The 70,730-nt window shown below is 44.4% G+C and overlaps 3 protein-coding genes across 4 annotated transcripts in view; 2 read left to right on the forward strand and 1 right to left on the reverse strand.

Moving 5' to 3' along the window:
- Positions 1 to 19,774: 19,774 nt before the first annotated feature.
- On the reverse strand, positions 19,775 to 37,764 carry URB2 (URB2 ribosome biogenesis homolog). The gene is made up of 10 exons (XM_033144259.1): positions 37,698 to 37,764; positions 36,856 to 36,992; positions 35,652 to 35,828; positions 31,156 to 34,519; positions 29,998 to 30,158; positions 28,485 to 28,595; positions 26,308 to 26,541; positions 25,738 to 25,828; positions 24,863 to 25,002; positions 19,775 to 20,461 (listed from the first exon to the last, which is right to left on the reverse strand). Exons 2-10 carry the CDS (start codon positions 36,979 to 36,981, stop codon positions 20,264 to 20,266), a joined length of 4,602 nt encoding a protein of 1,533 aa, XP_033000150.1. The 5' UTR covers positions 36,982 to 36,992; positions 37,698 to 37,764; the 3' UTR covers positions 19,775 to 20,263.
- A 359-nt stretch (positions 37,765 to 38,123) lies between these two features.
- Positions 38,124 to 51,565, forward strand: TAF5L (TATA-box binding protein associated factor 5 like). 2 transcript variants are annotated; one of them, XM_033144262.1, is made up of 5 exons: positions 38,124 to 38,478; positions 40,755 to 40,899; positions 44,281 to 44,385; positions 45,141 to 45,865; positions 49,582 to 51,565. In XM_033144262.1, the coding sequence occupies exons 2-5, from the start codon at positions 40,758 to 40,760 to the stop codon at positions 50,380 to 50,382; spliced, it is 1,773 nt and encodes a 590-aa protein (XP_033000153.1). In that variant the 5' UTR covers positions 38,124 to 38,478; positions 40,755 to 40,757; the 3' UTR covers positions 50,383 to 51,565. The 2 variants fall into 2 exon arrangements, with proteins under 2 accessions (XP_033000153.1, XP_033000154.1); XM_033144263.1 differs by lacking the exon at positions 38,124 to 38,478 and adding an exon at positions 39,934 to 40,041.
- Positions 51,566 to 61,520: 9,955 nt separating this feature from the next.
- ABCB10 (ATP binding cassette subfamily B member 10) overlaps positions 61,521 to 70,730 on the forward strand; it is a 12,901-nt gene continuing 3,691 nt past the window's right edge. Inside the window, exons 1-8 of the mRNA XM_033144264.1 lie at positions 61,521 to 61,599; positions 63,296 to 63,496; positions 64,354 to 64,556; positions 65,119 to 65,253; positions 66,705 to 66,851; positions 68,197 to 68,332; positions 69,174 to 69,269; positions 70,584 to 70,730. The exon at positions 70,584 to 70,730 is cut by the window's right edge and continues 63 nt beyond it. Coding sequence (XP_033000155.1) covers positions 61,563 to 61,599; positions 63,296 to 63,496; positions 64,354 to 64,556; positions 65,119 to 65,253; positions 66,705 to 66,851; positions 68,197 to 68,332; positions 69,174 to 69,269; positions 70,584 to 70,730 — 1,102 coding nt within the window. The 5' untranslated portion in view covers positions 61,521 to 61,562. The remainder of the gene's footprint in view (positions 61,600 to 63,295; positions 63,497 to 64,353; positions 64,557 to 65,118; positions 65,254 to 66,704; positions 66,852 to 68,196; positions 68,333 to 69,173; positions 69,270 to 70,583) is intronic.

Genomic DNA, 70,730 nt, shown 5'->3' on the forward strand with positions numbered 1-70,730 from the left:
TTCTTGTCACCCTTTGTGATCTAGTTATTCAAAAGTCTTTGAAATTTAAAGAGCTCATCCGGACTTCCTTTTTTTGCTGTGTTTCTAGGCACAGGTTGCTGATTTAAAGTGAACTCCCCACCCCAGTGCTTTCCCTGTAAAAATCCATTCTTTACCATTGAATCAGAGCAAATGGCAATCCAAAGAAAACCAGAATCGACATTTGTTACAATTCAGCATTAAAGAGCAGGTTTTCCAGGGGGAAGCACAGGGGAAAAGGTAACTGTGGATGAGCATCATTACAGATGTTATGAACTGACAGGGCTACAGTGAGGAGGAAGTGGATTCAGGTGAGGGTTGTAGCTGGGACTGGGCTTGCTAGCTCTGGGAGGAGGTGTGTGATTCCTCAGCTGAAGTAGGCTTGGAACAGGTGAAGGTCATAAATGTCTGATGCTCTGCTTGTTGTTGTGTTTTAAAACCTATTAAAATATGCTTTAGTGTTCTGATATCTGGCTTTAACTTTTGCTCTGTATATTGCCCTGGGAGCCTACAGAATGAAGGACAGTTTAGAAATAGACTAAGTAAATAAAGAAGGGCAGACATGTGGTGATGGCAGTGCTATTTTTCTTGAAAAAGAGGGGCTGGAACTCACTATGAATGCCTCCCTTGTTCTCTTATAATGTCAATGGTGCCCACCTGAGAGGTGGCAGAACTGAGTACAGCAAGTTCCATCTAAAAAACATCCCTGGGTGATGGTGTCACTGGACTTATCTGGATGGAGTCAGGAGTTTCTTGTTACTTTTCTGTTCTTGCTTTATGGGGACTGTGAAGTTCTAGTCCAGCTTTCTGACTTAAGTCTTCTAAGCCTGCCACAACAAGGAGAAACTTCCCCAAATCACAAGTGTCTGAGAGATCCTTTCACCAAAGGTGTTGGAGATTGAACCTAGGGTCTTTGGCACCTGCCTCTAATGCAGAAGTTCCCAGGGAGGTTGGCCTTTAATGTGTATAATCCTGGAAGCAATTCTAGCAGGCCCAGTGCAACAGCTGAGCATCTGGGAAAGTATTTGGTTCGAGGGGAACCAATGGCCACACATCAAAGCGGTATCTGAGGTGAAGGTTACCTATTTTAAGCAATGCACACAGGAGAAAAATGACAATGTAAGCACAGGAATGCCTGTGCTTTGTTAGGCTGTTCTGAACTAGTGATTCCCACAGGTCCACTGTGGAAGGAGGGCTGTGGCAAACATCTCTCTTAAATGAGGAAGAGTGTGGCCTTAGACTTTCTAATATCAATAGAGATCTTAACACATGAGGGCATTCACACACAGCTCAGGTGAAGGTTGTGCACAAACATCAGATCCAAAACTATTCAATGGCGCAGTGCAGATCAGATAGGTCGATTTGTACATCAGCGAGAAACTGACCCACACATTTTCACCACAGCAGAAACCGCCTTAGGATAATGCACAAAAGATGCTGACTTGGAGCCTGAAAAAGGAAGCATGAATATTTTAAGGATAAATCACCTTTTATCACTGAGCTCTGGAAACTCCCAAAGAATATATAAACCTTCTTAAAGCAAAATTTGCTTGGTAAGACTTGGCTTCTACATAATGCTTAGACCTATATATATCACAGATAATACTGGACATAAAATTCTTTTCTCACTACATTAAGGTGCTGAGGGAGTCGTCGCGCTGAAATCAATGGAGTTACACAGATGTAGGCAAAAAGAAACGGCAAAATTTCCTAGCACAATTTGTTCAAATATTGATCAAGCCATAAACAGAGTGCACATGAATTCAACATTAGTGTTGAAAGCAAATTTATAGCACTTGGGGTTTCTGAAAATATTTATTAATGCAGTTACTGTAATGAGGATGTTCCCCTCTCCTTTTTATGATTGGGTGAGCCAAAGCCATGTAAAATGTTGCATTTTTTACAGCCTAATCCAAAAGGCTTGCATGCCACCCAGTTCCCCTTTAGCTAACCTACAGAACAGGGAGAAGTGGTGCTGTGGGGGCGGGGCGGGGAGATGGTGTCATGTGGAGTTTTCTGCACATAGGAAGCTGCCTTGTACTGAGTCAGACAATCTGCCCATCTACCTTTGTGTTGGCTACACTGGCTGGCAGTGGCTCTTGAAGAGTTCAGGCAAGGTTTCTCCCCCAGTCCTACCCAGAGATGCTGAGGATTCAACCTGGGACCTGATTTTCATGCAGACGCTCTCAGGTTCAATCCCAGCCTTCTCCAGTTAAAAGAATCAGAGAGGAGGTGATGGAGGCGATCTGTTCCCTTGAGACTCTGGAGAATCACTGCCAGTCAGAGTAGACAATGCTGGACTAAGTGGACAAATAGGCAGCTGTTTGAAATAAGGCAGCTTCCTAACTATGTGTTGCTGTGCAGAGAGTTGCGTGGCCACACACCCTACTTTACAGAGCACAGTCCTCTATTCTGAAGGGCTGTCATGGGAAAGTGTTTGAGAGTTGTCCAGTCCAAGTCTGGTTAAAAGATAACAATAACAACAATAATATATTTATTATTTATACCCTGCCCATCTGGCTGGGTTTCCCCAGCCACTCTGGGTGGCTGCCAGCAGAATATTAAAAACACGATAAAACATCAAACATTAAAAACTTCCCTAAACAGGGCTGCCTTCAGATGTCGTCTAAAAGTCAGAGAGTTGTTTATTTCCTTGACATCTGATGGGAAGGCGTTCCACAGGGCAGGCACCACTACCGAGAAGGCCCTCTGCCTGGTTCCCTGTAACCTCGCTTCTCACAGTGAGGGAACCTCCAGAAGGCCCTCGGAGCTGGACCTCAGAGTCCATGCTGAACGATGGCGGTGGAGATGCTCCTTCAGGTATACTGGGCCATAACAGGGGAAAGCAGGAGCCTTGAGGCAGGTTGTCCATTAACAGCTAGTAGCACCTGTTCAGCAGGTGGAGAAGTCATCTGTCGTCTTCCCCACGATGGTGAGATGTATTTCATTTCTTATTTAACTACTAGGAATTACAATTGTATTTGCAGATTTCATTAAAGAAAAACAATATTAAAAATGGTAGGATGTATTTGTAAAGTTGCATTTATAATATGCAATATGAAATTTGAATTGGTGTCCTCATTTGTTCTCTTTTTGGTGATGAAAATCCTCTCTTGTGGCAATGCATAATTGGCCACCAAATTGACCATACTTAGGAGATATGGTTAATATATCTGATTTTCCACTCACTAAAAATTCAGTGTTGTAGCAGGTTTGTAGCTGTGTTTGTTCATTGGATTTTGCCACCCATTCCCCACCCAAAAAATGTGGCAGATTAATTGGGCAAATTGTTTTGCAATTAATTCAATTGTATGTGCAACAGTGATTCAGATTGTGTTAATATGTGAAGGAGTCTGTGGGGTTTTTTTGGGGGGGTGATAGAAAAATAAACCAGTTTTACAATGATTCAGATCTGACCTGCAGTTTATGTTTTTGAAGAGGGAACAGAATGCATAGTGATTTGGATCCTCTCTGCAGAATTACATACCACTTTGGCTTAAAAAGCTGTGTACAGAGCATACATTTAGAGCACATTTCCCTCCTGCAAAAGAATTCTGGGCACTGTAGTTTTCCCCTCACAGAGGATTGGGGGGTTGTTAAATATATGCTGTAAATACAGCCCAAGAGCCCCTCCCAGTCATGAAATGTCAACTAAAATTTAAGGGGAGTATCATGCACATGGCCAATAGATATGTCTTTCTCTTTTGGGCATCGTGCTCCCAGACATGTATAAAAGACAACGGTTGTGTTCAGACATCATCATAAACTAAAGTTTATTGTGATGGGAAGCAGCCTAGCACCCCTGGGCTAGCGAGGTCCACTTTCCCTCTTCTCCCCAGTGCAGTCTTGAGGAAGAGAAGCTTTCGATTTCAATTAATCACAGTTTCTTGTTTAGTTTTACAACCATGACCTCAACTGTGGTCAACTATATAAACCACATTCCAAGTTTGGGGTTTGATTGTCATAACAAGCTGTGGTTAATCTAAAATGGAAATGAAAGCATCCAAACCCCTCACAGCTATGCTGGATAATTTTTAGAAATGATCCCCTCAAAGCCACAATCAAAGTTGCTTCTATGTCCGTAGATGTGTTCTGTGATTCACTGATTTGTTTTTTGTTTGGTCAGTCATCATATGTAAAAATCACGAAGACCCATGAGGATCTGTGCTTTGCGTCAATGTTTCTGTGGTGCTGCCATGCCCCAGCCCTGTTATGTAAGCTTTAATTTGATGGATTTGGGGGAGGATGCCATGTAAAAAACATGAAAATGAGAAAGGATCCATTTTAATTCTGCTGGATCTGACTTCTACCCAGCAAAACAAAGTGTGTCCTTGTGACTCTGTAGGCTGGGGTGTTGTTTGTGTGGGTTTGCGGAAGGGTTGTTGGTGTTGGTTTTTTGTAACTTTATTTTAGATCTTGTAATTTATGTGGAAGTAGTTCAGTTTGGTTGTATATTTCTGACGTTTCATTTATTGTTTATGACTACTTTTCTTACGTTGCAGATATGTATTTTTGCATGTGTGTTGTAGGCCACCTTGAGCATGGTTTGAACTCTGATTGTGTGAGTTTGGCATGGCTAGTTGGGGAAGAAAGCAGATGGAGATGTGAATGTGCACCCAAGAAAACATCCCAGTGAGAATAAAGCAGTGCAGCTGTTCAGCATTCAGGTGTGCATCCCCATTCTGCTCCAACTTGTCAACCCTTCGTGATTCGATTGGAGTTTTCCCTCTTCCTCATGACATGCACATCCTTGCAAGCAGTTTTACACCTTTTAGCACGAAAGGGTGCAAAAAAAAGAAGAAAAGGAAAAAAGATCACCAAATTGGGGGCACATTTCACAGGGGATGAAATGTTTGCAACATCCATTTCTGTTCCCCTCCCTCCCTGTTTCAGAAGGAGAAGTCGCCAGGGGATTCTGACAGTTACAAAGATGAAGGCTGTAAATGGAATAGGATTATAGAAGAAATATTTTGCTGTGGTGGCACAAGAAAAAGGCAGTGGAATTGGAACAGCATAATGAGAAGCAAGGTAGGTAGTAAATGAATAGATGAAGAGGATAAGCAAAATAGAAGGACTTGCTAAGAAGAGGAACCCAGGGAGGAGGAAGATTGTTTCTATGGAAATGCAAATCTGGGGCTAAGATTACAGAGCTACCAGCTGCAAGCAAACATATTTAAAATGGATAATGAGGTAAAGGAACAGAGAGCTGTAGCATTCGTTCAAAAAACATGACGTAGTTTTTGAACCTCTGGCACACCCACCCACTTACTCACTCCCCTGCACTTGTCAACTACAGTTCTACAAAAAGTTGTGAGTCTAATTAACAAAGTGGACCACAAAGATCTGGAACCCAAATACATTTATAAATTCTCAGTCTGGGTAGACTTGAGCAAGCAACGCTCACTCAGCCTCAGTCGCCCTCTTGTAAATTGGCTGTAGTCATAGGGCTTTTGTGGGAATACAGTGGTACCTTGGGTTACAGACACCTTGGGTTACAGACGCTTCCGGTTACAAACTCCGCTAACCCGGAAGTAGTACCTCGGGTTGAGAACTTTACCTCAGGATGAGAACGGAAATTGCGCGGCGGCAGCAAGAGGCCCCATTAGTAAAAGCGCATCTCAGGTTAAGAACAGTTTCAGGTTAAGAACGGACCTCTGGAACAAATTAAGTTCTTAACCCGAGATACCACTGTACAAAAGTTCCTGCGATAATTGCAGCAAAAGTGCTTTGCAAGCAATAGAGTGCTGCAGAGTTCACCATCAAGACACAGGGCCAAGCTACATTTTAGGTTAAAGACATAGCTTGGCACTATGTGATTCTTTTTATTTATTTTAAATAGGGCAGGGTGGGTGGGTACCGAATAGGATCAGGACTATGTTTGAACTGAGGGGAGTGTTGTAACGTGGGGTTAGTGATTTCAGCAAGTGATTTCAGCTTTGACATAGCAGGCAGGAGATAGCTTCTTCACGTAACACTCTTTATTCAGGCAAACAAGACTGGGGAACTGAGGAGAGAGGGAGATACATTTATAGGGAACGATCTCAAGCAATCACAAAGCTGCCTTTTGGTGGGAACCAATAAGACTGAGGATCGAAATGCAGCAACTTGAATGAACCAATAGTAGCTGTTCCTTCTGGAACAGGAAGGCAGTTACTTTCCCCTAATGTGAATACAGACAATAGTAATACAGATATGATAACCCTTGAATCAATGCACAACAGGGAGTTAACCCTTTCCTCCTGTGCCACAACCTTAACAATGCCAAATAGCAGCTGGAGGTGGGCAGGACTGTTATCAGGACTATATACGTTCCAAAAACATCGCAAACAAAAGCTGGGCCGCACGTGTTTTGGGGCACCATGATGTTATGCATATTTTTTTTGGGCTCAGCACAGAGTCCAAAAATGGGATGCCCCAATTTAATCGGGACAGTTGAGGGGCATGGGACTGTGTCATGGGAGTGGCCCCTCCTCCACATGCCATGGCCCTGATCACACACAGACACCAGCTGCTAAAGCAGGGGTGGTGATCATTTTTTCAGCCTGAGGGCCACATTCCCTTCTAGACAACTTTCCACGGGCCATGTACTGGTGATGGGTGGTGCCAGAAGCAAGAGCAGATAGAGGAATGAATGTGAATTCGGGCGTTGTACAGTGGGCTCGTTTCTACACAAACTCAAACATCCCAGTCCATCCCCTGTCTAGGCATGCAAGAAGAATGAATGGAGTTCAAGGGCACATTCTAACCAGGCAATTCTGCCCCATTACCCTGGGACAGAGGAACCAGAGGAATGCAGGGACATCAAGTACTATTCCCCCCTTCCCCTAGTTTCCCCCCCCCCTCTTAATAGGCTACATAGCTTTGAAAGCAAACAGCACTGTTCTGTCAGTCTTCCAGTTATTTGAACTGTTTTCTTTCTCTTTGGAGCAGGCCTTAAGCCTCTCCTTGTAAAAGACTTTTTGGCAGCCGAGCCTTAAATCCAGGCTCTAATCAAAACCGCACATGTGCTGCAATCAGCCCGGAAAAAAACCTGATTAATTTATATATGTGCTTATGCTGAGCTGGCAATAGTTCAGTGGGTGTCTGATCCTGCCTCTCTCCCCCTCCCCTCCAACATTTCATAAAACAGTTTTATCCTATGCTTAGAAAGTGAAGGGGGAGCCATATTGTACATAATAGGAAATTCAGGAGAACAGCCAGGCAATTGCCGTCATAAAATAAGATGGCCCACTAGGATATAATACAATGGACTGATGGGATGTGGAAATTCCTGTTTTTACTGCATGTATCTTCATCTGTTTTATTATTGAGAACATTTCTAGTCAGAGACAAGTTGCCTCAGTATTTCATTGGTGTGGTTTCCCTCCCTCTACGCTTCTTAACAGTATTTTTTGCCCTTCCTTTGGACAGAGTTGTAGAAGAGAAAGCTGCTGATACCAAAGCTCTTACTGTTTCCATATTTAAAAGATACGAATCTCAAAAGCATAGGATTAAGATATGTTACCATATGCTTTCAACACTACACTTCAATATTTGATTGTTATTGTATTTTCTCTGTATCCTGCTTTTTCCCACTGACAGGGACTCAAGGCAGCTTATAGATTATAACTGGCAAACATTAAAAAAAAACATTTGAACATTCCTGGAATTAAAACAGCATCTAAATATAAAAGATGTGTTAAAAGTTTGCACACACTTCCCCCTCAACCAAGACAGGCAGTCTCCCCTCCTCCCTGGATCTGGCTCCAACCCACCCCACTCTTATGGGGTGTCCCTCCATGGGCACAGCCAGGCTTCATGTTAGGGGGGCAGAACCTCAGTTAAGTATTTTTATTGATTTATTTGATTTAGGGGGCAGCTGCCTCCCCTGCCCACCCCCTTGGCTACACCCATGTGTCCCTCCTCCCCGCCAGGGCTCTCTTGGGCTTCTCCCACCTGCTTAGCAATGCAACATATGGATTTTCTTTCTGACTTGGATGGATGTCACCAAAAGAGCACATCACAAAGGCAATTTCATTTCACTCTGCAGCTCGACAGCAACAAAATGCAGCATTTATGTCGTGCACATCATGCCCCTGGAATGCTCCTTATGCATTCCCTCTGCGATCTGGAAAGGCGACAAAGGAGATATTGGACCCCCAAATGGCAACTGCATTTTTATTCTTTGATTATGAGGAATATGTGTTCCTCCCACCCCACCCAGGTCGCGAAAAGGTTCCAGGGCGGGATAAGCGAAGAATAAAATTGCAACCGCCTCTAAAATATGAAAGAATAAAAATGCCAGTGCAAACTAAAACAATGCAAGTCCCCTGCTGTGACTGAACCCATTTTCCTGACAAAGAAAGCTGTTTCTGACCATTGATCTGTCTAGCTCAGTATTGTCTACACTGACCAGCAGCCGCTTTCCCGGGTTTGAGACCGAAGTCCTTCTCAGCCCTAACTGGAGATGCCGGGGAATGAACCAGGGACCTTCTGCACATAAGGGCAAATGATCTGTCACTGAGCTAAGGCTTTTCATCGCAGTGTTCTGTGTTTTCCTGCCACCTGTCTGCATCATTGGCTGCTTGTGGTAGGGAATAATGACCGTTCCCCACATCAAATGGGGTGCGCATGTTGCGAGGTTGCGAGGAGACCCATTGGATCACGGTGGCAGCTCCTGGCAGTTGGTTTGGCTTCGCCTTCCCCAGGTTGGGATACCTGTGGACTCCACCTACTCTAGCAGCCACCCAATCCCGGCTGGGGAGGTATTGCCAGGGGGGTTGGCCAGGTAGAAGGAGGGATTATACAGTACACACAATAGAGAGTGAGTCATACCTGGGAAGTGACCGTTGGATTCAGAGCTTCCCCACCCTCCACTCCCTCAATTGACGCTTACTTTGCAGGTTAACCACCTTTTTTCCCCCGCAGCCACACAGCCACGCAGGCGCTGCTATGACAAGGTCGCTGTTAAAGGGCCGGAAAGGAATTTCCCTGCATTGGCAGGTTTCGCCTTTCCCGTAGCAATTCGTCACAACTTTGGCGGTTGCAGGCCTTGGGCGGAATCCTTTAGTCATTTACAGGATTGGGGGGATGAGGGGCGGTGACCCCCACCCCCATTGCAGTGGCGATAACAGGGTTCCCGTTAAAGGGGTCTCAGGGGGAGGCATTGACCAAATGCCCAGGGTCGTCACTTCCCTCCCCTTCCAGCGGCAGCAAACATAGGGGGGTGGGCTATCTGCTTGAACATATGTTCTCCAGACTAGCCCACTTCCCAGTCATGCTGGATAACCCTGAAGTTACCCAGAACCCCGGCTGGGGGGCTGGGAAGGATAAACGCCCAATGCCTGAGCCAAGGTCTTCTTACATCTGAAATATTAATAAAGTTGTGGCCAATTTAATCCCATAGAACGTTGTCATGAGTCGTTATTTCCCTCAGGGGCTGCTCCGGGGTACGGGAGGACTTCGCCTGGCCGCGCAATGCCACAAAACCGCAATACGTATGCTAGAGACATGATTGGGGGGGGAGCCAATATGGTGGCAGGTGCATACTTAGAATAATGACTTATTGGGCTCTTACTGTTCCCATTTTGCAGTTGGAAAAACCAAGGAGGAGAAAACAGTAATTTGTCTCAGATCACCTGGCAAGCTGGTGGTTGAGGTAAGCATTGAAAAGGAGATGGCACAGTCAAGCTGTAGGGACGTGAAACTGATCACGGGACTGACTGAATCAAAATAAAGAATAATGCCATATAACTGAAACTTTTCAAGGAGGTCCAGCCCTGCCCTGCCCACTCCTGGCATCAGTGCCCAAAATTCCTGTTCTAGAAGGAAAATATCTGTGTCCTCTCTGAGTGCCATCTTTGTTTGTATGTTAGCGTTTCTTTTCTGGTGAGATGCTAATGCCTGCTGATTTGACCTTTGCACTCAGTGTGCTCCTAGTTCCTACAATGCTATGAAAGCTCTACTGTCTGCAGGGTGATTCTTGGAACAGGCAGGCCTTGACTGTCTGCCAGGGCATTCATTGCTCTTGCTCATTCCACAGCTGGTTTTCTTTCTCAGGCAAGCCAAGGAGTGGAGGGAGAGAGAAGGAAGGGCCTTCATCTTTACAGTCTGTCTGCCTTGCTGGCTTAGCACCAGATAGCTTCAGTCTCTCTGCAGAACACAGCCGTCTTATCTGCAGCGATGCCTCTCTTTTGCCTCTTTTGTTGATCGCAGGCTCTGACATGAACATATTTCTCCTATGATCCCTGACCTGGTGCCTTCCTGCTCCCATTGGCTCCAGCCAGGATGACCAATGGTCAGGGATGGTGGTGGAATGGGTCGGTGCGTTTGGCTGTTAACCAGAAGGTTGGTGGTTCAAGCCTACCCAGGGACAGCTGCAAGCAGGATTCTTGCATTGCAGAGAGTTGTTGGACTAGATGACCCTCGAAGTCATTTCCAAATCTACAGTTCTGTGATGATAGGAACTGTAGTCCTGTCTGTAGCATCTGGTGGGGGGGGGAGAGGTAGTAGCATGCATTGACTACAAGACTTGGCCTGGACCCTGATTCAGGGCTTTGGAAAAGAGTATGATTCAGTTTAAAGCACTTCAGAGGCTGCCTGATTCAGCTCAGGATCCAAAATTGAACACAAAAAGCTTCATGCCTCCTATTTCCCTACTATTACCCCATCCCCTTTAAATGACGGCTGTGTACACACCATACATTTAAGGCAAATGTCTTCACCCAAAAAACCCTGAGAACTGTAGTTTGTTAAGGGAGCTGGGATGTGCAGCTATGTGAGGAGTAAACTACAGTTCCCATGATTCTGTGCACCTCCACTTAACAGGGAGCACATTTGTTTCTGTGCTATGGTCAGCTAAATGTCTTGGATATGCCCTGGTTGTTGACTGTCTCTCTACTTGACTTGGATAGCAGCCTTTTAGCACCAGCTTATGTGTATACAGGAAATCGACTAAGCCCATGTGAATTAGAGAACTCAGTGGTAACATGATCACTGATTTAAATGTAGCCAAGACTGTTCGGCCAGATTATTAGATAAAAGTATTTCTGTCTCATGTGAATAATACTGTTGCACACAAACCAGTCTCTGAGGGTTGAGAGGTTTCAGGAGTTCCAGTGCAGAACCTGGGTGGGTTTCCTTTGAATGAGGTCACTGAAGGCTTGCTGGTGGTTATGATACAAACTTGCTTTGTTTTACCAATATACAGAGGCGGGTCATGCAGCTTAAGTCCAACAGGTGTCCTGAATGTACATCAGATTTCCAGGGGGACACAAGGTCAGCCTCCCAAATGTTCTTAGCTTCCAGAGTCTAAAGCTCACGCTTTCTGTGTGTCTCCCAAACCTGCCATTCTGTTGTTCTTTGAATTCAGACACCCAGATGATATCCTCTCTAGTCAGGGAAGGGGGAAGAAAGACAAACCAGCCTCTTCCAGAATGAATCTCTGGCCACTTCCTTAGGCCAACCATTCAGACCCATCGGTGCCTTTCCACTCTCTCAAAAAGGCGGGGAATGAGCCAAAACCCTGGGTTCTAGAACTCTTAGCTTCTCTTTAGACATCTTCCCTACCTACTCCTATCTCCAGCCCACAGGCCAAATTAGGCCAGGCAGTGGTCTCAGTTGTCCCATAAGGCTGTTTCCTCAACCCGCTTTTACTTCCTCACACCTACAGGGCTGGCTCAAGACATTTTGCTGCCTGAGGCAAAGGACAAGATGACCCCTGCCATTCCATGTACAGAAACTGAGAGGAATGGCAGTTGAATCTTGCAGCAGGCTAGTTTAAGGGGGCATATAGGCCTGTGGTACACATAGCTTTGATCACCAGCAGAATGGAATATCCAGGGGCTCAAGAGAAGGGAAGGGAGGGGGAAGTTGCTGCTGCTGCTGCTGCCTCCCGGCATCTGTTGCCTGAGGCAATTGCCTCACTCTTCCTAATGGTAGAGCCAGCCATACCCACCTGACATCTGCAGTGTCAGGTGTATGGGAGGTAGAGATATGGCTGCAAAGGAGCGATTGGGAGCCTTAAAATGCACTCCCAACTGTTCCTTAGAAAGTGATGCTTGCTGACAGCAAGCCCTGGTGGGATCAGCTGCACTACGGCATTTGCAATCCACGACCACATTTTTCTTGCAGTCGTGTAGCAACCCTGTGTGGACTTAATGAACCTCCCGTTTTCACTGGTTGCTTGTAGGGCTGGCAGCGTTGACAGGCATCTGGCAAGCCACCATGCGTCACTGGTGAACTACTTTCAGTCTGGAGAGTCACAAACTGTTGAGGCCTGTTTTATAGTGGGCAACGGGATTGGCTCTCCGGATTTCTGCAACCAGGAGGACTCAGCTCTATGGTGTCAATATCTCAGCTTGAACTACCTGCAGTTGCTTCATACCACCAGTAGTAGTGCTATTGAGTACAAGTAGTGGGAAATATGCCTGTTTGGCAGTACTCACAGCTCAACTTTTGACAGTGTCTGACAACCCCTGACAAGTAGGAGAACACCATGGCAGGTTATTATATCGTGAAAAGCTAGGCAGTAAATATTGCTTTTCAGATTTGGCTTGTAATTAAGAACCTTGATAATAAAACCTTGCATTTAATAGCATCTTCCAACCCACAAGAGCCTGAATGTTATAGAGTGTAAACAGCAATCACTTCACCCGTCATTAAATAAACAAATGCAGTTACCTTTGTCATCACAGGTGAATGCCTAACAGTAATGCTCAGAGTGAGGAACAAATACACCACTTCACAGACCAACAAAAACCTCTGCAGGCACAAACATCGTACAAATAGCAGGCGATCTGCTTTCATTTACATTTTGTGCTTTTTTGGCAGGTAGTCAAAACATAACAAATAAACTTGTCCAAGGAGAGGGGACACAAAAATCCAGGTAATGGGAAATATAGAAAACTGGAAATATGTGTGAACTTCAAAAAACAAACAAACAAACCCTGAAGCTCACAGCTTAAATTTGAACATGTGAACTATGCTATGGTTTGGTTGCACCCAGATGGCAGCAGCTATCCACACCTGCCCATTGTATGATTTATTGAGTTCCAAATATAGAAAAGTTATATAGGGAGTTGTGCAAATGAACAGCTGGACAGGGTGTGTTTGCAGGATCAACCATCACCTGTGATAACATCCTGGCCCTCTAGGTCTCTGGTTAAGGAGCTCTTGGAAGGACAGTAGCCAAAAAAATTCCCCGTATGCTAATGGAATCAAGGCAACATCCTACCAGCTAGTCCTGAAACCCACTCACCAAGAGTCAAGCACCCATCTAATGAGAAAAGAACACTCCTTTTGTTCACCTGGAATTTGCTGCTTTTAGCTGCCAACATGTAATTCGGTGAGGGAATAGGAGTCTAACAACCCTCAGCACCTTCAAACTACAGCTCCCAAGAATCTTTGGGAGAAGCCACGGCTGTTTAAAGTGTCGTGATACTGCTTTAAATATATAGTGCAGGTGGGACCGTAATCTAGGACAAAGCCTCACTGAGTAGGGTTGGGTTTGCTTCTGAACATGCATAGGATTAATGGGGTTGAATGGCAGAAGGGTAACAAGGGCAGCCCAGGAACTTCTCCGACAGCAGCCGATAGTCATTTGTCTTCGCCTCTTCCTGTCAGCTCCTGCTCCTCTTTGCAACTCAGCTATTAAATTTAGAAAGAAATTTATTCATTTGATTGCTCATCAGAGATGCCCACAGGGGGAAAAAATGTGTTCAGCTTAATAAACCTTGTTAGCAGGAAGGAAGGAGAGAGCGTTTAATTAATGTCATTAATGTTTGTAAGCACTTTGAAGATTAAAAAGGCCACAAGAGCCAAGGGTGAAATTCTGGCCTTAGAAGTTGATGGAAGCCAGCAGCAGAGTTTTCTTTTAATTTATGGTGATGTTCCTTAAGACTCACTCCTCAGGGTGAAGGAATGTCTAAACTGGCGGTGTCTTCAACAGCAGCGGGGAGGGTTGATTTGGGGCTGTTGCTTTCTTTTTTTAAAAGAAGAAGAAGAAGTTAATAAATAAATATTGTCTGGTTTTGGTGTCCAGGTGATAAGATTTCACAAGTAGCCCAAGAATTTAGACTTTTGAGGGTTGCCAGTGGTGTTGTCAAGCAGAGATGGGCATGGATGGAACATTCCCATTCATTTATGATCTGTTTTATAACTCTTAATGTATTGTTGCATATTTATGGTTTTTAATTTGGTTTTAAACTGTATTAGTTATGTTGTTGTAAACCACCCTGGGACCTTCTGGTGAAGGACGAGTAGTAATACTACTACCAATAATAAATAAATAAATATTTCTTAGTGGGGATGATTTTAGGGTACTATTTGCCAATCCTCTGCATGCCAAACAAATAAAGCTTTCTCAGGGAGAAATCCACTGAATAAGCTAAGTAGATCAAGAGGCAGGTTATGTTAGCATGCACGGCTGAAGTTGTGCCATGTTTGCAAAGTTCCTTCATGATGACCAACCAATATGTTACCCAAAAGTGAGGGAGCTTTAGAGTCCATCATAAGGCAAGGACAGTGTGAGAAAAATGCTGAGTTGGTATTGAAGTTATAATGCTTGCATTGGTCAAAAAATCATTCTTGTTCTATAATCTTAGAGGGGCATGGCAATGGGGTGTGGCTCTATGGGGGGCACCCGAACTTTGGCTTTTACCACTGTAGACTGACAGCAAAGCTGCGTGTGGTTGGTGATGTTACCAAATTTGTACTCACTAGGTGCTGCTCCTCATTAAGCACCATTTCACCAAAATGTTCTTCTCAGATTGTTACGTGAGATTCTATAGATGTTCGATCAGCAGTCAGTGGACCAGGCGGCGGCGCCCAGCTTATTCTCTGTGAAACTTTTGTTGATTGCTCGAAACTGTGCAAATTACAAAGTCACGTGACAACTATTCAGAAGTTTCTTATGTTAACCCATTTCTATTGATGAAACTCTGAATTATGTTACCGCACCACCAAATCAAGCAGCCTGTGGAGTATCTCCTCTGGGTTCATTCTCTTTATTGCTTCTTGCAGATGTTTTATGTGGTTTTTGTCCGCACATTTCCTTTTGGAGGAGGGATCTAAATGGACAGTGCTGTCTGCCTTCCTCAAGGAGTTTCCTCTCCCAAAGCAAGCAGCATCTACTGGGGAATCCTGCAAAGCTTCTGGGCAGTAGCAAACCCTGGTCCTGTTTATCTTGACAGGTTAGGTGGAACATCTTCCAGGCAACTGATATCAACTGATTGTGAATCATGGTCAATAAGCAGCAGGGTAGACAAAAGACGATGAGTGCTGTTTCAGAGCAAAGTGGTATGGAGGTTTTGCAGAATCCACATGGTTCTTTTCTATTAGGAGACTGCATAATAGCCTTTGCATGCCTCATACTGGAGTCTGGTTGTAGAGTACGCCTAAACAAAAAACCCACACATGCAAGAAGAAAAATACCTTGTGCAGACATGATCCAAAAATAGGCAGAGGTGTAAAGACCTGATATGCCCCAAAGCAGCAGCAAAAGAACTTGTATTAAAACTGAGAAAGAAAATAAATGGGCTTTAAAAATCTCTCTGACATTACGGCATGGCTCACCACAATGCAATTGGCGAGTAAAGTTTGTGTGTGTGTGTGTGTGTGTGTGTGTGTGCGTGTGCGTGTGTGTGTGCTTGTGTGTTTATTCCCTAGGATGCATCCCTGAGAGGCACATACTGTATCTTCTCCTCTCTGTGTTAGGCTATTAAATAATTAGTTGCCAAAGTTGAAAATGTCAGCATATGGAAATTAGCTAATAGCTATTCTCATCTGCATACCTGTCCTCCCTTGGAAACACTCGCACATTCTCGAAAGGCCTCAGCCAGAGGCTAAGGCAGCTTTAAGTAAGTGGGAAGATGAATGCGCATGTCGAGGAGGGCAAGGAGTCAATGAATGCATTTTAATGAGAAAATGTGAGGTACGAAACTTGAGAAAGGACATGTGATGGGGGCCCTGCTTGGCCATTTCAAACACTCTGGGTATGGAAAGCTCTGTCAAAGCAATGCAAGTGCAATTGACAGAGGTACTGTGGAACCAGTGTGTACATCCATGAAAATCTGGTGATTTACACCCATATTTCACAAAGTTTCTTGTTTCCAAATGTGCCGATGCGCTCGAAAAGCGTTGGTGACCTTGGCCTAGACTGAGCATTATGTGTTAAGAACACAAGGCTGCAGATGCCATGCACTTGTATGACTTCCAATAGGATCTCTGTTCAGACGCATGCCCCTGTCCACATCCTGCCCAACTAATCAACTGCACAGAATCACTGGGTGATTATGGGAATTGGTCCAAACCCTTACCTAGGTAAAGGCAAAGGTAAAGGACCCCTGGACGGTTAAGTCCAGTCAAAGGCAACTATATGGGGTTGCGGCTCTCAGCTCGCTTTCAGGCCGTGGGACACAGACAGCTTTCCGGGTCATGTGGCCAGCAGGACTAAACCGCTTCCGGCGCAACAGAACACTGTGACGGAAACCAGAATGCCCAGAAACACCGTTTACCTTCCCACCACAGAGGTACCTATTTATCTACTTGCACTGGCGTGCTTTCAAACTGCTAGGTTGGCAGGAGCTGGGACAGAACAACAGGAGCTCACCCTGTTGCAGGGATTCGAACCACTGACCTTCTGATCAGCAAGCCCAAGAGGCTTAGTGGTTTAGACCCTCACCTACAGGGATGCAGTCCTCTTCTCTACCCCCCCCCCCCAATCTGTGAAGAGTTTCGAAGCCTTTCACAGAGTGGTGTGTGAAAAAGCGCAAAAAAGGACTGTGTTTAACGAAGGGTGAAAATGTTCTTTGTGGCAACCCAAAGGGACAGACCTACTCACAGAAATCTGAGAGGAACAAGCAGTCTTTTTTCTGTTTTTATGTTGTTAGCTCTTAGTGAAAGAAAAGTGGATTGTAAACTTTAAAAACAACTGAAAATCCAAAACATTATCCTCTTCTTGTTGATGTGGAGCCGAGGCCAAGATGACAGCAGCTTGCCTAAGGACACCCTGTGAGCTTGTGACATAGGCCAGGTTTCAGCCAGGGATCTTCTGGCTCATACTTGAGGCTCATAGCCACAATTTATCAAGTCACTGCTTCTCAGTGAAGAAGGAATTGCCTTTCTCCGCATAGCCACAACTTCAAAGAAATCTGCCTGTGAAAGGAATTCTCAAACACTTAGAAGAGTCACATGCCTGCCACCACTCACATGATTTGAAATCCGGGAGGGAAAGCAGGGCTGTTTTGCCAGATTTATCCAAATGTATCACACACACCCTTTCAAGGTCCCTTCAAATGGGTATTGTCATTCAGCTGGAATTTTAGGGAATGATTAAACAAAATTAGGTGATCTATCAGCCCCTTGATGTTTTAAGAACAAATGTGTGTGTGCTTTTTTAAGGACAACAAAATAAATGTCCATTGGCACTGACAGGCTACAGCCTGACAGTGAACTTTTGACAATGGCTCCCTCTTGTGATAAAATTGCTATATTGCAATGGCCACGCAAGGATTATAAACATGAAGGTTCTACAGAAAAGGAAACATCAGCTGTATGATTTGTTTCCATTTGCCCTCTGTTGTCCTAGAACAGCCCCTCTATGGTCCTCTGCCAGTCTTCCGTAGTTCTCAATTACCCACACAAAGACCAATGTAGGAATTAATTTTCCCTACGAGTCGATGCCAACAGGACCCAGAATTTGATCACAGAAGAGCTCACCTCAAGGTAGCCAACCAACCATATTGCTATGATTAGCAGAACATCACCAACTTAAAAACAGTATCAATGTAACGTGATGAAGACTGCAATGAGGTAGCCCATAACACAAACTCAAAGTGGAATGGAATGGAATGAAAGTTTGAGTGCTCTCCTGTGTATCCGCAAGATGAGAACATGCATGGCACCATCCAGTATGACGGTTCATCCTCAGATGTCTTCCCTATAAAGAGCAGTGTGAATCAGGGCTGTGTTCTTGCCCCAACTCTCTTTGGCACATTCTTCTTCCTGTTGCTCTCCGTGCCTTCAAGGAGCAATGGGGGTCTGTTCAACTTGGCATGTCTCCATGGCAAGACAAGTGCAGCGGCTTCTTATCCAAGAGATGCTGTTTTGCAGATGACACAGGATGTTGCCAGCACTCTGCACATCAGCACTTGGTGACCACATGCTTGAAGTGGTAGACGATTTTATCTACCTGGGCTCCACCCTAACCAGCAACTTCTCCATCAACACTGAGCTGGACGAGCGTATTGGCAATGCAGCTACAGCAATGGCTCACATCTCCAAAAGGGTATGGAAAAACATGGTGCTAATGATCAATGCCGAGATAAAGATCTACCAGGCTTGGAGCGTTGAGCACACTGCTTTATGCAAATGAGTCGTGAGCAACTTGCAACCACCAAAAACGACACCTTAGTCCCTTCCATATACGCTGCATCAGGAAGATTTTGGGCACTGCGTGGCAGGACACAGTTTCAAACAAAGATATGCTCTCCCAATCCCACATTCCCAGCATGTTTGCACTCCTATCTCAGTGGTGCCTATACAATACTGGCTTGGTCATGTCCACAGAATGGAAGATGGCAGGATCCCCAAGGATGTGCTCTAAGGGGAGATGGCTTTAGGCACTAGGTCTGTTGGCAGAGCAACTCCTCCAATGATGCCTGCAAACATGACATGAAGGCTAGCAGCATTAACCCTGCTGTATAGGAATCCCTTGCAGACGACAGCAGTGCCTGGAGGCGTGACTGCTGGGAGAAGCGCAAAGAGAAGGAACGCCATGGTGACGTGCAGCACCAAAACCAGACACCTTCATCTGCCCCCTACTGCAACAAAACTTGTCTCTCCCGCATTAATCTCTGCAGCCACAGCAGGCGCTGTAACTCTGCAACCGTTAGAATTTACCCCCAAAGGGACACTCTTCCGTTGTCTCCTGAGACAGACTGGTGCCAACAATTCCATCAGAAAAGGTCCCAACAAGAAGGTAAGAGCCACTCTTTCTAATGTGCTAGCCTTTCTTGGTTCTATCTAGAAGATAAACAGGGTGAAATATTTTGTTTAATTAAAAAAATGGCATTCCTTTCACCTTCAGCCTGCAGTTGTGCAGTCCAATCTAGCACTCCGTGATCTGCTGCAAGCGTAGAGCGGGCAATGGAGAAAGTAGAAGACCACAAAACAGTGCCAAGATAAATTAATGGTTGGCATATATTTGCCTTAGATGTTACACTGTGTAAGGCTATATTTATTTCTCCTCCTGCTGCCCCTTTTCCTTGAAGCCTTGGGGTGTGATACGCTGGTGGGACAGCAACCTCCTGACTCATGTCAGTTCTCTGATTTGTTTATACATTGAAGGGATGACTCAAATGCTGAAGGAGAGGGCAAGCCTTTGTTAAATCCAAGCGTTCTTGACTCATATCCTATCCAAGAATAATCAGTTATGGAAGCATGATTAGTATCCAGACTGCAGAGCTGAGTAGAAACATCACGAACCATAAATGCTGAGGGATATGCTGAAAGGCTAAGAAAGGTGACTTCCTTACCAGGCAGTTTGTGAAGATGCAGCCAACACAAAGCTATGTTCCCTGGGTAGCACACAAGTCTGAGAGTCCTGTTTCTCAAAGAATAACTGCTGCTCACTACAGGCTAGTGGCAAAATTGCATGTAGACAGCACATAACATATCAGAAATATTAAGACCAGTGTCAAGTGTATTGAAGAGCCACAACTCTTAATTTTTTTAAAAAAAGAATTTATTAGGTTAATTAATTAATTAATTAATTAATTAATTAACAAGCTCTCACAATTACAGCACAACGTGGTGAGTGGTTTTCTTGGTCTCAATATAAAAAACATATAAACCAAAAATATGATTTATTTCCACATGTTGTTCTACATGAATACCCACTGCGTACAACAAAAGAAGACTGTGTTGTCTCTTGAAGGTTCTGACTGCAGCATCTCTTTACTGTGTAAGCAAAAACGAAGATCGCCAGGACCTCAGACTCCACTGTTAGGAACTAGGTAGCAAAATCTGGCCAGTAAATGGTACAGACATTTAAAGACTATTTCTTCTTCAAAACATGCTTGCAATCCTTAGGAAAGCATACATCCGTCAGTCACCTACACAGAAGTTGCTATGGGCACCTGTCCAGATGAACACAGCCTCTAGATTTCAGATACTAAGTACACAAACTTTAAGAACAGCAAGTGCTCATCACCTTGAAAGACAGTCCTCTGTGAGATTTCAAAGCAGCAGGTAGACAATAGGTAGCTCATGCTGTGTACTTTTCATCCCCTTGCTTTAGAGCTTTGTGGTAGTGAGAATAATCATGATACAGTTCCTTGAAAACTTCTCTCACTCCCACTGGTAAGGACGCATTTAAGAACTTGATATCGCGCTCCACGCAAAGATCTAGGATGTGATAAATCCCCTCGGTTAGATCTTTCTTTACAGCTGGGTGCAAAGTCACCTAGAGGGAACACAAATGACTCATTAAAACGTGTTATTAAACACACACAACACTCATAAGTAAAAGCTCTGAGGCAATGCAGTAGCTTATTATCTGTCCAGCAGGTTACCTGATGTACAAAAACACAACCTGTAATTTTGTAAGGCCAGCTGAAAAACTGAAAAATCTCAACACTAAACTGTAGTACACTTTTATTGTTGCATGTGTTCTTGCCACTGAATTTTAATTTGCTTTTATTCCTTAATGTAAGCCACCCTGACAACTTTGTTACAGGGGAACCTAGCACGTACCTCTCCTATGATATACCGTGTTTCTCCTAAAATAAGACACCGTCTTATATTTTTTTCCCCTCAACAAAACACAGTATGGCTTATTTTCAGGGGATGTCTTATTTTAACCGCATCGCATCAGTACGCTGTATAGCCACGCCTCTCCAGGCTGTTTTAATGGGAGGTGCCGCATCACTATGGCTTATTTTCGGGGTATGGCTTATTTTCGGGGAACGGCTTATATTTCGCAAATGCATAGAAATCCTGCTATGGCTTATTTTATGGCCATGTCTTATTTTAGGAGAAACAGGGTACCTCCCTAAGGCCGTTGTTATGTAGCAGTTTGCTTGGCTGGCAACAGGTGGCGCTGTGAACTACAGTGGCAGCAGCACAGGTGAGCCCTGAAGTCACAGCCAGTTGGCGCAGCAATAGGCCTGGGCGATATACCGATATATGAGGAGCAGACTGTGATGTTGGTTTCAACTCAGTGGTATATCGTTTTTGAAATCATCCTTCAAATTCAAGACAATATATATCCAAAATATGCAGTTCATCAGTATATAACAAATAATAGAACAAAAACTGAGAACACGGCCGTCCTTTATAGAGAAAACAGTAGATGCAGAAGAGACCATTCACTTCATTAAACCAGCTTTGCTTTACGAAGTTTCTAGCCCTGAAAGTGATGATGCAAATAAACACACACAAACACACTCTTCCACCGTCAGCTCCTCAGGCTGCATATGCATTCATTATCTATTATCCTCTTAAGCACTTCTAAGCCTGTCAGTCATCAGAACTGGCTATAAAAATCTTCCACACCTGAGCGCTGGCTGCTCCCTTCCAGCCTTCCCCACAACTGGCACAATCTCTGCACTCAAATGTCACCCTGGAAGCATCTTGCTGCCAAGATTTCTAGCCCCAAGGGTAGATTGTGCTATTTTCTGCCGCAGAAAGATCCTCTCCTTTCCTCCCTCCATGCGCCAAAAAGCCCAAATTAGCTTCATGCTTCCAGACCTGTCGCACCAAGTTCCTAGAATAATGGAAATTAAACTAGAGGCTGTCATTAAAATCCAGGCTTTCCTTCTCTTCCCCAGGCAAGTAATAAACTCTTTCCTAATGAAGTGAACTTCTAATCGCTGTGACAGTTCATGAAGCTTCAGCAGTGCTGGGGAAGTGGAAGCTGCTTTCGAAGAACAAAATGACCAACGTGCATCATCTGAGATGGCCAGGGAATCATTATTATTAATAATAAAACAACAACAACACCTTTATTGTCAATGTACAACCTGTGTACAATGAAATTAACTGGGCCTCCCCCCCCAACACAAACACTCAATCTCATTGCCCTCTGTGTGCTTGTCGCACAACACACCAACCCCAAAATTCAGTTGCACTATATTATATTCCGCTCAGCAGCCTAACAGCCCATGGATAGAAACTGTTTTTTTTTAGCCTGTTGGTACGACTGATTGTACTTCTGTATCTCCTGCCTGAGGGTAGAAGATTAAAGAGGTGCTGGCTGGGATGCGAATAGTCCCTGAGAATTTTTCTTCTTTATATGAAAATTGTTCATCTTTATATGTACCTGTTTAATGGGGTTCCAGCAGCCAACAACTGGCCTTTATTTTTGCGCCTGAAGTACAACACACTCCTAGAAAAGCTTCCCCGGAAGCTGGAAATACTGCAGCAAGCTGCAGAGCAGACTGTATTTTAAATTGCTGTCACCCACCCTTGGGCTTTATGGTGAAAGGCAAGAAAGAAATTGAATAAATGATTACAATGTGCTCCTTTGGGGGGGCTGCCCTTAAAACTGGTTCAGGAGCTGGGGCTAGTGGTGAGGGTTGGAAGGGATCTTTTCTGAAATCCTGGGGTCAGTGTCGACAGAACTGGACACAGTGGTCTAACTAAGGCACAATTTGTTGTTGTTTAGTCGTGTCCAACTCTTCGTGACCCCATGGACCAGAGCACGCCAGGCACTCCTGTCTTCCACTGCCTCCCACAATTTGGTCAGACTCATGTTGATAGCTTCAAGAACACTGTCCAACCATCTTGTCCTCTGCCATTCCCTTCTCCTTGTGCCCTCCATCTTTCCCAACATCAGGGTCTTTTCCAGGGAGTCTTTTCTTCTCATGAGGTGATGTCTCTGCTTTTTAAGATGCTGTCTAGGTTTGTCATTGCTTTTCTCCCAAGAAGCAGGTGTCTTCTAATTTCGTGACTGCTGTCACCATCTGCAGTGATCATGGAACCCAAGAAAGTGAAATCTCTCACTGCCTCCATTTCTTCCCCTTCTATTTGCCAGGAGGTGATGGGACCAGTGGCCATGATCTTAGTTTTTTTGATGTTGAGCTTCAGACCATATTTTGCGCTCTCCTCTTTCACCCTCATTAAAAGGTTCTTTAATTCCTCCTCACTTTCTGCCATCAAGGTTGTATCATCAGCGTATCTGAGGTTGCTTATATTTTTTCCAGCAATCTCAAACTGCCAATTTGCTACTGAGGCAAATTTAAGGTTCTTGTGTTGATGCATGGAGCCCTAAACAACTTGGGACTTTGATATCTGAAGGAACTCCTTTTCCAACAGAGACCTGCCCGTATGCCAAGAACTTTTAGTTACGCTCACCTTGTTGCACCATGACTTGCTGAGGTCTACCCCAACATAACCCAGAGGGATGGCCTTTTCCACTATGGCACCCAAATTGCAGAACTGCCTGCTGTCTGGAATAAAGCAAGTGCCATCTTCTTCTGATGGTTGTTAAAGGCATTTCAGTTCACCCAGGTGCTGGCAGGTTATGAATGCTGAGCCTGAGTGCTATCCAGCTTGTGTACCGAGGATTCTGATGTATGTTATAATATTTTCAATAGAATTTTGTTGTATTGCTGTGGACCATCCTGGTAACATTTAAGAAGAGCAGTATAGAACTATTTTAAATAAAAGTAAATGGGAGGGGGGAACTGGGGGGAAGAGCTTGCTTCCACACAAAATTCAGAATCCTCATTCACTTATTCCCTGAGCTGGAAAAATGGGTGCTCAAATTAGTATGTAAACTAGGGATGAAACACCTGGTTAATGAACTGTATGTTAAAAGGGATGGGTTTTTTGTAGTAGTTGGACTACTGCAGTGTGCTCTACCTTTGAAGGTGACCCCAAAACTACAACTAATTCAGAATGCGGCAGCTAGACTGGTGACTGGGAGCGGCCGCCGAGACCATATAACACCAGTCCTGAGAGACCTACATTGGCTCCCAGTACGTTTCCGAACACAATTCAAAGTGTTGGTGCTTACCTTTAAAGCCCTAAACGGCCTCAGCCCAGTATACCTGAAGGAGTGTATCCACCCCCCATCGTTCTGCACAGACACTGAGGTCCAGCTCCGAGGGCCTTCTGGCAGTTCCCTCCCTGCGAGAAGCGAGGTTACAGGGAACCAGGCAGAGGGCCTTCTCAGCAGTGGCACCCGCCCTGTGGAACGCCCTCCCACCAGATGTCAAGGAAATAAACAACTCTCTGACTTTTAGACGACATCTGAAGGCAGCCCTGTTTAGGGAAGTTTTTAATGTTTGATGGTTTATTGTGTTTTTAGTACTCTGTTGGGAGTTGCCCAGAGTGGCTGGGAAAACCCAGCCAGATGGGCCAAGTATGTATGTATGTATAAAAAAAATAAAAATTAAAAAAAATAATATATTGTGGTGAAAACAGTGAAAAAAGACAACAGAGCGTCTGCCAAGAAGCAGATCCAAAAAACAGCTAGTATTTCAGCAACAAAGACACAGATTCCAATGTCAAGAACAAGCTACAGGCTCCTGCTTCCCTTCCCTGCACTTTCTGATTCGCTGTAATCACACTTTGTCAAGGCTCCTGAACCAGTCAAGACTATGGTAACTGCACACCACAATCCACCTCCAAACCAGAATCAGAAGCCCCACTTTAAACTGAGGTTTAAGAATGTAAGAAAAGGCCTGATGGATCAGGCCAAAAGCCCATCTATAAAAACCTACCTTAGCTGCAAGCATCTCTTAATGCTCCAGAATCTTTTTGCAATCTATTTATGGCATTTGATGCACAAGGAACATATAATCATTATACTCTCCTCTTTTCCATTCTTACAAATAAATAGTAAACAGCTGATTATTACCTTCTGCAGTTCAATTACATACTGGGCCACAATGAAGGAAGATAACACAGTGAATTCTTCTGTTTTTGCAGCAATATAACTATACATCCGCTCCACCAAGTGGGCACACTTCAGTATAACTTCAAATTCATCTGTGATCACTTGGAAAGCAAAGTTTAAAGTCAGGTTTTTCCTTTTTTAATCCTTTCATGCTTCTCCCCACCCCCCATAAAATACAGGAACAAACCAAAAATCAACCAGACACAACAGTTTCTTCAGCCTATTATAAACTGTTAACAAAATGAGGGAAATAAGGGGCTGAATAGAAAGTATGCATATGAAAACAATGAGACTGTGTAACTGGAACTCCCTCCTGATCTGTGCAGGGCAAATTTTAGTGCTGGGAAGAATAGAAAGAAACATGACCTTGCATGTTCACTGAAGGACTTCGGCTGCAGTCCCATACACCAGGGGCAGGCAAGCTTTTTTTCCAATGGAAGGTGATTGACCAATCAGGAAAAGCCAATGAGAGACCAGAGACAAAGGTTGATGTACCATCCCTTCTCTCTATGTTGTGGTCACTGGGATAGGCTTTTACCCCAAGCAGTGAGGTCTTCCTGGTTCTTGGTGTGATCATTGCCTCCACCCACTACCGAGTATCATTCAAAAAGCCACTGCATGGCACTAGTTAATTTAGGATGCACACTTTAATTTAGGATGTAAGCCCTACTGAGCAAAAATGAGACATACTGTACTTTGGAATAAATTTTTTCCAGTTTGTGCTGCTAAACTTTGAATCTTGCAAGATGTAGCTGGCTCCCCTATGCAAAAGCGTTTTACGCATAGGGCAGGATCACAGGGTAGGAATAGAATGGGATACAAATAAAATACCAGACCTCTGTCTCCTTTCTGTTTCCCCTCGTGCATTGCTGAAATAACCAGTCTATGGAAACTGTTCAAGAAAGATGGAGCTGCTTTGAGCATCACCTGCAAACCAATTCAATACAAAACTGAGGCACTGGGACAAAAGGCAATCCGTGTTTTAACTTCGAAACAGATTTATTTGCTAAATTTATCTCCCACCCTTCCATCGCAATATGACCACAGGGCGGGTGACAAGCTACCAGAAAAATCAACCATAAAAATATTTAACGGGGCCTAAAACTCACAATCCAGTTTTGGATGCAACATCCCTCCATCTTCCCTTCTCAATACACGAGCAGGTCACAAAGCTCAAGGGGTGACCTGGGACCAGTCACACTCTCTTAGGCTAAGCTATCTCGTAGGATAAATGGGGAGGAATCCTATGCATGCCACTTTGAGCTCCTTATGGGAAAAGGTGGGCTAGAAATGTATTTAATAAATAAAATCATAACCATGGGAGTTGTCGCCCGGCAACTTCTAGACCTTAGGGGGGAAAGATAAAAATACCAAAACCAACAAACGGACTCTGCCCCCTTCGTTACCTTAGGATGACACTGCAGGATGGAAAAGAGAACCTCGTGAATTCCCAGGAAGATGTTCCCATACTCCCTTTGGTCAAGAGGGACAGTCAGAAGAATATTGAACACAAGGGTGACGTGATGCGGGTTGGACAGAACCCCTTCTCCTTGCCTTAGGAGGGCTGCCACCGTCTCCAGTATAGGTACTACGAGGATGGGTATGCGCTTTGGATCTTGAGATGCCTCTTTCATTTGCATCTGGGTCAAAAAATGAAGGAAAGAAGCAGCTGTAGGAAAGGACATGCGCCCCTGTTTCCCTACCACGTCCTTTCCTGGCAAGCTCCTGCTGCCATCAAGCAATGAAGCAGAGCTTCCGGAGGCACACGTGGTTTTCTCCAAGAGGAGTAATACTGGTACATGAATGCAGATCCATAGTGCTGTATCCAAGACACCCGAAATCTGACTTTGTAAAGGTTTATGTATGTTTACGGCAGAAGGACGTACCAAGCAATATAGGCAGAAATCTACAGCCCTTCTGTGCTACCATTTCTTTCTAGCTCAACGGAGGTAACTCTATTTTCTGCACACACACACACCAAGAGCCTCAAGGTTGCACGTCACCTGCTGGGATACTACATCTCCCTAGCACTGAGTGATGTTTTGAAATTCGGAAAGATGATGTTTCCCCAGAAGGGACATTTCATCGCTCCTGCAACTTCTATTTGTACCTGCATCACAGGAACCTATTGAACGTCTCTGATGCGGCCAGCAATTCCCCTCCCCTCCCCTCTGTAAAGTTAAAGGTAGCCCGACCATTAGTTCCGGTCGCGGACGACTCTGGGGTTGTGGCACTCATCTCCCTCTATAGGCCGAGGAAGCCGGCGTTTGTCTGCAGACAGCTTCTGGGTCATATGACTAAGCCGCTTCTGGCAAACCAGAGCAGCGCACAGAAATGCCATTTACCTTCCTGCCAGAGTGGTACCTATTTATCTACTTGCACTTTCGAACTGCTAGGTTGGCAGGAGCAGGGACTGAACAATGGGAACTCACCCATCGCGGGGATTCGAACCGCCGACCTTCTGATTGGCAAGCCCTAGGCTCAGTGGTTTAGACCAGTGTTTTTCAACCTTTTTTGGGCAAAGGCACACTTGTTTCATGAAAAAAATCACGAGGCACACCACCATTAGAAAATGTTAAAAAATTTAACTCTGTGCCTATATTGACTATATATAAAGTAATTTTCCCACGGCACACCAGGCAACATCTCGCGGCACACTAGTGTGCCACGGAACAGTGGTTGAAAAACACTGGTTTAGACCACAGCACCACCCGCGTCCCTCTCCCCTCTGTAACACTTTGTAAATACTTAACTTTTTTTCCATTTTTGGTTTATGTTACTGATGGCTATGCACTCCCCTGTTATGGTATCTTAGTTCTGGGGCACTTGAACAATTTGATTATTTTTTTAAAAAAAAAAAAAGTGAAAGGGAAGAGTGTTACTATTTTCTGCTGGAATTGCAACTGCTTCATCAATTAATAATATATATTCATTGCATACACAATATAATTCCCCCCCTCCTCCCTTGACACATACTCTGCCCTGTGCCCAAATCTGCTCTGCTCCTGAGGGTTGGGTGGGAGACACACAGAATAAAGTTGTGGTGGGAGAGGGGGTGAAGATGTGAAGATTCCTTTGAACAAGGAGAAATCATTGAGCTGACAGAACGTCCCCTTAGTGCTACTTTAACACACTCCAATGCCCGGAGTGGCTTCATATTCTCCCACTGTGTAACCCTAGGTCTGGAACACGCATCCAGTCCCTATTTGGGGAAACAATTCCCCCCTCCCTTTATGATTCTTTGGAGATGGAGTACTATCACTCGCATACAGAACAGCACAAAACTAGCCATGTTGCAAAACTAAAGCGTGGAAAGGGCATGACGCCAACAAGTATAGCTCCTTGCTTTCCATCTACTCATGTACACATTGGGATGGGGAACCTGTTGTGCTCCAGACACTGCTGAACTCCAGCTCCCATCAGCCCCAGCCAGCTCAGCCAATGATGGGAGTTGGAGTCCGGTCACCAACACCAGCTCCCCACCATACACTCCTTGGGAATAAAAGACATGTGGGAAGTGCATTAGTGTCAGTAGCACAGATTGGCCCTGAAGCACCACAGTTCTGGCTGCAGAGATACTCACAACTAAAGCAGTGATTATCCGGGGACTGGAAAACCAGAACGCTTTCTCTTTCTCTCTGCTTAAAGGGCAGCCAAGCAGCACTTTGACTAGAGTAACAGCTGACAATGCTTCCTGCACAAATGAAAAACCAAACATCTCATTTCAAACAGGAGACATGAAGGTGAAAGGGTGCAACCGCAGGAAAGTTAGGTACAATCACAGTTCCATGGAAATGAAAGAAATTTAAGTCCATCAAAATAAGAGTTCAGAGTCTGCTTTATACATTTTTTCCTAGACATGTAAAATATTTTTTAATATGTCTCTTCCTCAGACCTCCTTTTTCCATTTCCATTTCCCCCATCTTTCTCCACAAAGACACACTGCTTTTCAGGCTTTCCCTTCTGTGACCACTGAACACAGTCCTTGCTGGGCTGTTTTAGGGCATTATTCCTTTCCCTAAATATACAGTGGTACCTCGGGTTAAGAACTTAATTCGTTCTGGAGGTCCATTCTTAACCTGAAACTGTTCTTAACCTGAAGCACCACTTTAGCTAATGGGACCTCCCGCTGCTGCTGCGCCGCCAGAGCACAATTTCTGTTCTTATCCTGAAGCAAAGTTCTTAACCTGAAGCGTTATTTCTGGGTTAGCGGAGTCTGTAACCTGAAGCGTATGTAACCTGAAGCGTATGTAACCTGAGGTACCACTGTATGTTTATTTCTGCAACCCCCACAGGTTACCCCCAACTCGGCCAATACTTTTCTTGTGCATGTGGCTTTAGTAATGCAAGCACAAGCACTTCAAGACTTGAGATATTAGCACATAAACAGACTAGGATCTGTACTAGATGTCCAATTCCCCATTTACAGCATTTACAAATGAAAGGCCAAAGCGCTTTTGGGAAAGGGCCATAACTCAATGGGCAGAACACACGTGTTGTCCTGAGCAGGTCCCAGGTTCAATTTCCAGTATCTCCAAAGAAAGCAAATTATCAGGCAGTAGATCTGAGAAAAGATCTCAACCTGATATCTTGAGAGAGCCAGCGCCACACAAAGTAGGCAACATTGGTTAAATCAGGAATTGGCATGCCAGATGTTTGTGAACTGCAACTCTTATCATCCCCGACACCAAGGGAAGTTAGAGGAGAGCAACAATATCTGTAAGACCAGAGGTTGTTCCTCATCCTGAGATTAAATAGTTTGATTCTGTAGAAGCATAGCTGTCAACCCTCCCTGCTGTTCCCCACTGCTATATACATAGCTGTCAACCCTCCCTGCTGTTTCCCAATGCTATAAGGGAATTTTCCGCAAAAAGGGAAAGGTTGGCAGCTATGTGTAGAAGCCAGCCTAAGATGCCCAAACATGTCAATTTCAATGCTACACATTCTGATACCTCCTTTCCACATAAGAGTAGTAAAAAAAAAGTGCTTGCTATCATATGGTAGCTATGTAATGGCATAGCAAGGAGTAGGATGGGCAACAAACAGTTGTGACGTATACGAGAAGTTTAAAAGATAAGTCAATAAATTTTCCCTACTTCATGATTTTGTTTCCAAATATTGCGAACATCTAACCCCTCAAGCACCACCCTCAACATGGCACAAAAGTCGTCAGGGGTACAATTCTCCACCAGCTGGGCCACCAGTTCTGTCAGCTGCACTTCCAGATCTCGAATCACTTGGACGGTGACTCCGGGACCTGCAATAATGAAAGACAACACTATCATACAAACTCCAGGCCTGCTGGAGGCTGCTGGGTTCTGAATCGTTTTAAGAACAATTCACAAAACGGGTTTGCATGAATTGCAATGCTTTTCTGAACTTCTACTGAAGTTCTTGGCATCCATCTGTCTCGAGACACAATGGAGTGCCTCTCTGAGGGTGAAATGAAACTGCTGGAGAATCACTGTGCCTGCAGAGAACCAAAACTGCTGCCTCCCGCATTGTTTTTGCTGCGCTAGCAGCACCAAAGTGATCTCTCTGGGACGCAAGCTTGGGCAGTGTGTATGGAGGTCCTGTGCTGCTCAGATGGGAAGACTCCCCTCAGCCTCACTGATGTGGCCCAAAGTAAAGCAGAATAATACATTTGGTACCAGCTTGGTTGCAGGAGCTGCTGGAAGGAGGCATACAAGACGCCACCTGTCTTAGGGACTCCACTCTTCCTTTGTGTGGGGTTTACTCCTTAGCCTTTTCTTTGTATCTTTCATCACACACAAGCTTCCATCAAAGAGAATAAGTGCTTCTTATGTGGGTAGGATCCCTATACCTTTCAAAGGCCTGAGGCTAAGGAAAAGAATGGGTGGCCCGGCCTTCTCCTGACACATGACCTTGATTCTGAACTCTCTAATGGAACATCATCATGATTTTCCTTGCCTAGTGCAACAAAGAGATGGGATCTTGCAGAGTGAAGTGGCTATAGGACAGGTACAATGCACAACAGCAAGTAAGGCTATGCTATTAAGCAGCAGCTATCAGCCAGATAGGGAGCCTGTGGCCCTCTGATGCTGCTGGACTACGACTCCCATCATTGCTGACTGTAGGCCACAGTGGCTGGAGCTGAGGGGAGTTGTAGTCCATCTACTTTTTTGGAAGCATCCGAGCTGGATGTCTGTACCAACATTGTAACTCACAGACTCCCTTAAGGCTTCCACGTGTAACAAAGGGTTGAGAGAGCAGGAAGGATAACCAGCCGTTACCTGCAAGTAGTTTTCTGATGGAGTGAAACGCAGCAATGGAAGTTGCTTGTGCAGGATACAGCTCCGGCATGGAACAGAAGGCAGTTAGGAACTGCAGCGCGGAGCGAAGGAACTGGACGTTGCCGCCAGCCAAGTCAAGTTCTCTCAAGAGCTGAATGTAAAAACTTTGGTACAATTCGCGGTGAGAAAGCTGCTGGCATTTGCTCAGCTGTGCGGGGCTTTTTTGCGCATTCTCCCCCGCCACCGACTGCACAAGAAAAGAATCTGCTTTCAGAAGGGTCGTAATGCACGGCAGGAACACCAAAGGCAACGGCTGGCCTTTTGTGTGATTTCTAAGGCAGAGCTGGATGGTTGCTCCCGTCTGCAGCACTGCCTGTTCCAGCAAAACAGGCAGCGTTCCTGAAGCCTGATAGTTCCCTTGCTGCTGCTGCTGCTGGAGGTGCAAAGCCAGAACTTGACACTGTGCTGTTACCGCCACCAAGAGGAGCTGGTCAGCAGCAGGGCTCCAACTCTCAGCATGTTTGCTGCTGGCCGCACACGGCTTGCAAGTGGCTAGGAACGACATGAACTTTTCCAGGTTCAGCTTCACACTTTGCCTCCTCTCGAGAGTGAACTGAAGGTAGTGCTCCAAAAAGACCTGGAACCCAGAAAGAAATCCATCCCAGGGAGCAGCTGCTAAAACGCCGGCTGAAGTCTTGCACGCTGCAAATGCAGAGGAGAGGGCGGCTTCAAGAACATCGCTGGCATGCAGGACCTTGAAGGACGAATTTGCATTCCTGCCTGCCTGCAGGCAGGCCAGGAGATGGTAGCAGGTTGTCCTGAACTTCAGAGACAAGGCCTCACTGCAAGCGACGCTTGCCCTGGTGTTGGCAGCCAAAGATAACAGCAAAAGGAAGCACCGCGCGTGGCCCAGAGGAAAGAGGCTGTCCAGATTCAACGCCGAAATTATATCCAGCAAACCCAAAAGCCTGTTGAGGTGCTCTTCTTCCAAGGTAACGTAATCCCTCTCTTTTGCTGCTGATAGTATATTCTGAGCAGCTTTCTCCATCGCTGTCCAGCACGTGGAAGGTTCACTGCTAGGCCCTGTGCTGGCACCGCGACCAGAAGGGTCAAACTCACACCATGGCACATCTTCTGCAGACAGCTGTTGAAGAGGCTGGTTGGCAACGATGCTCGCACAGTGCTGGACTATGTGGCTTAGGAAAGAGGAGTGCAGCGCCCGCAGTTCTGGAAGAAGAGGACTATGCAGCAAATCTGTAGACACTTTTCCAATGGTGATTAAGGAGCTGCCGTCGCCATCAGGGGCTGCCTGTGTCTGGTTCGCCAACAGTGTTTTCAGGAGCACACCTGCAACGTACCATGTATCACTCATGGATAGATAGGGGGCCAGGATGGGAAGGTTGGAGACTACGAGGTGCCAATGAGCGGTAGGGTAAGTGAGGCTAGTTATTGCGCCTGCATTGCCATCCCAGGGCTCTGACTCTTCTCCATTCGTGCAACATCTTCCAGACTGAAGGATGAAAGCTCCAGCACACTGCAAAGCCTGATGGGATGCCTCTGTCTGAGAGCTGGATTGCATCAGCATCATCTTCATTTTCTGAAGCACCAGCCATTCTGTACAGTATCTGCTCCCTGAGCAGGAACAGCTTAAGAGCTTAGTGATCTTCCCCCAGCACTGCATATCCAAACCAGGGAGGACAGCTGAGAAGTCCCAGTTGCTTATGGTGGAATCAGTAAGAGCCAAGGTTGTTTTGCCTACCGGGGATACATACTTTGGGCAATTTAAACTGAAAAGAGTATCAACCGCTACCCAGGTGCAAGCAAAGAGGAGAGCAGAGCCACCAACTTTCTCTGCCCAAAGCTCCAGCTCCGTTTCTTCTGCCTGGCAGTCCGTCAGCAGGTCAAACAAAGCTCGGATTACCTCCCTCTGCATCGTCTCCATCAGATTCTGAGTCCGACGTACAACAGGCAACGGGGTGGAATCATCTAAGCTCCTCATATGGAACAGAACAGAGTGTAGCAACGAGCTCATGGACTGGAGCTTCAAGGCCATGTCGGAGTCTCCTCTGACATCAGGTATAAGGAAAGTCTGGCACTTCTCCAGTATGAGTGCCACAATGTCCAGGATCTGATTGGGTGGCAGATCTAGGAGGCACTCGCAGAGCTTGGCCCGGATGCCTGCAGGCAGAACCGGGAGCCTCAGCTCCTCTGCAGCAGGGCGGCAAATGACAGACAGAACCTCTTCAAAGAGCTTTTGGAACTGGCGCAACTTGGCGTAAGTGTGGAAGAGAGTCGCGACAAGTGTCTCCTGAGCCTTTTTTGTACGCGGCTCAGACACCTCTGCATCAATCCAAGCAGAGGCCACCAGGTCGTCCAAATCAGGCTCCACAATCAAATGATTTAAGGAGATCAAGGCCTTGAGGCACCTGAACCAGGCAGGGATGGCAGGCTGGGAATGACTCACCAGAATCTGCGCCAGCTGGCGGTAAAAGTGAAACTGCACTTCCTTGTGCCGAATCCTATCCGCGGCAACGTTATAGATGCCGCTGCTCAGCACCGAGTTCAAAAGCTGCTCCATGGCCAGGAGCTCCGAGATCCACTCTGACGGAGAAAACTGGCTGTTCCAAAGATCCTCTTGGAGGCTGGAAATCCTTAGACAGCGATAAAGCCTGGTGAGCATGTGGAAGCAGACAAGGTGGTTTTCGGCCTTATTGTAGGATTCTAGGAACAACTTAAAGAGCAGAGGGACTGAGTTTGCTACCACTTTCCCATGAAGAGCCGGAGGACAAAAACTAGCATCTTCTAACCTAGCCTGGAGTGTGCTGGCCGGCAGCAGGAGATGTTTCAAACCCCCTTTTCTTACGGCGTGAGGCTCCTTCTCTGGCAGCAACTCTTCGCTGTAAGACGACAAGAGTTCTGGCCGGAAAATACCAGCCACCAGCAGGGCTTCTACGCTGTTCCGGATCTCCTTGCTCTGATGCTGACGCAGGTGGCCGTCTTCCGCCTGTGTCCATGCCCCGCTAGTGAGCAAATGCCTCAGGAGCAGGCACGGCTGAAGCAGCTGCTTAGTCACTTGCCCAAATACGCGGTTCGCATTGGCCTGCTGCCGCTGAATCAGGAGGTACTGCCGGAAGGTCAGCTGGAGGACTTCGAGCAACTGGGGTGACACGGCCTCTTCCGATGACAACTGCCAACATGCTAGCCAGGACAACTTGCTCAGAAGGTCCACCAGGAGCTCAATTTTTGCAGTGTAAACTATCGAGAGAGGGGGCACAGACAGGATGCCACTACAGCAACTTAGCACAGTGCCAACGTCCCTCAAGGTTTTTTGGGCATAAGAGGTGGAAAGCTTTTCATTCATGACCTGAAGAGTAAACGAGAAGCAGACAATTCACGGTCAATCTTCTACATAGAAATGATACTCTAATGGTCATTAACTAGGGGAGCTGAAGGTCAGAAGCTCTCCATCTAGTGTCTTCTTACATGATGTTTGGTTAGAAGCACAGATATTTACTGCAACTTATGTATCATGTAATAAATCACCTGTTATTATTCTTTACCTCTGTCTCTCTCTCTCTGCCATCAGCATTGTTGTCCCTTCCAAAACCAGCCTAAGGCAAATAATCCAATGAGGCTCCTTGTAAGGCTAGAGCTTAGATCCTGATGAAAGAGGGGCTAGGACCTGCTGACAGCCAAACTAAAGACCCCCTAACATGTGGATGAGGGGGATACCGTAGTATGCAGCCTTTCTAAAAGTCAAATATGACACGGACTCTAAAAGCTGCATTGTGCTTCTGCAAAACGAAAAAATTCTCTTTTCTAAACGTCATCTAGGCTATTCTGCAGCATATCCTGTTTTAGTGACCTTTTAGATTAGGTTCTTCAAAAGTGACCAGAAAAGATTTTGTTCTTATAAACATTCTATATTTTAATGCCCTGAATGTGTTTGTTCCAAATATGTTCAAAGTAGCATGTTCTCAAAAACTTACAGAGCTAATTTTCCTGCATGGTTGCTGAATTTATTGGGCAATAAAAGACTAACACCACAGTGCTAACCTAGTTGGTAGCAAGTCCTATTGACTTCCCTGGGGCTTACTCCCAAGATAAGTTAGGACTACAGCCTAAAACTATCTGTTCTACAGTTATAATCATAAAACCAGTTATTGGGAGTTAAACCCTATTGTACTGGGAGTTAAATCCCTATGTATTCAGTGGGATTTGCTTCTGAATAAATATGCCACACCAAGTTTCTCGCATGCACATGAGGATTATATATACATACAAGCTGCAGCCAATACATATAAATATGGCAGCCTGCACTTTTGCAATATTAGAGGAATACGGCAGTCAGGGTGAGCAACAGCTGCCAACAGATAGCAGAGGTGAGCAGAGAAAATTAGAGGGGGACTTATGATGGAAGAGGTGGGACAGTCAGAAAGGTCCAGCGTGGACTATACACTACATACTGTCCTGTACATATCTACACATCAAGTTACCTGTGCAATTGAAAAACGTAGGGTGATTGTCTTTCCATCCTTGAAGAGACTCTGCAGTTTCCTGCTATGAAGGATGTTGTCCAGGTACGTCCAAAGCTTCTCAACAATATCATCGGGCAATTCAAGTTTCTTGTTGTAACAGGAAACCAGGGTATGGCACACCCAATCCAGCAAGACCTGTGTTCACAAATATATTTAAACACTAATAATAGCCATTCTACAACTTTTAAAGACAAAAGGGGGGAGGTGGAGGGAGGGAGGGAGGGAGGGAGGGAGGGAGGAAGGAAGGAAGGAAGGAAAGAAAGAAAGGGCATGAGGACACATAATGCACTGTCCAGATGGGGGGGAAATGCTTAGAAACCATGTGTAAGCTACTCTGGAGTTTCATGGAAGATTCTGAGAGTGCTAACAAGAAGTTCCAATTTCAGCTGGAATTCTGCATATGCTCCAGAACTATGGGCAGGATTCACTTAACGAGTCCTGTCAGCTTGCGCAACAAGCCTCATATCAACTCTGAGGGTTCATAGGTTTTGATGTCTCAAAGCAATCTTCAGGAGCAGTAAAACTCTTTTCAAGTCCCACTGGTTTCAGTGCAAGAGAATTGGGCAGGTGCTTAACTCTCCCACGGAGATCAGAAGCTTGTTTAGACTGAGGCTTTTAGGAAATAAAATAGCAATGAAGGCATGCTAACACTACTCTGAAAATCCAAGTGTAGAATGTACCCCCATCGTGACGTGTAAGAAACATGATTTGGAAAGGCAAGACAGTACAGTTGCTACAAAAACTAGTGAAAAATAGTTGTTATGTATTTACTGAAACCCAGATTTCCTTGAGAGAATAAACATGTTTACAAGGATGTACCAAAGATCTTATTTGTATGATTGTAAGTTATTTAAACTGTTTTTAATGTTCTAACCTGCCCTGAACCTTAGGGTGAAGGGCAAGTAATAAATAATTAAACAAATAACAACAACAACAGCCTTTTATGAAAAATTGGACAAAACGAAGTACCACAGTATTCCCTGCCTCTTCCAGTTAGAGATGGGTATTAGCTAGATATGAAAAAATGGCCTGAATAACATAATCTCAGAGATTTATTTATTGTCATTGTCCGTATATACATATAATCTGTGTTGAACCAAGGCATTCTATATAAAAAAATAATTTGGAACAACAATGGGGGGCATTTATGAAAATACATTACTTGTTCTTTGTTTGGAAGAAAGCACTGATGAGAAATCCATGCAAACTGAGCCAACTTGAGTTTGTCCTCCCATGATGTCTTTGCACTTTTTAGCTTCAGGTGAATGCCAGAGTAAATCGCAGCCATGAAGATAATATCTAAAATAAAATATTTTGAGAAGGAACATTTGAAGTATGCATTAATTGCGCTACTAGTTCACAATTTATTATTTTATGCATGTGCACTTCCTTAACACAGGTTCTCTGTATTCATTCTGGTTTGTGCCAGAAGAAAGAGCTAATGTAGGTTTAAGAGTGTGAGCTGCGAACCAGGAAGTTCCTACCGGTATTTCACATTGCAGCCCTCACTTAGGTGGCCTCGCTTAGATGTCACTAAAAGTAACATCTTCCCCAAACATAGCAACTGCTAGCAAGATTGCCTTTCATTCCCCAGGATCACAGAAGCAACGGTCACCATTAACATCCGGACTTCAATGCAGATCCAGCCCTCACCACCAAGAAACCACATCCTGCCCGTACTGTATGAAAAATCAAGAAGCAGGCAATGACAGGACTTCCAGGGAAACTTGAAATTTTGGCACCTCTCGTTCAAAAAAAAAAGATTCTAAATACTTTGACACAGATCCCTCACAACCAAGTGCCACACGTGCTATTAAGGTCGCACGCTTTCAACCTTGAAGCCCATTCAGTATAGTTTCAGGTTCGGTATATGAAAGATTATTTCACTTGCGATCTTGTCTGTACCTCATCTCTTCGCTTGCCCCCAACATCTCCCTTTTTAAAATAAGAGTAGCAGTAGTAGCAAAAAAGTGTCTCACTAACTAAACTCAGATAATTGCTTACGGTATTTAAACAGCCACAGCAACAACGCACGCAGAGGATCGCGCTGCGGAACTAGCGGCAGCCGCCTTCTCGTCCCCGTTCGCACAGACGCGCATCTTGCGCCGAAAAGCACCACGCGGACGAACCCCTCCCCCCCCCGCGCCCCGGACTTACGCGCAGCGCCACGCTCTCGCCCTGGCCCCGCCCCCTCTCCCGGTCCCTCCGCGCACGTGCTGCTTCTTCCGGCACATCCTCAGATTCCCCCCTCCTCCTCCTCCTCCTCCTTCGGCGTCACCTTTCCCCGAACCAGCGAGTTGCAGGAGCCAGAGAGCGAGAGCAAAAAGAGCTCCGCAGGCATTCCTAGCCGAGCGCCGACAGGGGCAGCCTCCCCATTGGCTGGCAGGCCGCGCCTGCGCGCTCGCTTTCCTCCCCCGGCCCCGCTCTCCTCCTCTGTGTCAGTGCCGTCAGTCATGGAGCGGCTCCTTCGAGCCGCGGCGGCAGCAGCAGGAGCAGCGGCGGCGGCAATAACAGGAGCAACCCCAGCGCTAGCGGCCCGGGACGCCCAAGGCAGCCTCCTTGGCGGAAGACCCAGCAGCGAGGAGGTGCTGCACGCGCGCGCGCCGGGGTCCGCACGAGCGGCTGGAGCAGCGGAGGAGGCGGCGGCGGCTTCTCGCGCCACTGGGAGCAAGTGACTGACGGCGCGAGCCCAGGAATTCCGTCTCGTGCCTGCACTGGGAGTCGCTCAAACGCACAGGCGCATACGCAGCGCCTCTCTCTCTCTTCCTCTGCCTGCGATGCTTCAGTAAGTGCTTCTTTCAAACCCCCCCCCCCCGACCGGCCCCACTTCCCCGGCATGCAGCAACAAACAGCGGCGGCTCCTTTTCCCGGGCGGGTGGAGCGGCAGGACGGGCTACGCCAAGTGTGGCGCGCGGAAGGGCCCTCGCTGGGTGGAGGCGGCGTCGTCGTCTTCTCTCCTCTCCCTCCCTCCCCCCCCCCCACGCCGCCCATCCCCACGCCGCTTCTGCCTTTACCATACAGCTGCCGGCAGGAAGACCTTAGGCTTCATCTGCCTCGGTGCATCCTTCCTCTTCAGCTTCCCATTCAACTCCCTCCTCCCCCCCTGGCAGAAATGGGAAGAGCGGGGTTGTTGCCGAATGCAGCTTTGACGGGGTAAAGTTTGGAGCAAAAGGGGACTTCGGGTTCTTGAAACGCGTGGGTCCGTTTTAGAGTGAGGCGTCCTGTATTTAGTTACTCTGGATAGTTTGGGTTGACTAGTTTGCTTTACCGTTGTGGCATCGATTGAATATCAGTGCTGTGCAGGCTAACACACACATATATATTTAAAGGTAGTTTGATCCATGAGAATTTTAAAAAAGAAAAAGAAATCCCAAATGTTACAAGCTTTCAAGTTCTCCAGATTTTTTCATCAAGCTGGATAAGCAAGATATATCTATCCTTCCCATGCAGAGTTTGCAAATGAAATAGCTATGTACTACAGCAATTATAGCAACTCTGGTTATAGCAACTCTGGTATATGAGCAAATGCTGTGCCACCTTTGAAAGTGCACAATTGAAGCATTTTAAAAATACACCCAAATACAGTTGGTATTATGCCATATCTCTGAAGGAGAATGTACCCGAGTTAGTCATTGGTGACTTGTCTCTGGTAGTAAGAGAATTATAACTCACTTGGTTGCATATACACACTTTGATGGACAAAGATTTTTGTTTTACATTTCCAAAATTGCATGTATTTTTCAAACCCTCAAAGGGAACAACTGTATTTTCTTAATTATTGCAAATTCAGCCTAAAATCTCTTTTGCCTTTATAGGGGAGTGTTGAAGGCATAATTATACCTATCATGGGGTTTCTTCTCCTTCCCTCTCCCCCCATAAGTAATACAGTTGGTAGAGTAGTAAATCATTTGTGTGGAACAAAAGTGAACATCAGAACTCTGCAGATGCTACTACCTTAATTGATTTTGCACGAAAAGCTTCAAGGAACCTCATAATGGTGATGCTTTTAATATATATTAGGAAAGTCAACTAATAGTAAAAAAAAGAAAGAAAAAGATGAGTTCTACTGTAAGTTATTTCATTGGAACTTCAGCTTTGTTCAACAATATTTTATGAGCTATTGAAATCAGATTTGCTCCCAATGGGGCTAAAAACCCTCAGCATTTCTGTGTTTTCCTCTTTTACATAAGAACTATGGTCCAAATGTACATATGTAATGCAGATGCCTTTCTGAAATTAGGCAGGTTTGGGTCTGTTGTGCTTCGATGGGATGCTGCCTTGATCCTCCTAAAGAAAATGCAAGATATGCATGTAATAAATCACTGTGAGTGAACAGAGATTTTAGCAGGTAACAAACACCCAGAATGCTTTTCTATTTCACTTATGCACTTTTTTGAGTTTTACTCTGTGTCTTTCTACCATGCTTGAGGCAAAAGTTAAGGTTCTACACTAATGTTCCAGTCAACAGGAATGACTGCTGTTATGCACTATTAGGTATAAAGGTGGGCCAAAATGTTAAATAAAATAATGATCTGGAAATAGAAACCTTTAAGCAAGCTGGCCTTTGACAGCTAACTCTGGTAAAAGTGAAACAAAACTGAAACTAATTTGTGATTTTTCATATGTTTGACAGAGAAAATAGTATTAAGAGTGCAGAGCAGAATTTTATAAAATCACATTTGATTATTAACTGCAGCACACTAATCACTAATAGTTTTCTATGCAGGATGGCATAGTGCCTCTCAATTAGGCTTAAGTGTAAAATATTTAAAAACACAGCTGTTGTGCTTGGGAATAAAAATAGAAAAAGTGAAGGAGAACAGCAGCCATTAGAACCCTGAAGTTGTCACTAATGAAACATGCACCATTTTCACCTAAACCTTGCAAGCTTCTGTGCTTTGATGCTTTATGATCTGAGTGATAAGCAGATATTTCATTGAATCAGTAAGGTGTGCATTTTCTACTGTATCAGCTTTTGGAATGCATAATGAGTGTCAGTTTCCCACAGGTTTCTAATTCAACAATCATGTTTTAAGAAATGTGCTTCCTTTTCTTTTGGAGGTCATGAAACGTGTACGCACAGAACAGATTCAGATGGCAGTTTCCTGCTACCTCAAACGCAGGCAGTATGTAGACTCGGAAGGTCCTCTGAAACAAGGGCTACGCTTATGCCAGACTGCAGAAGAAATGGCAGCTAATCTAACAGGTACCTACTAAAGTTTATTAATGAGTTTATTGCAGGTATCGCCAACATGGTGCCCTCCAGATATTATTGTGTTACAAACCTATCATCCTTAAAATTTGTCCTTGGTGGCAGGGCTGTAGTCCAACAACATTGGTAAGACACCCTGTTGTCTACTTCTGGTTTATAGTAAAGTGCAAATCTCTAGTTACTAAAGAGTGAAACTTTTAAGAAATCAATTGGGGACAGACTGAAGCATGAATGGCTTCATGATACTGTAACACCCAGTTGTGTCCAAAGGCTGGGAAGCAAATAAATAAGCAAGCAAGGAGGTGATCTGGCAATTTACCAAATAAGACAAATCAAAATGAAATGTGCAGCAGGAATGCTGCCATTTCCAAATATTTTGAAATGATTTAGCTGCCAAATATGTTTGGGAAGTGTTTTTAACAGACAAATTATGTTTAAGTAAGTAAATTTGGGGTTTTTAAGGAGAACGGCCTTTTCACTGAGATGAAGCTAAATGATTTAGACCTTCTCTAGCTCATCTCTGCCAAGACGAGAACTGTTACTGCTAAATAATGAATTCAACTTTTATATATAGAACTCTACAGCCCTGACACTTTTTTGATGGTTCTAGATGTTTTACAATAAGCATCATGTTGTTTTTATCAGTTTTTTTTCAACTAATTGAAAGTCCAGTTAAAGTTTATCAATTCAGGGGCGACCCGCAGAGACATAACTGAACTGTTTAGAAGTTATATTTAATACAAGCAGTCATGTTTAACTTTAGAGGTACCTAATACCTCAAAGCACAATTGCCCACACAGAATGTAGCATTAAAGCGCTGCGGCTGCAATTCTATAACCAGTGGGGCCTACTTCTGAGTAGACCAGCATATGATTGCACTGTTGGTCTGGTAATTCAGGATTCTGACATTCTATAGAAGTAGGTTCTCATACTGCTTCCTTCTTGGGAGTTATGCTGAACTATGTATTATGTTTCCATGAAATAAATGCCCAACCAGCTGCTTCTACATCACGTGAGGCTTGGACATGTGCCTTTGGAATCACTATTAGCATATGTGTTCATCCAGAAAATGCATTTACTTCATTTGTTTCCTGTGCATCTCATGAAATAAATCGCAAAAACTGTAAATCTGGACACTGTTTTTCTTAACGCAATTAGAAGATTTGGTACAAATCAGAGGATCAAATAAGGTCAATCGTTTCTTGTTTAACACACATACAAAGATTGCTTCATTAATAGGCCTATATTCACCTAAATATTATAGAATTGTGGCTAACAGTGGGAGCTATATGAGTGCTACCTTCTTGCACCAAATCATGTTCCATGGTTAAGTTCCAGAACCAGCTTTTGATGCACTTTATTCATTGCATTTGTTTTCCAGGTCTTAGGCCAAAACTGTAACAAATACAGAAGCATTAATGCAGGAGTGAGGAGCCTGTGACCCTCCAAATGGGATTCCAGCTCCCATCAGCCCTAGCCAATATGTCCCAACATCAGGGATCATGGGGGTTGTAGTTCAGCAGCATGTGGAAGGCCCCATGTTCTCCACCACTGAATTTTTGTATTCATGAGGGAAATTAAAGGGATAGATGAAAAAGGAATGTGGGTGATATAGAAGCAAAAGACCTAACTTCAGCTAAAAAAGAAGTACATAGACAGTTGGATAATTCTGATCACATGCACAAAGTTACTTAGTACCTTGTTTCTAGCTAATTATTGAATACAATGGTACCTCCAGTTGCGAACGGGATCCATTCTGGAGGTCCAGCTGCATCCCGAGGAATTCGCTACCAGAGGTGCTGCTTCTGCGCATGTGCACGGTGCGTAGAGTGCTTCTGCGCATGCACGCACAGCAAAACCCGGGAAAATACTTCTGGGTTTGCCACGTTCGCATCCTGAAAGATACGCTACCAAAGGTGTGCGTATCTAGAGGTACCACTGTATTTACCTCTAGGAGGAGGGTCTCTCTCTCTGTTTTAACTCATGAAAGAATGAGTTTTTAAAACTAAGACAGTCTTTTAAATCTCATTATTTTACTTAAAAGGAAAATTCTGTCAGGCCTTGCAAAATGTTCGCTATATTGATGTGAATTGTAAAATGCTAACTGATCTAATGAGTAAAATTCTCAGATTCTAAAATGTGGTGCCAAGTTACTTGTAGCAGGCTCACTGGTAATACACTTTAAGTCTTTTCCATTCTTGCCAGCTTTTAAGTAGCTTTGCCTCAAAAGTTCGCTTCAGAATCCTTTAGATCCCTAGAACGCTTATGACTTAACAGTGAAATCAATAACTACTCCAGACCTCTAGAGCTTAAGTGATGTGCGTTGGTGCTGGACTACGGTTGCTGAGAACTTGAATACACTGAGAAAAGGTGCAAGTGTGAGGGAAACATCACAATTATTAGAAGTACGGTGGTGCTTCAGGTTACATACGCTTCAGGTTACAGACTCCGCTAACCCAGAAATAACGCTTCAGGTTAAGAACTTTGCTTCAGGATAAGAACAGAAATCGTGCTCTGGCGGCGCAGCGGCAGCGGGAGGCCCCATTAGCTAAAGTGGTGCTTCAGGTTAAGAACAGTTTCAGGTTAAGAACGGACCTCCAGAACGAATTAAGTGCGTAACCAGAGGTACCACTGTATTCTTTGCTGGATTAGTATTATTATTATTATTAAAGAGTAGGAAGGTCTGATTCATGCCAGTCGGTGGCTTTGTATGTTTGATTTCTCCATAATCAAAAACTTTCTCGTCGCTGGACTTACGAGTGAACAAAGTCGGAAATAAAGTGTTTTTTGAAGTGATGTCATGTGATACAAAATCTCTGTGGCATTGGTTTGTGATTTCACCAACAGGTAATGAATTCACTCCTGTCACGGCAAAATGCAAGTAGAATGGCAACATATTCACTTGTATCCTCATTTCCAGTGTGTGATTTACAATCATAAAATATTTGAGCAGCTGTAGCCCTATTGCTTGTGGTATCGAGATGAACAAGTGGTTCATCTCCATCATTCACTGAAGGAGGAATAATACAAAACATAATAAAACCAATAACCCTTCTAGTCCAGCATTCTGTTCTCACACTGGCCAACAAGATGTCTACGGGAGGGAGAGAGGGAGGCAAGCAGTACTAGACTGCTTCAGTGACTTCACAAATCTTGTCTTGAATGTAAAAGTTAATATATATGCATCAAGTGTAGGATTACTTTTGATCATTTAGCACAAATATTTTGTTTGCTTGAATAATGTTGGTGATTTGGCACTTTTTAAAAACTATCTGTCAAAACACTCCAGATGTGTGTGTTTCAGTGTGAGAACAATGGTGTGTTGTGTTGCGTTGCAGCTTCCAGTGCTTTAAAAACCTTTGTTTGTCCCCTTAGTTCAGTCTGAATCAGGTAGTGCCAACATTATCTCTGCTGCACCCTGCCTAGCAGAGCCACAACAATATGAAGTACAGTTTGGGCGATTACGCAACTTTCTTACAGGTGAGTTTCATAAACGTAAGTGCCATATCCCCCCTGACCCTCACTGGGTCTTTTCAAATGGCTTTTACATCATCGGTCATGAAGCTACAAATTCTGCATCCTTGGTGCATGTAACAATGGGAGAGAGGCTCCCATTTTGTAAATATTGTGTCTGAAGTTCACTCTCATGAATGGGTTATGCTGGCCCTGATGGTTATTCCTGAATAGAGTCAGAAAATGGCTCCAGGAAGTTGGCTGAATGGGGCATGGTAGTTTTACATATGACATGGAATAATGTATTCAGAAGTACTCTTGAAATTACAATTGGGATTCACTTCGGCCAAAAAGCAGAAAACAAGCAAGCCAGTACAAAAAAGAAGAAGGGAGAGCATAGCATGTTATGGTACTTCCCAAACTGCTGGTCTGTGTGTTTTCCTCCACTCCCAGGTCAACACCATGTCCCTAAATTTGTGTCTTCCTAAATGATGCATTAACAGAAATGGGCTAGTTGCATTCTAAAGCTCTTCTTTGATGGAGAGCCCCATGCCTAATTAAAAATGAAGTATGGCTTAGAAAACAAATGCGGGCTTTTAGGACTTCCAGAGCAGCTGGATATCCTTTGATGAGGTGAAAGTTGCACTGAATGGCATGTGATGTGCATTTTTAGAACACAGAAAGAGAAGTCGCAAGTGCCCTTAGAATATGTTTTATCTTGCTTTCATCATAATATCTGCTGAGAAAGTGAACCCTCTCTTTCTGTATGTGTGTATGTTTAGATTCGGATTCCCAGCACAGCCATGAAGTGATGCCTCTTCTGTATCCCCTCTTTGTCTACCTCCATCTTAACATGGTCCAAAATGGCCTAAAGAGCACAGTGGACAGCTTCTATTGTCGCTTTCATGGGATGTTCTTGCAGAATGCCAGCCAAAAAGAGATCATTGAGCAGCTACAGACCACACTAACGATTCAAGACATCCTATCCAACTTCCAGCTCCGGGCATTTCTAGACAACAAATATGTCATCCGCCTTCAAGAAGACAGCTACAACTTCCTCCTTCGCTACCTCCAAAGTGACGATAACAATGCTCTTTGCAAAGTCCTCTCCTTGCACATTCACTTAGATGTGCAGCCAGCCAAGAGGATGGACTACCAGCTGTATGGTAGCGGTGGCTCTTCACGCAGTGAGAGCAATGGCCTGGAGCCCACCGACATGCCTGCTTCCATCCTGCAAAACGAGGCAGCCTTGGACACCCTGCAGGATAGCATTAAAAAAGTCAAAGATGGACCCCCCTCGCTCACCACCATATGTTTCTATGCGTTCTATAACACTGAACAGTTGCTGAACACTGCAGAGATCTCACCAGATAGCAAGCTGCTTGCAGCTGGCTTTGACAATTCCTGTGTAAAGCTGTGGAGCTTGCGGTCCAAGAAGCTGAAATCTGAGCCCCATCTGGTAGACATATCCCGAATCCGCCTGGCTTGTGATATCTTGGATGAGGAGGTCAGAGTATCTTGCTATCAGTATATGTTTGGGTGGAGTTGGTTTATGTTCTTGTTGCAATGATTTTTTACATGAGAGATCCTTGCTGTAGCCTCTCCAGCCAGGAAAAAAACACACCACCACCTCCTGCCCATCAGCTGTAACTGCTAGGTGAAAGGGATAAGGAGCAACAACTTTTGCTGGGTAATGATTCAGGCAAGGGTTAGTCACTATTATTTGTCGTGCTGATTGCAGTGTGACAGATCAGCCCTTCGTTGCTTCTTACCATTAGAATGAACGTGTATTTACATCTTTGCTAGGGATTGCCAGGGCCTCCCTTTGGACAGCTGCTTCATCCTTAATGCATGTACATTAATGCACCCTAACTTCCAACGTGTGTAATCATGGGGTTCAAACTGCATGAGGCAAGGAGAAAACTATATGTAAGTTCATATAAACCTCTAAGGATAGCTAATGGAATGCTGTAAGTCAGGGATGTCCAAACGGTTAATCGTGATCTACCTGTTGATCACGGGGCGTTCCTGGTTGATACTGGTCGATTGAGCGACCAAAAAAGAAAAAGAGAAAAAAGGTCAAGAACTTTGCTGAAGCATCCCCCGTAGTAGATCAACAACAACAACTTTGGGTCTGACTTCCCAACTTTGGTCAATCCAGTGGGTAGATAACTGCCTGTGTTTTTATAGTAGGAGTAGATCGCAGTCTTTTGGAAGTTGGACATCCCTGCTGTAAGTGATAGGGCAGGGATAAACCACCTTTTTTTGTTTCTTGCCAGCAGGTCAAAAGGTGGAATGGCCCGGCTTTTTACCTTTGGCTTTCTATAGCCATTTGTTGTTGTTGTTTTTTAAAAAAAACACTTCTCTCCCATTGCTCCCAGGCAGAGGAATGTGAACTGTGGCCCACTTGATACCTTGGCTTAATGCAGATTATGAACCCCTTGTGTATGCTTTAATTACCATTTTCTCCAACTGCTGCTGTCCTACAGTTTCTCCTCCCTAAATCCAGAGGTTCTCTGTGCAGTTGATGTAGCATTTGGATTTTCAAAGCATAGGAGTCTCTAAATCTATGCAAGGGGAAAGTGTGGGACAGCCATAGTTGGAGAAGAACACCACATGGACGAAAGGGAAGTAAATTCTACTCACTGTAGATGCATTGCACTTAATAGACCTATGTTGGCAGTGTCCATTAATTTCAGTGGTTCTACTCTGAGGATGACTAGCTTTGGGTACAACCCCCAATTTTCTTCCCTTCTTGGAACATGTTAGCAGGAGGGGTAAATGATGGCCACTACCTCACCTCCCCTTCAACCGAATACTCCAATGCCTAACCGCCAAACCTTGCAAAGTTGTGACGATTTGCTACGAGGTAGGTGAAAAACCAAATGGCTGGTGCCAATTTGCCAAGTGGAAAAAATTCCTACCAGACCCCTTCAACAGGCGACCAACTGAGGTCCATAGCGAGGTCAAGTAATAAAGAGCCTAACCTAAGGGAGGGAGGGAGGGAGGGGAAACTGACCGAGCAGGGAGAAAAAGGGGCTAGTCCTTGGCCGTGGGCTGTTTAAATAGCCCACGCCATGCCCCCAGACCATCCGATTTGGACAGCCTAGGGATGACGTGGCCGAGGACCCTCCAGTGGCGCAGGGGCTATCCCGCCCTGTGCATGTGGGGAGGGCTTGCTCCCAACCCACAATGTCATTTCCCCAGGAACGGGAAATGGCTTTCCTCCAGTCCACTGCTGGATCCAAAAATCTAAATGATTCTGTGGCCCCGAGAAACCCTCCCGAATATTATATGCTACTGGGCTTCCAGTTGGTGTAACAATGTGTTCATATTCTTTAGTACAGGCGACCCCCAATTAGCACAAGGATTGCATTCCAGCTCATCATGTGCAATAGCGGAGTGCGCGTAAGTGCTGCACCCCACTCCATCCTCTTTTCTGGCCACTTCTGGGTTGCTGTGATGCGTTTGTGCACAGTTGTTTGCACTCAAAAAAGTTGATTTCACAACCTAGTTTCAATAGGGATAGTGTGTGGGGGGGTGTTTCCCTTTTGATCAGTAAGGAGTACATTTCTAAAATGATAATTGGAATGCTGTGCCTGCAGTCAAGTTATGACTTTACAATTTTTAACAGATTTATCATCTTGCAACTTTCTAATTTTTAAATGATATAGCATTATAAAATAACTAACAATAGTATTATAAATTTAAACTATTAACTCTGAAGCTAAGAAAAATAACTGAGCCACGATAACTATAGAAGACAGCTTTTCTCAATGTTCGGTGATATGTAGTTTTTCCACCAGTTGTACATTATCTGCTGTTTTAAAAAATCACTGACAGTAAAGGGATACTTTATTTCACCCTGACTGCTGCAAAGCTTTGGTTAGCTGGTGCTCTCACTACTTACAAATCTTATTCTGAAAAGATGAAACTGCTGAAACATTAAGTAAATAACATTTTTCTGCCATACTATTTCAAGCCTGAATCTACAGGCTAAGATACAGGACTCAAACCTATTGCCATTTTGAATGTAATTTAATGCCTATTCGTCCAGCTGCTAATCTAATCCAGAAGCAGAATATTAGTTGCTTACTGCTTTTTGTACACAGTTCTCAGTGAACACCAGCTGCAGCTTTTGTGGATGGAGTAAGAAGGCTGCAGCAATCGGAGATGTCTCTTAGAAAAGTTTTTAAAACATTTTTAGAGCAACAGCACTGGTGGTAAAACTACTATAACCACTGATTTTAGGTGCTTCTGCAGTTGTTCACGGGGTTGGGGACCCCGTAAATACCTAAAGGGAAGTTTCAGGTCCTAGACGGCTTGTATAATAAGCAGGACTGCAAGCCTTCCATTGTCCATTAAAATATTAATTGGGTCCTGTTCCTTCTTTTCTGCAGAATGGGAACAGTGTAGAGCAGTCCCAGCAAATATGTTAGTTTTGTTATAAAAGCAGCTACTAAGATGATGGTGGTGGGTTGTGGCAGAGTTGGCAGGGACCAGCAGCCAATGGTTCACAGAGTGGCACCAGTCTACAATCCACCAATTTTAATGGCACTGATTTGCATTGCTGTAAATTTTAACTGGTATCTTTTGCTGTCTATACCATCTTGCAATAAGTTTTCCCTTCATTACTTGCAATAGAATATTTACCGTCTTGAGTAAATAAAGGTAAAGGTATCCGTGACCGTTAGGTCCAGTCACGGATGACTCTGGAGTTGCGGCGCTCATCACGCTCTATAGGTCGAGGGAGCCGGCGTTTGTCCGCAGACAGCTTCTGGGTCATGTGGCCAGCATGACTAAGCCGCTTCTGGCGAACTAGAGCAGCACATAGAAACGCCATTTACCTTCCGCCAGAGCGGTACCTATTTATCTACTTGCACTTTGACATGCTTTCGAACTGCTAGGTTGGCAGGAGCTGGGACCGAGCAACGGGAGCTCACCCCGTCATGGGGATTCAAACCGCCGACCTTCTGATCGGCAATCCCTAGGCTCTTGGGTAAATAGGTAGTCCTAAACATCTAAATATTGCAATTCCAATTTGTTTCCTATTCTAAAGTTTGCTGCTGCCCTTAAAAGCTGGTGGAGCCTTGGGGGTCTCAGAAATTTCCCTTCTGTTGACTTGTATATTCTTATTGCTACTCTCGAGTGTAGATCTCAAATGTTCACTGATATGTCCTCTGAACAGATGGACAAACTTGACTTCTTTATTCCTCCTTGCAGGGTGAAGATGATGATAATAATGTGGGAACAGAAATGAAGATACTAAGAGGGCACTGCGGACCAGTGTATAGCACAAGGTTTCTGTCGGACAGTTCAGGACTGCTGTCATGTTCCGAAGACACATCCATCCGATACTGGGACCTTGGATGTTTCACAAACACTGTGTTGTACCAAGGGCATGCCTACCCTGTGTGGGATCTGGACATTAGTCCTTGTAGCTTGTACTTTGCCAGCGGCTCCCATGACCGCACAGGAAGACTCTGGTCATTTGATCGGACGTACCCACTGAGGATATATGCAGGCCATTTGGCAGACGTGGACTGCATTAAGTTTCACCCCAATTCTAACTACTTGGCAACAGGATCCACAGATAAAACAGTGCGTCTCTGGAGCACACAGCAAGGAAACACAGTGCGCCTGTTTACAGGTCACCGGGGCCCTGTGTTGTCGCTTGCGTTTTCTCCAAATGGTAAGTATTTGGCTTCAGCAGGGGAAGACCAGCGGTTAAAGCTGTGGGACCTGGCATCTGGCACGCTTTACAAAGAATTAAGAGGGCACACGGATAATATCACCAGCCTTACTTTCAGTCCGGACAGCAGCTTGATTGCTTCTGCATCAATGGACAATTCTGTTCGGGTTTGGGATATTCGAAACACTTACTGCAATGCTCCCGTCGATGGTTCTTCCAGTGAACTGGTTGGTGTATATACTGGACAGATAAATAATGTACTGAGTGTACAGTTCATGGCCTGTAACCTCCTTTTAGTGACTGGAATTGCACAAGAGAATCAGGAACATTAACTTTTTAAAAAAAAAAAAAGAAAAAGAAAAAAATGGGTGTGTTGTTGAAATCCAGAGTCTATTATAAACTAAGATTATATATAATTGACTGTGAAAAAAAATGTTTTCTTTCCCATTGGTGGACATGTCCAGAATGATGGAAATACTGTACTTGAAGATGTCTTGTATTGTTGCAAAAAAAAAAAAAAAAAGATAGGAAAGGGAGAACAACAGGAGAACTTCACTGCAAGGGCAGGAAGCTATTGGGGGGGGGGGGGAGAGAACCAACTACACAGAATATTTTTTCTGAAGGGATAGCCAAAACTCAATCCAAGAAACTCAGATCATTGACTTGAATGTGTTGCAATTAATGGGCATGTCCTGCTTAACTGTTACCGGGAGTTTATATGTCTGTCTTTTAGCTATTCAGCTCCACCTACTTACTTCCCCTCCAAAGTTTCTGTGGCACAAGAATCTTTGCCATCATCTTGGAAAGAAAAATGTATTTTGTTATAGGGATGTTCCCAAACATAAGTAACATTAAAATAATGTTTAAAATAACATGGAGGCAGGTTTCCAGCTTGCTAATATAAAAGGCATAGTATTTTTATTTTTATTGTCGAATTATAAAAAACATGATTTGAATGTGACAGTGGCTGCAAAAAGATGCAATTTGGATTTGGTATCTTCCATTAGAAATAATGTTTTTAGCTCTTTCTTGATCAGAAATTTGTGGGTTCCCCCCCCCCCCAAATCTGGTTCCACTGTGATGGTGATGCAGAATACTAGATGGCTGGGGTGATAACTACTAGCTTGCCTTCCGAAAAGAACTAGCAAAATATGGCTGACTTTATAGTAGCATGTTTGGACTCCTAATAGAAAGGGACACATTTCACCTCACCAAAAATACTTTCTGCAGATAAATATGGGCAAAGGTGTGCAGACAATGCGAAAAAAATAGTATTACTAAATTATTAATTGTGAGAAGATGAAGCTTTGCCAACTTCCAATGTTTTTCCACTGATTACTGAACTATTAAGTTGTTTCATGAAGTTTTCATACAAGTGTGTGCGCATGCAAAACCTGGGGTTGGAGAAAGCAAACTCTTAAATTTTGTCATTCTAAGAAGACTGAATATTTCTGCTTTCCAGAAAGAGATTTTGTATTTTTGTTTTTTTTCTATTAAAGCATTTAGTTTAAAGAGGTTTAGTATCTCTGCGTGGAACTGAATTGGCTTTAGACTTCCATAAACAGATAAAAAGTTTTTACCTTGTGGGTTGCACCTGTCTGTTGCATGAACCAGGCAGGTGAGCTCTCCTGCAAGCACATGATACTGATGTTCTCGGTCACCTGGGTTTTTACAGAAGCAGTGTCTGTCTACGGGCTCCAGCAGGTAAAAAATAAATAGCAGGTAAGTGGTACTCTTAACACATGAATGTGTTAGAGCCAGACATTTCAGTCCCCTTTCTTAGAATGTTAAAACCAAGTTCTCAGTGGACACCAAAAAAATAGTTACTGGAGTTAAAATTTCAGCCCAGAGTGTTTCTGTTTCCAAATCAAATTTTGATCAAATGGTCTACATTTATTGTATTTTCTTATATAAACATTTATGTACCACCTTTCTAGTTCCTATGCCCTACTCAAGGCAGTTTACAAGAATTTAAAATTGCAGTACCACAGAAAAAAATACCGGTACTTTCTGTTAAAATGCGGGGGGAAACCCAGAAGCGGAAGCCTGATAAAACACCTTTTAACTTGGTGGCGTGCAAACACACAGGCCTAATCCAAGCTGTGGCCCCTCTATTTCCAGGCACACTCATCCCAGTTGGTTAGGGGAGCAGCCTTCCTTTTCGTGTCACATGGAATGGGGAGGTTTAGACCTCCCTGCCCAGAGTGCCATAGTAGGGATAAAAATTGCTCAGGTCTCAACCATAGCAGATCACCCAGCTCTTAACAGTAAGGTTGGTTAGCAGTATGTTGGTGTTTGCTTCCCTGTTTGGCACTGAAAAGCAAGCTGGTTCAAATCTTGCAAGCAGCTACTAACGTTTTAAAAATAATTTCCTTGGTTGCTGGCTTTAAGAAAATAAACAACAGTATAAATTGTGTCACGTTCTTCCTAACTTCTAATAGAAGGGATCATGCAAAAGTTACTGGGTTGTATCCAACTGCAGCAGGCTTCTGTCAGCAGAAAGGGGAAGGAGGCCATCTTCAGCAATGCCCTCCCTCATCAGATCCCCAAAACCCCCTGTAAATCTGCTCTGGAAAGTTAACACTACCATTTGTGACATTTCCAAATTATGTTAAAACATTTTCAATGCAATACAAATCTTTATTACAGTCATAGACCAGCATAAAAGGGTGGAATACAGTCATAATAAAATCTGAAAAGCGTTTTGGAAAGCTAAAGTATTAAAACAGAAGGTAAATATAAAAATCTATAAGAATTTAAAAGAGTCTAAAAGAAGGTATAGAGCATTGGGTGGGTGTGGAGGAGCATAAAAGGTTGATATATAAAAGACGATCAATATACAGAGCACTCTGATGTGTTCATTAAATCTGGTTTGTGGCACAGGTCATCCTCCGATGAATTTTGAGCGCTGCTGTGCATCATCGTATGTTGTAGCAGGATTGGTATCTGAGAGCAGCAGGGAGGTATAGAATTGCCCTGTGCGCCCTGGGTACTTATGAAGTAGTGGGAAAATCAGGCTAATATAAATGTCTCTGTAGTACAGGCACTGGAGAAGGACATGCTCTACCGCAGGCATAGGCAAACTCGGCCCTCCAGATGTTTTGAGACTACAATTCCATCATCCCTGACCACTGGTCCTGTTAGCTAGGGGTCATGGGAGTTGTAGTCCCAAAACATACGGAGGGCCAAGGTTGCCCATGGCTGCTCTACCATTTCTATTTGTCCCGCGTCACAGGGACATCGTCTTTCCAGGTAGTCAATCTTCTTGTATTGACCTAGTGATAAAGTACTGTATTTTTCCATGTATAAGACTATATTCCCCCCCCCCCAAAAAAAATTTAGGTTTAACATTGGGGGTCGTCTTATACAGGGAATGTTTAAAATATGTTTTTGGTTAATTTTGGGCTCAATAAATAGGGGTCGTCTTGTACATGGGGGCATCTTATACATGAAAAATGTGGCATTTTCTCCCCCCCCCAAAAAAATATATTACCGGTATATGTTCGTCACATTCAAGATACACTTTTTTGGGGATATTGAGCTTCATGTTCTGCTTCTTGGAGAAAACATTCTCAAACTATTTAGGGCCTAATTTGACCCCGTTGCAGCTGGGTTGCTAATGCTGTGGTGTTTTTTTTAAGGCACATAAAATGGCTGCCATTGTCTTGGATGTCACATTGCTTGTACTGAGCCAAGCTCTAAAACTGTACTATTACGGAACTCCTGTGTGATGGTGTCATTAAATGCATAAATAATCTCTTCCAGGGTCTGTCCCACCAGGCTACTCTTCAGCTGCAATTTAAAAAATGTTTTTGGATAGAAGCCACACATAGTAGAAATGGCTGTCAGCTTACTCACCAACTAATACCCCTCCAGGTACAGAAACTCCTCAGTAGTTGAGGTTAAACATATTTATACTGATAGGAAATGTTTAAGCCAAGTCTCTATGCTAACTATGATTTCCCATCATGCTGATCGCCTGTTTTGCATAGAGTTCTACGTGCATATTCCTTGGTTGTATGCAAATATTTGTGGAGCAAGGTATGGATTTTCAATAGGCTTTGTAGGTGGGAAATTGATTTCCTTTCCCTTTTAGTTATCACATGTAAAAAAAATTATGTATTGGTTGATCCATTAGGAAAAAACCTGGCATTTTCAGGTACTGAGCAATTTGTGGTCTACCTAAGACTTTCAAGCAAAAGAAGAAAGCAATTCTAAGCTAAGGGGCTTTATAATTCTTAAATCCGTATAACGCACTGTGCTTTACACATACACAAGTTAATGCCTTGCAAAATCTGCTGTTGTAGCTGGCATAGGTTGACAGTTGCACAATTTTATTACCTTCGTACCAATTTACAACAACCAAGCCTTGGGACCAAACTCCATTCAATACTATGTAAGTCATGCGTCTTTAGAATTTTTAATTGCAATATGGGGGGTGGGGGTGTTGGTGTCCTTACAGTAGATTGAAAGTAGGGTTGTTAACCAACTATAATTTTACAGCCACTGCCAAGTCTTTGCCATCTAGTTTTCTTAACTAGAAGGTGCAACACACACACCCCAAAACAAAGTCAAGCTGTTAATTGCAAATGTGCTTTTATAGGGCTTGATTTATTATACATGTTGCATACTGAGTTAAGCAACTGTGCTTTCAGAATGACAGGTATGTGCTGTTACTACTGATAATACGAAAGCCAAGCCAGACCTTAACAGCAATCTTCCTGGTTTCCTAAAGCATACATTCGCCTTCAGTAGAATGTCCTTTATGACACTGGTCTTCAACTGGTGGGTCGGAACTCAGTGGGTTGCAACTGGAGCCCTACCACTGTACAAATATATGGGTTAAAAGTGGGTCATGGATCTGCAAAGGTTGAAGATACCTGCTCTCTTTGCTTCGGATGCCAGACTCTGTCAAGCATTTTGGGTGACCCCAAGCATATTGTGGCATGCACACATTGGCTATTATTGGCATGGGGGCATCATGCTTGAACATGTCTTAGGTCCAAACATAATTTTGGCACTACTCTTAAGATGGAAGATTATGACAGTGATTTGTTGGCACATATAAATGCTGATGCAGCAAAGCAGGATAATGTGTTTTTTTAAAAACCCTTTTAAAAAATGATGGACACAACTTAGTAGCCCCCCCCCCCATGGGCTTCATAAATGGGTGGTTGCCCATGCTTTTTTCTGGGGGGACGCAGGGGGACATATACCCCTAAACATTTTGTGAATCTTTGTACTTTTGTCCATTTACTGTATTTTTCCCAATTTGAACTATAAAATGGTGATTTTATTGAGTCAAAATGAGAGTACCCCTAAGCATATTTTTAGGGGGGAAAGCACTGGTTGTTGCTACATGATTCTCTTCACGAAGGAGCATGTCAGTAGGACCTCTGTTTTGAAAGACCTGTTCTCCTTGGAGTGAAACTCTATATATGCTCAGAAGACAAACAGCATATTGAAATAATTTACGGAGTCCAGAAAATATCATCCTTAAGACCATAGAAGGGGAAAACTGCTAGAATTGTATTCAAAGTTATATCTCAATTATAATAGACTAGCAGGGGATTTTTAAGCAGTGGAGCCTAATCTAGTGCTTTTTCTTCCACAGGCCTTACCCTTTATTACCATTATATTGGCAATATTTCAGAAAGAAAAGGGAGATGTGCCAGATTTTTGGTTTGTCCCTTCCTGTCCAGATGCTTTGAATTAAGACCTCCCATTTCCAGCTTCAACAGGGTTGTGATTTCTTTATTTGAATTATCAGTTGGCTGCATCTTACTATTCCAAAGGGGGAAGCACACACAAAAATACACTAACAAGAAGTAAAGGCTCTAAAAGCATTTCTGTTTCCTGATTCTAGTTGAATGAATTTTCCATGCATGGAATGAGAGTGGTGCAGGCATACAGAGGAACATATATAAAATTCTAAGAAAACAGGCAGGATTAGAAGAGTACCTTTGCTGCGGTGTTTTGAAATAATCATGCCATCTGCCTCCCCCCACAAAAAAATGGACAATGCTGCTTAATACTTATCAGAAATAAATAACAGTACATGCAAGGAATGCAATCTTTTTTATTTTTATATAAAGTTAGGCTCTCTGGTTCTCTATTAATGATTGTCTTCTCTACAATGAACCAGGTTTATACACTGGAAATCCTTTCTTATAATAATAGCACCAAGAAATAGCCTTAGAAATGTTCGTTCTGGGAACTTGCTGGTAGAGATCAGAGAAGACGGGGAGTTTTAGAAAGGAGGGGCTAGCCTAAAACAGAGGCTGTATAAAATCTTCAAAATATGACAGCCCAGCTGTCTCGAACAGAGCAGCCATTTAGTTAGCATCCTGTTTCTAACAGTAACTAGACAGATGTTTCTGAAAAGTTCACAAAAGCAGGGCATGAAGGTTAACTTGAGCCTGCTGTATGCTTCTCTTTAATTGATTTCCACTGCCTTTTAAAGTGCCTAGGGGCTGGCTGGAACTGAGGAGTTGTAGTCCAAAACATCTGGAGGGGACTACGTTGGTAAAACCTGCCCAAGGCTTTAGGTTCAGAAGTGGGCCCAGATGCTCTTTCATACTTGGACGGGAGGCTCTTGTACTCTGAGGGCTGCAATCCTCTGCACACCTTGCTTCCCAATAAACATGGATAAAAAATGGACTGTTCAAATGGCAATTGTATTTCTATGACTCGCCATCCTTAATTACTGAACTGAGGAATAACTGAATAAGAGCCTGGATAAGAGACTGAGAGGAGATACGACTGCCATCTTCAAATATCGAAAGGGCTGTCTCATGGAAGATGGAGCAAGCTTGTTTCCTCCTGCTCTAGAGTTTAGGACCCGAACCAACCAATTCAGGTTACAAGAAAGGAGATTCTGACTAAACATCAGGAAGAACTTTCTGACTCTAAGAGCTGTTCGACAGTGGAACCGACTCCCCCAGAAGGTGATAAACTCTCCTTCCTTGGAGGTGTTTAAGTAGGGGTTGGATGGGCATCTGTCGTGGATGCTTTTGTTGAGATTCCTGCATTGCAGGGTGTTGGACTACATGGCCCTCAGGGTCCCTTCCAACTCTACAATTCTATGAATCCTCTGTATTGATCTGAATTAACCAGCCAGTTCTTAGGTTGCAGGCTTCAGAACACTGAACAAGTTACATACAGTGGTACCTCGGTTCTTGAACGTCTCTGTTGACAAATGTTTCGTAACCCAAACGCTAAAAACCCGGAAGTAAATGCTTCCGTTTTCTAACACGCCTTGGAAATCAAACGGCTTCCGCTGCGTGTTTTTCAGTTTTCTCAATTGAATAGAGGCTTCTGTATTGAGTTTTCAGTTCTCGAATGTTTCGGAAATTGAACAGTCTTCCGGAACTGATTACGTTCGAGAACAGAGGTACCACTGTACCAAATAGAGATAATTTTATTTACCACATTTATATCTCCCTTTTTATGCAAGGAATTCAATGCAGCTTACATGGATCCATCATCCGCTTATGCACCTGCTTGGTGTTTTCACAACAAACCCACCAAGTAGGGTAGGCTTAGTAGTAGTGGTTGGCCCAAGATCATCACGCAGTGAGCCATATGGCTGAGTTGAGGATTTGAGACAAAATGACAGGACATTTCTAAAAACAAACCTCACCTTAGACAGACTTACCTTGAAGTTGTACACAGTGACTGGAAACTCTTTGGCTTTCACAACCCATATATGCTTACCACGTTCACTGGAAAGTAGGCTAAAGATTGGAACACAAAATACATAATAAAAACAAGAAAAATATCACAAACCAATAAACCCTCCCCCCCTCCTCAAATTAGGTGTGTGTAAAAAATAAATAAAAGTGCAGATCAGTTTTATTCCCCTGGGCCTGGACTCTCTCTCCGAAGTGTACATAGCATAGGCTTGCAGTCCCAAGTCCAAAACATGGTTTAGTGTAGTTCCGGGGAGAGCAGCACCCTGCCCATGTTCCAACAAGCTTTGGGGGGGGGGAGCCACTTAGCATGTTTCAGAAACCTTAACTGAAAACTTGGCCGAGTCATAGCTGTCAAGTCTCCCTTTTTTTGCGGGAAACTCCCTTATTCCAAGCCGTTTCCCGCTGCTATCCCTGATTTTTTTATATCCCTTAAATTTCCCTTATTTCAAAAGGAATATTCCTCTTCCCAGGCACGTCTCTACCCTGTGGCACCAGTGGCACAGAGAACCAGGGCCAGGTGGCAAGCTGAGTGTCCGGGAAGGAGAGTTGGAGTCCAGGGAGAGCAGAGCTTCTCCCCCGCTGCAATCCTAGAGAGACGCTGAGGGAGGAGGAGGAGCCGGAAGAGGAGGAGAGTCACCACCCACCCACCTCCCCACTCGCACAGCTGGAGGAGCATGCTAGGGAAAGAGGCCATGCTTCCCAAATTTCCTGCCCCACGTTCCTCAACATTCAGCTGCTGAGCGCGCACCAAGTGTGAGGAGCGAGGAGAGAGCCGCATCAGAGACCCTTAAAAGTTCTCCTGGATCTGAAAATGAGCTATCGTGCAGCGCAGGAGAAAAACACCGAGAGGTGGGCTCCATGGGTTGCCCATGAAGCCGCCTGGACCTTTAACTCCCACCCCACCACACCCCCACGTGCCTCTTTCTCGCTCCATCACCCCCCATCATCTTTGCAGGGACAGCAAGAGCCGCGTGGCTCATCCAGGGAAGGAGGGGGGGCAAAGCAGGCAGAGACAGGAGGGGACAGCGAGGGAGGCCTTTTTTTGATGGGGGTGACGCATAGAGCTTTCTCTCCCTCCGGTGGGTCTCTAACCCCCACCCCCACCCCTAGATTTGTTCCTAATGAGTTCTGGCACCTTTTTCTCTGTAAAAATAGCACTGGGAGGACATTAAGCATCATATTGTTTGGTCTACGTAGTAGGCAGAAGACCAGAGGCCTGCCTTAAAAGGAGTGGTGAGGGACTTTGTTGTCCTAGAGTGGTTGCAACTCAATGTTCTTCTCTGAGGGGTTGTCCACACTGGAGTTTAATGGGAATTTAAGGGTGCTTATGTCTCTGTTTATTTAGCAATGCCCTCATGATGCCCTTCCCCACTCAGCCCCTGCCTCACACATTCTCACTTGTAAATTGGGTTTTCCCAATCTGAGAATAAGCCTTAAAAGGGGAACAGTGTGTGTGTTGCCAAACCAGTCAGGGCCGAAGGGATTGGGATGGTTCTGACAAGAGGTGAGAAGCCGGTTGCAAATTATGGTGTCCCCCCCCCCAATCCTGCTTTATAGGTGTAGAGGTCCCTTATCCCGTAAGAGAGAACCTTTTGGGAATGGCACATGCAGAAAGAGAGGAGCGAAATCCATCCATCCATTTGTCCAAAAATAGCAGATCAAGAATAAATATTTGCTTTCCTTTTTATTGTATTGCCATGTGCCGGCCATTCCTTGAAACTGTTGTTGTTCAGTTGTTCAGTCGTGTCCGACTCTTCGTGACCCCATGGACCAGAGCACGCCAGGCACACCTATCCTTCACTGCCTCTTGCAGTTTCCTTGAAACTACAGGCTGGGATTTAATCAGTGCCAGATTTATGTATAGGCTAAGTAGGCTGAAGCCTAGGGCCTCTAAATCTAGGGGGCCTCGCCAGCCCTCCCGCTCCCCAAGACTTCATGTGAGGGCAGGACAACCCGGGCCTCTAAATCTAGAGGGCCTCGCCAGCCTGCCCACTCTCCAGTGCCGCAGTCCCCCCCTCTCCCAAAATTGTAAACCCAAGACTTCATGCAAGGGCAGGGCAACTCAGGCCCAGCAACTATTAGACTCAGGGCTACCCAGTGTGGCCCAATTTGAAGCAGTGGGGTGCAACTTGATTTTTTTTTTGTAGGGCCCCAATTCACACCCAAAGTCTGCAAAATCTTATTTTCTCTACTCAGCCTGTGGCCTGCCCAGGCCAAGCCCATCTCTTTCTATTCCCGTACGTTGTCGCCCACGGAGCGCAACTATGCTCAAATTGACAAAGAGGCATGTGCCATTCCCTCTGATGCAGATCTGATATATATATTGGGGGGTGGGGGTGCACATGTGCCCATCCAGCTGTGTGTGAGAATTATCCCTCCATGTGTGGTGCTGTAAGGAGGGGGTCGTGCAAATGCTGCGTGTTGTGCAGAATGGAAATATTTAGGTGCGATGTTCTATCCATGGATGCAGCTTGCAGAGGGGAAATTCGAGAGGGCGAGGGAGCATGGGTCCGCTGTGGGGAGCGGAGCGCATTTCTTGCGCACAGGTGCCTGCCTGCAGAAGGGATCTGTGCTGCGGAGCTGTTGTGGAAAATGCCTATGTGGTTGTGTTGACAGGTGTACAAAGGAGGGGTGCAGAAGCTAAAGCTATCTGTCTATATGGCCTTTCCAAAGGCCAGGTTATGCAGTCAGCTGGGGCCTGTAAAAAGCCAGGCCGGGAGCCACCTTAAATTGAGGCTGTATAGGCCTTGTGGTGCATGTGATTCAGATTCTATTCAGTTGAACCTCTGGTTACAAAGTTGACAATTTTTTTTTAGCAATGCCCCCCTAGTGAGCCTTCTTTTGTTCACTTCTTTTTATTTCGAGGCAGTGCACACCTATGTTTGTGGAACTGCAAACCTTTCCAGTCATGTGTTACTCCAGTCAAATCCCACATATGAATGTGGGAAAAGATGATGGTGTGTAGCCTGGTGTAAATTAATTTGTAGCCTGGGGGGGATTACCACGGCGTGGACTGTCCCTGACTGAGAACGTAGACTGTCCCCGGGGCAGGTGAGGGTGCTTATTTTCAAATCCGAAACTTGACAGCTATGGGCCGAGTGATCGGTTGGTGGTGGTGTTTTGCCGTTTTCGTTATCAGCTTGGTGATTATGGGTCGCGGGAGGCGGGCTTCTCAGGAAGGCTCCCTGTCCTCCCGGCACAGGCAGGACGAACAGCTGCGGCAGCCTCTACGCCCTGGTCCGGGCCGCGAGCGGTAGAGGGCGCCGCCGGACGCCGCGATCGCTCGGGCGGGTCGCTTCTGCCGGCTGGGGATGGTCGGAGGCCGCCTGAGCTGAGAGCCTTATCAGCGCGCCGCAGAAGCAGGAGGGGCCGGGCTGGGCCCCGTTTAGGCGGGCCGCGCTCTATGGGGCAGCGCCGGCGGCGCAGCCTGTGAGGCGCTGCTTTGCTCTCTCCCGCCGGGCGCCGCAGCAAGGAAGAAGCAGCAGCAGCAACAAGTAGCCATGGCAGGCTTGCTTCCCCGCCTCCCTCTGCTGCTGCTGTGGCGCCAGCAGCGGCGGCGGCGCCTGCACTCCTGGCCCTGGGCTCCGGCTTCTCTCGGAGGTGCTGCGGCGGCCGGCGGCGGCGGGTGGGCCGCGTCGCCCTCGGCGGGCAGGTGGCGGGACGCGGCCGCTCCTTCGCTCGGCTCCCTGCTCTCGCGGCCGGCCGCTCTCCGCTCCGCCGCGTCCTCGTGGGCGGCCTCGGCGGGGAACTCGCGAAAGAAGGCGGACGACCCCCCGGCTGCCGGGCCCTCCACCGAGGTCTCGGACGCCAAGAGGCTCATGGCCTTGGCATATCCCGAGCGCTGGAGACTGACAGGTACCTCCTCCTCCTCTGCCGCCCCGGGAACGTCTCCCTGCTCGCCTCCTCCGCGGAGGGCTCTGAGGAGCCAAGGGCGCTCCGTGCTACTACCATGCCCTGCCAGGCTTCGTTGGCTCTTCCTTTTCTCTCTCTTTTCTCTTTTTCTCCCACTTCATTGGCCTCCACCCACTAAATGGCTGAGAGTAGAGAAAATGCTCCCCCCCCATGAGGTCGTTCTCTTCTACCCCCCTGGTTGCACCTTTGCTCCACCCCACAAATGCCCACCATAGAGAACTGACTCTAGGCAGGTCTTTTAATCTCTCCCAAACGCTGGACTTCTGGCGCTTAACCTTCTCCACAGGTCCTACAGTTATGTTCTACTTCCATTTCTGACACATCCACAAGGATGTGGTGGTAAATTTTGATGTGCAGGAGCGCATCACAACAGCCCCTCTAGCCGTGCACCCAGGGAAAGTCCAGAAATGCAGGAAGCTGTGTCGATCCACTTCTGTATTAGCTGGCCATCCTACAATAGTGAGCTGTCCTCATTCTCTGTCTTCCACCACGGCTGCATACGCATGATGCCTTTAGAGCGCATGCAAAGCACATTCTGTTTCTCAAAGGTTCCAGATGTTGTAGTTTGGGACGCTTTGCTTTGCAAAGGGAGGCGGGCAACTCTGTGAGGGGTGAACTACAGTGCTCAGTATTCCTTTAAGGAAAGAATGTGTTTTGAAGATGCTTTAAAAGTATAGCATGCCACAGGATGAACATCTGAATGCTGTATTGCTTTTAGTGGAACACACTTCTTTGTGTCCATATTCTGTTCCAAGTGGTGATGCAAAAGTGCACACTACAAAAATTGGATCAATGCAGAAGTTTTGACGTGCATTACAAGTGGGCAATGTACTATGCAATAAGCTGCAGGAAGGCAGAAAATGTCGGCCTTGTTGTCTAGGCAGCCACATGGTATTGCCTCGCCCCACCTTCAGTGTGATCAGCACTGGATTTAGGGTGGTGCAGGCAGTTCCCCAGCACAGGGTGCCAAGTCGAGGGGGCACAATAGCAACAGCAGCAGCAGCAACAACAACAACAACCACCACCTATATTTATATGGGTACATACTCAAAGTTGAGGGGGTGCAAAATGTTGTCCTTGCTCAGGATGCCATATTTCCAAAATCTGGCCGTGTTAGGGCAACATAATACTGTGTAGCCTGAGTGATTATATCGTGCAGTGACATGTTGTTACATGTTATCCTGGATTGGCTATGGTCCATCAAGGTTAACTATGAGGAAACGGTTTCAAAGGCCACTTTATCTTAATTTATATCTGCTGTACAGATTCCCTTTAAATTAAGTACAGTGAAATTCACCTGATGTTACAGTTGATGTCTCATACAAGTATTTCACAAAGTATCCATGTTTATGGTGGAAAGAATGCTTCTGAGTACCAGTTTCTGGAAACTCCAGGAGATGGGAGGGCTTTGTGCTTGGGTTTCCCACAGGCATTTGGTTGGCCACTGTGAGAACAGGATGCTAGATTAGATGAGCAATTGGTCTGATCCAACAGGGCACTTCTTATGTTCTTAATACTGAGAATTCTCCAGTTAGACTGTTAAAATATAAGAAGCTGAAGTATTTTATAAAATGTTAATTTTATAATCCTTGCATCATCCCCCCCCCCCATTTATTAAACAGCTTATATTTTTCCCTAGCTGCTGTTGGCTTTCTGACAGTTTCCAGTGTCATCACAATGTCTGCCCCTTTTTTCTTGGGGAAAGTAATTGATGTCATCTACACAAATCCCAATGGTGAACTTGCTGACAACCTAACCAACCTCTGTGCCTTGCTGAGTGGAATATTTTTATGTGGTGCTGCTGCCAATGCAATCCGTGTCTACCTCATGCAGATTGCAGGTAATTGGAATGAATACCTAAAATGATCTTCTGGTAAATAGAACAAGTGGCTGAAAGAAGCTCCAGACTAATAGTTGCATATTTAAAAGCCAATGGTTAGGGATGGTGGGAGTTGTAAGCCAGAAACATTTGGAGGGCCACAGATTCCCCACCCTTTGGTCTCTGGGTTCCTTTCCTATTATACGAACTGAAAATGTATATGCTCCAGGGTATGAAAACAGCTGTTGGACAGCATCCAGTCTGGAAGCATGCTGATCTCCACTGGAAGGGGTTAGAAACAGTCAGAGGTCTCCCTCCCCTGGGTTCATCCAAGCCAGCCCAAAGGATTGGTGGTTTGGAAGCAGCCAATGTAAGGCCATTGTAGGGTGGGAGCAGAGCAGGGCCATTGATGGATCCACAGACTTTCAGTTGGTGCCAATAAAGGTTTTGCCCAGCCCAACTATAGATTTTGGAGGTCCCCCCCCCCCGCATGGGTCATTAGAACTACCTTTGCTTTTCACAATGTACAGTACTCTGAAATGCACAATTAAATTTCTTTGGAACATTGTAATAGTATGAATTGCTTTTCTCTGCCTAAAGATAAGCTTCTTCTCCTAAGTTATACAAAATATACTTCACCTTCTAATTAAATATTAATTTTTGATCCAAATATTAACAATAGCAAACAATACAACCCATATCCTCCATTCCCCCTATATGCATACACACAAGCACACCATTCTGTCCAAGCACATTTTCTCCTCATTTATGATACAAGATGATCTGTTGCAAAATAACTTGCAATTAGTGAAGTTGCTAATTTATTCTTTATATGTGAATTCTTTTCAGTGAATTGTCATACTTCTTGACCCTTCTAGGACAAAGAATTGTGAAACGGCTGAGAGCAACAATGTTTTCCTCTCTCTTGAAACAAGAAGTAGCTTTTTTTGACAAAACCCGCACTGGAGAGCTGATTAATCGCTTATCTTCAGACACGGCACTCTTGGGTCGTTCAGTCACCGAAAACCTTTCTGATGGGCTAAGAGCTGGTGCTCAGGCTTCAGTTGCAGTTGGTATGATGGTATGTGCCTCTTGTTTCTTTCTGTCTCTCTGTGTATTTCTCTGTCTCTCTGTGTGTATATTCTGCCGGCTCAGAGTGTTTAGGTTGAGGTTGCAAAGATCAAGAGTCCACCTGTGAAGCTGTTTTGTTTGATACAGGATACATATACCGTACTAAGAATGCCTTTAAATATATATGGTGATATAATTTTTGTTTGTTGGGTAATTCTACTTTCTATTGTGACTTGTGATGCAAATGGATCATGCAACTTGGGTGGAGTTTGAGTCATTTGCCTGTAGTGAGTGATAACAGTTGCAGTACTGCTCCAAATGTATCCCTGAACAGCACGGATTGAAATATTTCCCTTCAGTTGTTCCCCATCTTGCTTGTAAATAATCTATATTTCTTTTTGGAGTGGACAGAATTCATTCGTTGCTGTAGTAGAGTGCAGTGAAATTGGGGGGGGGGAGCAAAATGTTAAAAGGAAATCTCATTGTGTTAACATGTTTTTAATGTATAGATCTAGCAGAGTCTATTTAATTGTACTAAAATATTGATTCAGGGTTACTTCTTTTCCTTCTAGTTTTTTGTGTCTCCCAAACTTGCCACATTTGTTCTGAGTGTGGTGCCACCTCTGGCTTTTGTGGCTGTTATTTACGGAAGATATTTACGAAAACTGACTAGAATGACACAGGATTCCCTTGCAGAATCAACACAGGTCAGTTACTACATGTTAAAATAAAAATACTGAAAGTTAGTGTTGAGGTTATATCACTCTGAACTTTGCCATTATTCAGTACTCAGCTGTCTCTTGATTAAGGTTCAGTTAAGGAAAATGAGGTAACATCAGGCATGGATTGTGGAAGATGAAGCAACAGGGATGTTGCAAGCTTTCTATTCCTCTTTTCAACTGAGAGTGAAGTCCTTTTTTCTTAGTATGGTATACAACAGTTTTCTATGTAACTTTTTATTGTAGGTGTCATGGTAGGGTTTGTATATATTGTCTCTTAACAACAAGGTTAAGCAAATGAGAGCCAGTGTGGTGTAGTGGTTAAGAGCGGTAGACTCGTAATCTGGGGAACTGGGTTCGCGTCTCCACTCCTCCACATGCAGCTGCTGGGTGACCTTGGGCTAGTCACACTTCTCTGAAGTCTCTCAGCCCCACTCACCTCACAGAGTGTTTGTTGTGGGGGAGGAAGGGAAAGGAGAATGTTAGCCGCTTTGAGACTCCTTTGGGTAGTGAAAAGCGGGATATCAAATCCAAATGAAGGCCTGCATCAACATTTTGTGTGGATGGATCTGCACTGAGCTTGTGTTATTGGCCTGTTTCAGATGTCATGTTAAACCATAGTTGAAAATAAAGGATGGCTTAATAAGAACAAGCCGCACGGTGGTGGATACTGCTCAGTAATGCCTGCTTGGCTCATTTGACACCTATACTTGTGGCTTGTTTGGAGAGAAACTATCAGTGCTGGTTCACACATAATGCAAAACCAGCCTCTGGTTTGCTTCCCTCCTGGGATGGCAAAGACGGAAGCAGGGGAGGAGCAAAACAGACACTATTGAGCAGGGGTCATCAGCAAACTGCTTGTTCTTGTTAACCTATTTTAAACTATAGTTTAATATGAACTAGGCTATTGTATAACTGCCCTCTGTGGCCTGTGCTACAGTGCTTTTTCCCCAAGCCCCATATGGTACTGGGGCTTAGCCTTAGACCATGTTCCAGCTCCCTTTTACACAGGAACACGAAGAGGCAAAAGTTCAGGTATGTCTTTTAAACCATGACATCACATGCTAAATGCTTCTAGCATATGTCTAGTGCCTTAGTCTAGTAATGAAAAGCAATCAGAGCAATGGTTCCCAACCTTTTTTTGGCCATGCCCCACCTAAGCATCTCTAAAATCCTGATGCATACACACCACGACGTATAATTCTTATTATTCAAAAAGTGAACTCCTATTCATGTGGAGGAAGTCTAAAAGGCCATTCACTGTTAACAACTCATTCTTGAATTGTCCCCCTTAAAAATCAAATTGCCCCCCTGTGGGGCGTGTACCCCATGTTGGGAACCATGGAATTAGAGGAATCACATTTACTATTTTGGTTTGGGGCACATGAAATTCAAGCCTCCTGGATTATATCTATATATATTTTAAATGTTAACTGCAGCTAGCCGAAGAACGGATTGGAAATTTGAGAACAGTTCGAGCTTTTGGGCAAGAATTGAAAGAAATGGAAAAATACAGGAGCAAAGTTGACCATGTGTTACAGTTAGCCAAAAAGGAAGCGTTAGCACGAGCAGGATTCTTTGGAGCAGTAAGTATATGAAGAAGGTGAGGAATCCACAATGTTTCTGTAATGTCTCTGGGTTTCTCTTGAATATTTACACTGCTACTTTGATATAGACACCTTCATTCTTGGATTTTCCATCTGTAAATAAGCGTATCACAACGCCCCTACAGAAAATTATTTGCATGTCTAGCTGAGAGTTGCACATCAGGCCATGTATCACTGTTTTGTTTTGTTCTGTTCTGTTTACAGAAACTTTCCTTGTTAGTATTAACTGACCAAGGCACTTTTTGGAGACCACTTCCACTAGCTGCTCCAGAGAATTTCCAATCTACCCCACTTTTAACAGGAACATTGGGGGTGGTGGTGGAGGTGGATATCAAAGCACATTCAGTGGAGATTCAGGATATATGCTGTATGAGTATGGCAGCATTTCCCCTTTAAACTACCCTTCTGCCTGTTGTGAGCTTCCTTGTTCGTATAATGTGAACAGGGGCTATGGACAAGGACATAGCTGTCAACTTTTCCCTTTTTTTAAGGGAAATCCCCTTATTCTGAATAGGATTCCTCGCAAGAAAAGGGAAAAGTTGACAGCTATGGCTATGGATATATTTCCTAAGAAAATTGGTTGAAGAAATTTACATGGGTTATGTTTTCCTATCTGATAAGAGAAGGCGTAGTGCCAGGGTGGGTAGAGCAGGCAATGGATTGGATCATAAGAAGCTGCCTTGTGAGCCAATTGATCCATCTAACTGTGCTTCCTGCACTGACTGGCAGCAGCTCTCCAGGATTTCATGCAGGAGCTTTTCTGAGGCTTGTCAGGAGACATATTGGACCCTCTCTGTGGTCCTTCTCACCAAACTCTTCCTGCAACACGCCCGGACAACCTCAAAAAGGATAGACGTAGTACTGTAGCGGGGGGAAACAGGGAATCCTTTGCATGAGTGGAAGTGCTTCTGCTAGCGCAGGGGATCCTTTGGCTCAAATTTAATATTTATTTGGCTTTCTTTGGAGACCTTCTGAAAAGTTTGGAAGGACTGAAAATAATAGTTGCAGTCCTAAAGATACACTCCAAACGTAATAGACTTCATGTACTGAATGTTCTTCTCTCCAGTTTGCCTCTGTCATGTGTATTTTGACTACCCTTCACATATCCAATTGATTCTCTTAGAAGAATGTGATGAAAGAATTTATGTCTTCACTTTTTTAATTTTGGCAATATGGGTACCGAGGATGCTCCCCCCCCCCAAATACAGTAAATGACTTTATTTTAAGATTTTAGATAAATGTTCTCAAACATGAGAGAATTTTAGAAGATGCAGCTATGAAGGTTTGGATTATCTTGGAAGATATGTTACTTTTTCTTTTTCAGACTGGGCTATCTGGGAATTTGATTGTGCTCTCTGTTCTGTACAAAGGAGGATTACTGATGAGCAGTGCCCACATGACTATTGGTGAACTGTCCTCTTTCTTAATGTATGCCTTCTGGGTTGGCATAAGCATTGGAGGTATGGATCATAAAAGATATGCTTAAAAATAATGAGTTAGAAATATTATAGGCAAGCTTCAGTTTAGAAGTAGAGACACGATAAGTGTTTATAAAATCATTCATGGTGTTAAGGAAGTGGGTAAAGAATAGTGTTTATCCCTCATCACACCAGAACTTGGGGTTATCCACTTATTGACAGGAAATTCAAGAAAGACAAAGGAAAGCACTTCTTTCCATAGCACACAAGTAATTTATGGAACTTTGCTGCCACAAAACATGGTGGTGGCCAGCAGTTGAGACAAATCCATGGAGGATGTGTCTGTCAAGGACTACTAGTCATGTTAACTATATGCAACCTCCAGGATCAGACAGAATATGTTACTAACATATTACACCAACTGTTGGGGAATAGCAACAATTGCTCTCATGTCCTGCTAGATCGACGCTTGGCCTGATCCAGCAGGGTGGTTCTTTTGAAAGGTCCTTTAAAGTATTCTTTAAAGTATACCGTACTTTACTTAAAAGGAAAAAATAGTTTTCCAGTGCTGGGGTGTGCTTACCTTCTTCAGAAGAGAGGGAAAGGCAGTGCCCTTGCAGAATGACTACTCTCTGCCAAGAACACCCTAGTCTTAGATTTCAATTTTATTTAAGTGTACATGCTAGCTATTTAAAACCTCCTGTTTAGAAGCGGGTTGACAGAGTTTATTCTGTCAAACATGCAAAACTTGTTTTTCAGGCTGAGCAGTCATGAAGCAGTTAGAATAAGGATTCAGGCATGGAGGTTATGCCACTCTATTTCAAGACAAACTACCTGTCCTGCATGTTCCTGTTTGTTCATAACAATACTTTTTCTTGTTTAGGTTTAAGCTCTTTCTATTCTGAGCTAATGAAAGGATTAGGTGCAGGAGGGCGCCTGTGGGAACTTATGGATCGAAAGCCACAACTTCCTTTTAATGGTAGGTTCTCTGTTTCATAAATGTTTAAGCTGTGGTGTTAGCTCTCTAACCCGGAACACCATCTTACAGCTGAAGTTCCCATAAGGGCTGGTTTTCAGGCATATATATAGATGACCCGCAGGTCTCTTACAACTCTATAATTCTGTGATTTGCCAGGGATGTTGCTGATTACCTCAATCTAGCCTGACTCTGTACACTTCTTTTTCCCTTTGTGTGTTTGTTCCATTTAGGGGTAGACTGAAATTCCCTCCACATTTTTGGAGAGCTATTTGAACCCACCTCCAAAAAAAGGGTGGGTTTTCAGTTGCTTCCAGGGAGAGGCAAGAGCAATCCCTGCAAATGTGTGAATAATAATAATAATAATTTATTATTTATACCCCGCCCATCTGGCTGAGTTTCCCCAGACACTCTGGGCGGCTCCCAATCGAGTGTTAAAAACAATACAGCATTAAAATGTGTGTGTGTGTGTGTGTGTGTTTTCCTTATTCTTAAGATAAGGTGTCTGTGGCTTGTCTCCTGTGTTTCACACTTTAAAAAAAAAAGGCCTTACTGGCTTCTGACTGCAGCCTGCAAAACTCCTAAATTTTCTAGCCATGTTTTCTCTTCCTGCTTTTGCCACATCCCCATAGAAACAACACTATGTGTTTCCATAGGGATCTGGCACAGATGGGAAGAGGATATATTATAGGAAAACATGCAAGAGTCTTGCCAACTGTGATCAGTGAGACCCTTTTCAAAAAGGTAAAAAAAAACAGAAAATCCTTAGCTATGTTGTGTTTATAGTAAGGGAAGCCACACAACGAAATTTGAAGACATTTCCCCCACTCATCCCTTATGTGTATATTGTCTCATCCCTCCAAATATATGAGAATGAACCAAACATATCAGCCCAGCTCTTCACCAAATTCTGTTCCTATTGTGTGACCCATTCTCTGTCTTTGGTGCTGCTATTCCCTTGGGAGAGAGTGGGAATAACTACCTAGTCCATAAGCAAAATAAGCCATTGTGGATTTTTAGAATGTGCAAGTGCTAAGGTACTTAATTCCCAGAAAAAAAAACACAGCTAAGGCTTGTGCCTATGATTAGACTTATCCAGGTTGCCTTATACCCAGTAGATAACATTTAAAAATGAGCAAATCTGTAGAACTCAAAGAAGAATCACAGTAGATAACCTGTGTCCCTTATTTTGATTTTTTTGATGGCATGACTGAATGTAACGCACATAGATGCATCTTACTTGGACAAATGTTGGGTTCCTCTTCAGTCATAAATGTGTTTATATTACTGCAATTTTAATTGTTTTTTTCTTTTTAGAGGGAATGGTATTAAACCAGGATGCTTTCAAAGGTGCTCTGGAGTTCAGAAATATCCACTTTGCATATCCAGCTCGTCCAGAAGCATTGGTTTTTCAGGACTTTACCCTTAGCATCCCATCGGGCTCTGTAATGGCATTGGTTGGCC

The sequence above is a fragment of the Lacerta agilis genome, chromosome 3 (assembly GCF_009819535.1).
Source record: "Lacerta agilis isolate rLacAgi1 chromosome 3, rLacAgi1.pri, whole genome shotgun sequence".
Classification (NCBI taxonomy): Eukaryota; Metazoa; Chordata; class Lepidosauria; order Squamata; family Lacertidae; genus Lacerta; species Lacerta agilis.

What these genes read in the sequence shown, in the direction of transcription:
- URB2 (XM_033144259.1), bottom strand. Translation starts at nt 36,981, where the DNA reads ATGGCTGCGATTTACTCTGGCATTCACCTGAAGCTAAAAAGTGCAAAG. An exon ending in TTCTTCCAAACAAAGAACAA is followed by an intron (nt 35,829 to 36,855) that starts GTAATGTATTTT and finishes TTGTGAACACAG; the next exon opens with GTCTTGCTGGATTGGGTGTG. An exon ending in TCCTGCAGTGTCATCCTAAG is followed by an intron (nt 25,829 to 26,307) that starts GTAACGAAGGGG and finishes ATTGGTTTGCAG; the next exon opens with GTGATGCTCAAAGCAGCTCC.
- TAF5L (XM_033144262.1), top strand. Translation starts at nt 40,758, where the DNA reads ATGAAACGTGTACGCACAGAACAGATTCAGATGGCAGTTTCCTGCTAC. An exon ending in ATTACGCAACTTTCTTACAG is followed by an intron (nt 44,386 to 45,140) that starts GTGAGTTTCATA and finishes GTGTATGTTTAG; the next exon opens with ATTCGGATTCCCAGCACAGC. An exon ending in GTGATATCTTGGATGAGGAG is followed by an intron (nt 45,866 to 49,581) that starts GTCAGAGTATCT and finishes TCCTCCTTGCAG; the next exon opens with GGTGAAGATGATGATAATAA.